Below are 72089 nucleotides of genomic sequence, written 5' to 3' on the forward strand. Positions count from 1 at the left end.
ATCGAACCGCTGTACGACCCATATCACGAGCCTAACTCGTGGCGTTTGAGCAAGCGCCGAGCTTGAGGCTGTCTGGCAATTTCTACTGTCTCGTCTTCCAGTTTTAGGAACTCTTTGGTTTCATTTTGTAATGTGAGCTATGGAGCTGAAGTTTGAGCCTTTTTTATCTTCTTTGGCTCTCCCTTCCCAACTGTAATACTGTATTTAGTGAATTAGTAGCTACAGACTGATTTGTTGTAGCCACATATGATTGGAATTCTATTCCGAGAAAAGATTCTTGTGGTCAATAGAGGAGAAATTGCAGTCAGTGATCCGCAGAATTGTTTTGTTTCTGGGTGAAGGCACATTTTAAATTTGTTGGTTCTTCTGAAATAAAACTCGCAAACTTGATTCAGTCAAACTCGAATAAAAGAGCTAAGGTAACACGTTTGATTTCAAATATATTAAATTTTTTTCAGAAAAAATACTAACCCGATTCAGTTTCCAATTGTGTTTATTTGATCTTAAAAATAAAAATTGTTTAATAATGAGAAATAATTAAACCAAAAAAAAAAAAAAAAATCTTAAACCTGACTTTTGCTTTGGATTTTTCTCTCGTAGGGCCGATGAATTACCCATAATCTCGTATACGAAGTTCATTTAAATTTTTCTGCAATTTACCCTCTCTTTCTATGTTTCCGTCCGTTCTTACTGACAAATATGACAATGTTGTCCATCTTATTCTTGGGGAGCATTATTGTAGCATTCAGGTACATATTTTAAATTATGATTCATGCCCGTCTTTATTTCATCATACTAAACCTTACGGTTTCTGCACAAATATTGTGTTCTTTTAATGATATCAAAATAGGAGGATAATATGCCATGTTTCATGAAAGGCAATTGTGTTCGATATTTACTTGCCCTTATACTATAATCTGTTTTTAGGAGCCTAAAGCTAATATACCTATCTTGTCTAAATATGATAATAATATATTTTTTTTAATCTAGCATCCAACTATATAAATCAACTAATTCTAAAAATGACCAATTCGACTTGTAAAAATTTTCTATCGATCATTAAGATAAATCTAAAAATACTTATGAAAACTCATCTAAGTAATCAGTATTCTTTGAATTATCATCCCACTACAATGTACCACAGTTAAGATTCAATTCTTAAATATCTAATTAATCCTTAATTTCATACTCCTCTTTTACCCAGAACAATATTGAAATGGTTAGAATAAGTCTATAGTTAATTAAATCAAGACAAGTTGTAAATATACTATATTTAGTATGTCCAAATATAGTAAAATGTAAGACGATACTTGTTAAAATAATTTCGAAGTATGAAACTAAGCTAATGTTCTAATCAATTTCGATTGAGTTGACCACTTTTCTCAAACTTGACGGGTGGATTTACACTCTGCGCCCCACGATCGTAGCTACTCCTGCGTCACACGAGAGGAGAACGCGGAGGGCAAGGTCGACGTCGCTCTCTCCAAGGACCTCATGGCCGTCGCCGGCAATATGCCCTCAAGGCCAACATCTCCACCCTGGGCCCCATCGTACTCCATCACTCCTCCCCTTCTCCGAGTAGCTAGCTCCTCTTCCTCACCTCCTTGGTCCTCAAGCTCGATCGCTTTGGTACGAGCTCGCCTACTACGAGGCCAAGGCAAGGATCAAAGCGGGCGACAAATGCAACAGTACTGTGGTGTGGAGGTCCTTGAGAGCGATCGAAATTAAAGTGCGAAGAACATGAGAAACAGTAACGCCTAGTCGGATGAGATCGACAGCTTTCCAGTTCATATGCCCAAACTGGTGCCACTTATGCCATAGAGTAATCACAAGGTTTCATATCTAGTACCAAATTGATATGTATCGTGATGTTTGATTATTTATTTAATTACTTGGCTCGCATGGCATATGCATGTTTAATCTATTTGATCATGTATAGAGATAGTCTCGTGGGTTGCATTGATCTGTTTGACGAATTATGGATCCGGTTTCCATCCAATATATCCCAAATCATTGTTGATGCTTGCATTGGTGCATGTGAAGAAAGCAAAATTTGTCCTTAAGCAGCCACACTCCAATGATAATATTCCTAACCCACCATTTGAATTGAAATCATGGACCGTGATACAGCGTATAACGGGTCCTAGGGATAGTTTGGGGTCAAGAGGTAAGGTAATATGGCAGTCAAAAGTCAAGAGAAGATGACAGTCAATATTGTATATCTGGATAGCTCTAGTACCAACCGAGATTCTAGGCTTAACCCCTCACGTCTCATAGATACGACTCCCACTCTATCCCTGGTCGGCTCCAGTACTGGTCGAGATTCCAGGGCTTAGCCTCGCATGTCTAATGGGTACGGCTTCCACTCTATTCCTGGTCAGCTCCAGTACCGATCAGGATTTTAGGGCTTAGCCTCTCACATCTCATGGGTTCGGTTCCCACTCTATTCTCGGTCGACTTCAATATCATCCCTTCACGTCTCATGGGCATGACTCATAGTTTATTCTAAGTTGATTCATAATGTCAGTCAGATCCTCAGGACTTAGTTCCCCTCACACCTCATGGGCATGCCTCTTAGACTATTCCTGGTCAACACCTAGCCGATTAGGTACATAGGGCTTAGTCCCTCTTGGACATGGTTCCCATTCCACTCTTGGTCAGTTAATGTCAGTCGGGTCCCAGACTTTCGCTCCAGTGTGAGTTATAAGTGTGCATGACTCACGCGTTCAATGACTAGCCGGTCGAGTCCCTGACTCTTCCCTTGGTGTGAGTTATAAGCGTGCATGCTCACGCGCCTCCTAAATTCTCGCCCCAACCTACTCTCGATCGGTCATAGTGCCGGTCAGATCTTTAAAATAGTCATTTTTCATGGGCAAAACTCCCAATCTATCCTCGATCAATTCAAGTGTCGGTCGGATGTCCAGAACAGTCATTTCTCACGGGCAAAGCTCCGAGTCTACTCCTGGTCAGTTCAAGTGCTGATTGGATCTCCAAAACAGTCACTTCTCATGAGCAAGACTCCTATAGTATGCTCCTGGTCGGTCGCAGTACCGGTCGGGTCTCCAAGACAGCTCATTTCTCATAGGCATGGCTCATAGCCTACTCCCAGTTGGTCCCAACACCTAGCCGGTCATATCTCTTGGACTCATCTCGCTCAGGACACGACTCCCAGTCCACTCCCGGTCGGTTTCAGAGTCGACTGGATTACCGTCAGGAGACAACGCCGTTAGGAATCACAACAAACCTGTCAATGAATAATAGTCATTTGTTAGGAAATATTTTGATGCTCCACCATATACATGCCGTGGAACCTTCCTTCACCCAATAGAAGTCCGTCGTATATCCTACATCACCCGATACTCAGACACCAGACATTCTCTGACCATCTCATAATTGCGGAGGTTACAAGGGATGGTATAAAAAGTTATCCTCTCAGTTGGTCAAGTACACGCACATATACACATTTACTATCGTTCTACCTTTTCATACGCTTTTCTCTCAACCTCTTTCTGACTTGAGCATTGGAGTGTCTATGCTAGGAATCTCTTTCCTGGTTCTCTCTCTAACGCTCCCGTGTGAGTTGTCTGTGGTGTGCGTCAGTCCATGGGTACCATTTTTCACTATCTCCCTTGGTTCCGCTTGAGGGCCAAAAGCTTGTGGCATATCTTTGATTTCCAGCCCTAATACTCTCTCCGTCAACACTTTTGCTATTGTCACTTGTCCCCCATTCGATTTGACTTCCGGATAGGATCAAACCTAACCAATTCACTCAAAGCACATTATATCAATCAAGAAAGCAAATTAAACGCACGCATATCACACCACTAAACATAGAACATATCCTTTAATTAGTTAGAGAATTTTATGTCATCAAACTTTTAACTTTTCTCTTTTATAAGATAATAATATTAACTTTAAATATTCTATTTATTTTTTAAATTATTATATTTTTATTATTGAAAGTTATATGTATTATATAATAATTATTTTTATTATTTAGAGGAGAACGCGGAGGGCAAGGTCGGCGTCGCTCTCTCCAAGGACCTTATGGCCGTCACCAGCAATATGCCCTTAAGGCCAACATCTCCACCCTGGGCCCCATCGTACTCCATCACTCCTCCCCTTCTCCGAGTAGCTCCTCTTCCTCACCTCCTTGGTCCTCAAGCTCGCTTTTGGTACGAGCTCGCCTACTACGAGGCCAAGGGAGCGATCGAAATTAAAGTGCGAAGAACATGAGAAACAGTAACGCCTAGTCGAATAAGATCGACAGCTTTCCCGTTCATGTGCCCAAACTGGTGCCACTTATGCCATAGATTACAAGATTTCATATTACCAAATTGATATGTATCGTGATGTTTGATTATTTATTTAATTACTTGGCTCGCATGACATATGCATGTTTAATCTGTTTGATCATGTATAGAGATAGTCTCGTGGGTTGCGTTTATCTCTTTGATGAATTATGGATCCGGTTTCCATCCAATATATCTCAAATCATTGTTGCTGCTTGCATTGGTGTGAAGAAAGTAAAATTTGTCCCTAAGCAGCCACACTGCAGAGATAATATTCCTAACCCACCATTTCCATTGAAATCATGGACCTTGATACGGTGCGGGGTCCTAGGGATAGTTTGGGGTCAAGAGGTAAGGTAACGTGACGGTCAAAAGTCATGAGAAGCTGACAGTCAAGGTCGGATATCCGGGTGGCTCCAGTACCAACCGAGATTCTAGGCTTAACCCCTCACGTCTCATGGATACGACTCCCACTCTATCCCTGGTCGGTTCCAATACCGGTAAGGATTCCAAGGCTTAGCCTCGCATGTCCAATGGGTACGGCTTCCACTCTATTCCTGGTCAACTCTAGTACCGATCGGGATTCTAGGGCTTAGCCCCTCACGTCTCGTGGGTACGGTTCCCACTCTATTCCCGATCGACTTCAATACCATCCCTTCACGTCTCATGGGCATGACTCACAGTTTATTCTAAGTTTATTCGTAATGTCAGTCAGATCCTCAAGACTTAGTTCCCCTCACACCTCATGGGCATGACTCTCAAGCTATTCCCAACCAACACCTAGCCGATCAAGTGCATAGGGCTTAGTCCCTCTTGGACATGGTTTCCATTCCACTCTTGGCCAGTTAAAGCCAATCGGGTCCCAGATTCTCACTCCAGTATGAGTTATAAGTGTGCATGGCTCACATGTTCAACGACTAGCCGGTCGAGTCCCAGACTCTTCCCCTGGTGCGAGTTATAAGCGTGCATGCTCACGCGCCTCCTAAATTCTCGGCCCAACCTGCTCTCGATCGGTCTCAGTGCCGGTCGGATCTTTAAAATAGTCATTTTTCATGGGCAAAACTCCTAATCTATCCTCAATCAATTCAAGTGCCGGTCGGATATCCAGAACAAACATTTCTCATGGGCAAAGCTCCGAGTCTACTCCTGGTCAGTTCAAGTGCTGATTGGATCTCCAAAACAGTCACTTTTCATGGGCAAGACTCCTATAGTATGCTTTCGGTCGGTCGCAGTACCGATCGGGTCTCCAAGACAGTTCATTTCTCATAGGCATGGCTCATAGCCTACTCCCAGTTGGTCCCAACACCTAGTCGGCCAGATCTCTTGGACTCATCTCGCTCAGGGCACGACTCCTAGTCCACTCCCGATCGATTTCAGAGCCGATTGGATTATCATCAAGGGACAACGCCATTAGGAATCGCAACAACCTGTAAGTGAACAACAATCATTTGTTAGGGAATATTCTGATGCTCCGCCATATACATGTCGTGGAACCTTCCTTCACCTAGTCCGGCGCACATCTTACATCACCCGACATACTCTGACACTAGACATTCTCTCACCGCCTCATAATTACGGAGGTTACAAGGGACGATATAAAAAGTTATCCTCTCCATTGACCAAGTACACATATATGCACATTTACTATCGTTCTACTTTTTCATATGCTTTTCGCTCAACCTCTTTTTGACTTGAGCATCGGAGTGCCTGCGCTAAGAATCTCTTTCCAAGTTCTCACTCTAACGCCCCCGTGTGAGCTGTCTATAGTATGCATAGGTCCGTGGATACCATTTTCCACTGTCTCCCCCGGCTTCGCTTGAGGGCCAAAAGCTTGCGACGTATCTTTCATTTCCAACCCCAATACTCTCTCCATCAACACTTTTACTATTATCACTTGTCCCCCATTCGACTCGACTTCCAAATAGAATCAAACCTAATCAACTCACTCAAAGCACATTACATCAATTAAGAAAGCAAATTAAATGCACACATATCACAACACTAAATATAGAACATATCCTTTCATTAGTTAGAGAATTTTATTTCATCAAACTTTTAACTTTTCTCTTTTGATAAGATAATAATATTAACTTTAAATATTCTATTTATTTTTTTAATTATTATATTTTTATTATTGAAAGTTATATGCATTATATAATATTTTTTTTATTATTTAGTATGTTGTCTCCTTAAATTTAATATTCTACAACCGCCCTAAACTTATTTACTAGGACGCGAGTACAGTTTGTTTCATCAGATCAAAAACATATTGGATTACGTATTCAATAAAGATAACCTCAGTAGATATATCAATATTTGTTTTAACTTTTCTTCTTCTTTTTTTTTAAATCTTTTTAGCTAACATATTCCCCTCTCAAAAAAAATACAGATTTTGAAAATTCCAAACATACTTGATGTGGTAATGATGAAGGGCACCACCCTACTATCACGGTAGAGGTCAAAGGAGATCAAAGTCATGACGGTCAACGCATAGATGACATCGGCCGATCGGACGAAGTATGCCCCGACCGGAAAGAAGTCTCCGACCCGACGTCGCCTTCAACACGGGGAGTAATCAAACAACTGACGCTCAAGGGAGACAATGTATAGAAGTCGAACCGAGCAACTACCCCGCTCGTCCAGACAACAGAGATGCAAAGTTCAACTTTGGTCGAGCGGCTATTCCGCTCGGCCTGGCAACAGGCTTCGACCAAGCGGCTATCCCGCTCGGCCTGGCAACAGGCTTCGGCAATAACAAAGTGAACCTACGGGCGAGTAGACACACACTGAGGAACCACGAGGTTCTTGCCGGACGGACGGGGCACTAGGGCGGCGGAATTCCGGCCGAGCGGCCAACTCTCTCCGCCTAGCCGTATATTTTTGATGATAACCAGTGATATCCTTTTGGGAGTTGGTGTCGCCGACACTGGGCATGGGCTGTCAGAAGATCGTACGACGGAAACTTCCATTATCACTTCAGAGATATGTTCAGTCTGTTGAGGTATTGTGTCAGGGACACTTTCCTGACAGGTCTTTTCAGGGGAAGCTTTGAGAAGCGTGTACATCTTGAGAAGCGTGCATGCATGCTACCTGAACTCTATATAAAGAGGTTCCGAGCATCGGCTGAGGTACGCGATACATGCAATATTCACTGTTTGTGCTATAGTAGTCTTCTTATTGCTCCACTTCATCGTCGGTGACTAACTTGAGCGTCGAAGGACGAACGCTGGGGGACCCCTTCCCTGGCTCGGCACTGACGCGGTCTGTGTTGCAGGACAGCGCGGAGTCCACTAGAGGTCAGTGTGAGTGCCACATCCCCAGCTTTCCATCTCTTCGACTTTCGAACAGGATCAATACTCATGTAGCTAAGACTTATATATCAAATATTTGTTAAAATTTACAAAGTCATAACAGATACTTAACAAATTATATCAAGTTTATCGTCTTAGGGAGCAGTGTTGTCAACTTCTGTGAAATCTTCAATCACTATTGAATTTAAGTTTGTAGCTGCTACGAAAGGAAAAACATCAATTTCTATTGTAAGCAAGGTGTCACATACAACTTGTCCAACTTGAAGAATTTTAGGGCAACTTGAAAGGATATAGTGGTGAGGAGGAGAGGAGCGCGTCGCGGCGAGAGAGCTCGCGGGGAGGAGAGGATCGCGTTACAATGAGAGAGCTCGTCGCGCCGAAGGACCTCGTCGCGCATCGCAGCGACGCAAGGCTAGGAACGTCACACGTCGCGAGAGAGGGAGGAGTGGCTGTGAAAACCTAGTTTAGCGAGAGAGAGAGTCGGCGAGCAAGAAAACCCTAGCTTCGGCGGAGAGGGAGGAACATATATATATATATATATATATATATATATATATATATATATATTCTATGGTTTAGGCTTCTCTCTTAAGTTATATGTTCAAAATTGAAAAAATTTAGATATTCATGGGGTATATTATATGATCCGGTGGTAAGGACGGGGGACCCTCATGGGCGGAGGGTCAAAGACACGTGGAGGTCAACCCCAAGTTCGCACCGAACGGAAGCATACCGGGCCGAACGGAAGGATGCCGGGCCGAACGGAAGCATGCCGGGCCGACCTGACATTCGGCCAGGAGCTTCCCGGGCCGCACAGAAGGCAACCCGACCATGGGCGGGTTTCCGACGCTCATAGTGAAAAGGGTCACCTGGCCGAGCGGATAGCTCGTCGGTGACCGATAGAAACCATTATTATTTGCTAACATTTATTGTTATATATTCACAAATAACATGTTAAGATATTATTCTTCCCCTCCTACTATTTTGCAATACTTGGTTGGAATTATCCCTATGATACGTGGAGTGTGGGTTGCATTCTTGTTGAGCTTTGCTTGGTTAGTTTGTTTCCACTCATCAACTCTCCAGTTTCTCTTTCCTTCTTGGTTTTTGATTCAGCTTTCGGACAGGATCATTATATATATTTAGTGTTTAAGATTTATGGGTTGAGTCATAATAAATTTAATCTAATAAGGTTTTTCCACTAAGATTCAGGCTTTCCTTTTAGGTTACAGTATTTAAGATTAAAAATTTTATAGTACTTGAAAGGAAATGTTGATTTAAAAAAAAATCTAACGCTCGATCATTGTAGCAGCGTACGGTCTACAACAAAGGGTTATATATAGCAAAATTTGCAATATGTTTCCAATTTATATGAATGAAAGTAAATTACTAGATTACTTAGAGCCGATTACCAAGTGGCTAGAGGTATGAGTTTTTTCCCAAGGTTATGTATCCATCGAGAATTCTTCTCTTACCTTATTGTAGTAAATCTGACACTCTTTAATACAGTAATGCTATATTTTAAAGAATAATACTATAATGCTGTTTTTTTTTAAATCAACATAATAATGAAGTTATTCGTTAAAATGCAACACTAAGGGTGTGTTTGATTCAAGTTATCATATATAATCTTGGTTATGTGATTACTTGATAATAATCAATATTATGGGGAATAAAATATAACCAAATATTTTTTTGTTCAACTTAGTTAATGCAACAAAAACTTATTTATTTGAAAGTTTTAATGAATAGCCTAATTTAATATTTTACTATATTGTCCTTAGTTATAAAATCAACCATATATATCTTTTAAACTCTACATTTATTTTTATTTCTTCTTTTTCATGTTTTTCTCTATTTTTATGTATTTTTTTATTTGTCTAATTTTTATATATTTTTAAAAAAAAAATTTAAAGTTTTTTATTTTTCATTTTTGTTACGCTTTTTTTTTTTTTTTTTTTTTTACGTTTTTTTTTATTTTTTAATGTTTTTTTATTTTTTTTAAAAAAAATTTTATATTTTTTTTTTTCTATTTTCTATTTTTTTATTTTTCCTATTTTTATATATTTTTAAATTTTTTATGGTTTTAATTATTTTTTATGTTTTTTTCTATTTTTCTATGTTTTCCCCCAATTTTTTATTTTTTACGTTTTTTTTTCTATTTTTTATTTTTTTAAAATTTTTTTTAAAGTTTTTTATTTTATTTTTTTTCCTTTGCATTTTCCTTTTTTATCACATTTTTCTCTTATTCAAGATATTTTGAGTAAAAAAAATTGTTAACCCCGGAATCAAGAAAACCTCAGTTTTTCGAGATTTTCTTATTCCGGGTTGCATGCTTTTTTTTTTACATGTCGTACATGGAACATTAATAAAAAATCTTCGATTATCTAAATCAAATAGGATTTTCGTTGATAATCTTAGATGGATAACCAATATTATCAAGGATAACCCCCAATCAAATGCACACTAATTTAACATGGATAATAATGTTGTTCTTTAAAATTTAACATGTAATAATTTATGGGAGATATAAAATAAGAAATAAGTGTATCCTTCAGTCAGTTGTTAAAAAAATGTAGTATTTGGTTTTGTCCGACTAATTTTGGAAGCGGAGCTAGGACATTAGTTCAGTGTAGATAAATTTTGGCTATCTCTGATGGGTACATTGCAGAGTACGCCTCTCTCAATCTAATTCCAACGACAAGCCCGACAGTAGTGATGCAGTCGAAGATCTCCACTTCACAAGCTGCGATGTCGTTGCTTGGCAAGGCGTGGGCCGACTTCAATTCACAAATCACAATGAAACCACAAATTAACATTTATAATCAAGATTTAGCCACTAAATCTAACTTAGAAAGTAAATTTTGAAAGAATAAAGAGGCCAACGTACAGAACAAATAAAAAAAAATGTAAGGAATTAGTGTTACCTTTATTGGGCTTCCTGGCTTGTTGCAGAGGATGGAGAAAGTCGGCACGTAGCTTCCCGCGGAGTATAGACTGTGGAGGTTGAAGGGCAGGTGCAGAGGCCGGAGGGAACACGGCATGTGCGGAGACGAAATTAATTAGAGCAGAGATCATCCTCACAGGATACACACTCACACCCATGATGCATCTTCTCTCCTCGAAAAAAAACAAAAAAAATCATTTTAGTATTAGTATGAAGAGTCAAGATCTCTTGAACCATTTTTTTTTTTTATCTAGAGGATGAATTATTCATATTTATGGTTGGATCATGGTCACGATCTGATCGCAATTAATTGTAATCCCTTTTTGGATTCATCGTCCGCATCATATTATAATTTGGTTCGGAGCGGGCGGCCATAGGCCGTCCGGAGAAGATCCTTGCTCGGCGCTCAATAATCTGGTCATTTATCCACCATCAGTGTCCCTCCGGATGAACTCTGGCCGTTCGCTCGGAACCAAACTATAACCTAATGGGGGACGGTGAACCCAAGAAGGAATCACAACCAATTGCGATCAAATTGCGACCATGCCCCGACCGCAAATATGAGTGACCCATCCCCTGGACTACAAAAAAAAGTGGTATAGGAGATCTGCTCTCCGAGAGCATCTCCAATCGTTAAGGTTTTGAATAAGTTTTTTTTAAAATTTTAATATGTCACATCAATATTATAAAATTTATTGAAACATTCCCAATTGTTAAAACTTTGAGTGAGTTGTTTTTTAATTCTCTCCACATATAATTGTATGGCTCCATGTATATTACATCAATTTCAATACAAATCTACTATGCTCTCCTCAATTTTAAAAAAAATATGCATATAATTTTTTTCATTTAATATCTTTATATAATTTTCATTTGATATTTTAATTAATTCTAATATTTAATTTAATTTATTTATAATTAAAAATTAATAAATTAATAAATTTTTAATTTAATATAATTTATCATTTTATTTAATATTTAATATTTTATAAATTTAATTTAATTATAGTCATTTGTATATTTTTTTAACTTATCTAAATATATTTATTTTAAAAATATATATATAATTTTAATTATTACTAATTATTCATAAATTGAAATATTATAATTAACTCATCAAATAATTTATTTTTAAATTATTTAAAAAATATCAATCATGTACATTAATTATTGACTCTACATTCAAGAAAAAAAATAGGTTTGAAAATTCTAATATATTCTTGAATTTAAAATTCCAAACCTAACCTATATAATCATAAAAGTTTTTTTTAATGAGTTTTTTAAATTTTATAAACCTTTGATAAAATTTGCACTGGAGATGTTCTGATATATAATAAAATTTTTGTGAATTATATATGTAGAGTGTTGTTAGCAATGAGAATGATCATGTAAATTTATGTTCCAATGAGACGCAAGTATATTTTAGTTTAATTTGATGGTACACTGACTTTTTTTGTCGTAATGGAAATTGTAGCCAGATTGATCACGAGGAACCACGGAAACCATGAAAAACAGATGGCAAACGATATATCTTCTCGTGTCTCAATTGGCTTACATGCAATTTTTTTTTTTTTTTTTTTAATTCCAGACTAGTGGGACATGTGCTGGCTTCCAAATCAGATCCTCTATAAATAATAATAATAATAATAATAATAAATTAAAAAATAAATTATTTATAATTATAATTAGATCATGATGATAACCCGAGAACAATTAATTATGATTCTTCTTTAAATTTATCATCTCCTCAAGTTATAGTTATAGTTTAATTCGAGAGGAGTGGTCACAAGCTATCGGTAATGGACAAGTGACCATATTATCATGTGTCGAGTGAGGGATGACCTTCAACCATCCACCCATATCTAAATTATAATATAATGGGATGATGAATCTAAAAAGAAAATGTAAATAATTACAATCTTAAATAATTATGATTGAATCGTAACTATTATCCTATTTTAATTATAACTGTTCTATCCATAACCTATTTTTATTTATTTATTTATTTTTAATTGCGGCTCTAGTTCTCCAATTCTCCGCAAATTGAAGTGATTGTTTTTTATAATCAAGTTTTCAGATTTTACATTATTAATTTTAATATTTAATGTAGACAGTCTTCTTTTTAATTTGTCTATTGAATAAAATTTATACATATTTATTTAGAAATTCATTTTTAAAATATTATTTAAAATTCAAACTTTAATACGATCCCCAGATAGATAATATTTATATAAATCCTTCAAATTTTATTTTAAATATAAATTTATATTTAATTTAATTTTAGATAAGTTATTAGATTTTTTTCTCATATTTCTATTAGAATAGTTTACGTCTCGAAGCCACTCGTTCCGATCTCTCAAGAAATTCCCATTAAAAAAACCCTAACCCTAGATAGATTCCGCGGAGACGTGCAGAGGAGACGGCAGCGGCGACGGAGGTGATGGAGACCGTAGATTTGAAGGGGCTGGAATACTACTCCCTGCTTTCCAATGTATGCAAGGAACTGGAATCTCACATCGGCTCCGGCGACAAAGTACTGGCAGAGTTCATCACCGATCTCGGCCGCGACTCTGAGACCGTTGATGATTTTGAAACTAAGCTAAAGGAGTTTGGGGCTGGCGATATGCCTGACTACCTCGTTCGCTCCCTCCTCACCATGATACACGCCATCCTTCCCCCCACGTTCAAGACCAACAAGAAATCCGCTCCTGATGGCGACGAGAAATCATCCGCCTTCCCCGCTCTCTCCCGAGCAGATGACCGAGATCGAGCCAGGGAGCTCCGTTTGGAGATCGAGAAGGACGCCGAGCTCAAGGTGGAGGAAGAGCGCAGGAAATTTGACCGGGATAGGGACCTCGAACGTGACCGTGAGCGGGATGAACGGCACAGAAATGATCGTGATAGAGAAAGAGATAGGGGCAGAGATAGAGATCGGAATCGGGATTGGAACAGAGATCGGGACAGGGAGAGGGACAGAGACAGATACGGAGAAAGGGATAGAGACAGAGAGAGGGATCATAGATGGAAGAAGCACAGCAATTATAGAGTTCATGAGGAAGATGAAAAGGAGGAAGAAGAGGTGGAGGAACACAGAGAGAGGAGGCATCCTACTCAGCCTCGCAGAACTTCTGATGAACCAGAGCTTTATTCGGTCTACAAAGGAAGAGTTTCGCGGGTTATGGACACTGGGTGCTTCGTCCAGCTGAACGACTTGAGGGGAAAGGAAGGTTTGGTCCATGTCTCCCAGATTGCCAGTAGGAGGATTGCCAATGCAAAAGATGCAGTTAAGAGGGACCAAGAAGTTTATGTGAAGGTCATTTCGGTGTCAGGGCAGAAGCTTAGCTTATCCATGAGGGATGTAGATCAGAAAACTGGAAAAGATCTTCTTCCGATGAGGAAGAGCTCACAAAATGAAGCTTATATGGGAAACCCAGCAAGTGGGAATGGAGGCTCGACGAGGAGGTTAGGTCTTTCGGGGATTACTATTGTAGAGGAGAATGAAGATGGACCATCAAGGCGACCACTCAAGAGAATGAGCTCACCTGAGAGATGGGAGGCAAAGCAGCTCATTGCTGCTGGTGTTATGGACGTCCGTGACTATCCAATGTTCGATGATGATGGGGATGGAATATTGTATCAGGAAGAGGGTGCTGAGGAGGAGATAGAGATTGAGCTCAATGAGGATGAACCTGCCTTCTTGCAGGGGCAGAGTCGTTATTCAATTGATATGTCACCTGTCAAAATTTTCAAGAACCCGGAGGGATCTTTGGGCAGGGCTGCTGCGCTGCAGTCGGCCCTCATCAAGGAAAGAAGGGAGTTAAGGGAGCAGCAGCAGAGGACAATGCTAGACTCAATTCCTAAAGATCTCAATCGTCCCTGGGAAGATCCAATGCCGGAAACTGGCGAGCGACATCTTGCACAGGAACTTAGGGGAGTGGGATTGTCAGCATATGAGATGCCAGAGTGGAAGAAAGATGCTTATGGAAAAACTGTAACGCTTGGGCAGAGATCAAAGTTGTCAATACAGGAACAAAGGCAGAGCCTTCCTATTTATAAATTGAAAAAGGAGTTGGTTCAAGCTGTGCACGACAATCAGGTTCTTGTTGTGATTGGTGAGACCGGCTCAGGGAAGACAACACAGGTGACTCAGTATCTTGCTGAGGCAGGATACACAACAAGAGGGAAAATTGGGTGCACACAACCTCGAAGGGTGGCAGCCATGTCTGTTGCAAAGCGGGTAGCTGAAGAATTTGGTTGTCGCTTGGGTGAGGAGGTTGGTTATGCTATTAGGTTTGAAGACTGTACTGGCCCTGAGACTGTGATCAAATACATGACAGATGGTATGCTTCTCCGGGAGATTTTAGTTGATGAAACTCTATCACAGTACTCAGTAATTATGTTGGATGAAGCTCATGAAAGGACCATCCATACTGATGTTCTCTTTGGGTTGCTAAAGCAGCTTGTGAAGCGAAGACCAGACCTTCGGTTGATTGTGACATCTGCCACGCTAGATGCAGAGAAATTCTCTGGCTACTTCTTTAACTGCAACATTTTCACCATTCCTGGAAGAACTTTCCCAGTGGAGATACTTTATGCCAAGCAACCGGAAACCGATTATTTGGATGCAGCACTAATCACCGTTTTGCAGATACACTTGACAGAACCTGAAGGAGATGTACTTCTCTTCTTGACTGGCCAAGAAGAGATTGATCATGCCTGCCAGTCTCTGTATGAGAGAATGAAAGGGTTAGGAAAAAATGTGCCTGAGTTGATAATCTTGCCGGTATACAGTGCACTTCCCAGTGAAATGCAGTCCAGAATTTTTGATCCTGCTCCTCCTGGGAAGCGGAAAGTGGTTGTGGCTACCAACATTGCAGAAGCTTCCTTGACCATTGATGGTATTTACTATGTCGTGGATCCTGGCTTTGCTAAACAAAATGTCTACAACCCGAAGCTTGGGCTTGATTCACTGGTTATTACACCCATCTCACAAGCTTCTGCAAAGCAGCGAGCTGGTCGTGCTGGGCGTACAGGTCCTGGTAAATGTTTCCGACTATATACAGAGAGTGCTTACCGCAACGAAATGTCTCCAACAACGATTCCAGAAATCCAGAGGATCAATCTTGGCATGACAACTCTTAATATGAAGGCTATGGGTATAAATGACTTACTATCCTTTGATTTCATGGATCCTCCATCACCTCAAGCCCTCATTTCTGCGATGGAGCAACTATATAGTCTTGGAGCCCTTGATGAGGAAGGGCTCCTGACAAAATTGGGTAGAAAAATGGCTGAGTTCCCATTGGATCCTCCTTTATCAAAAATGCTTCTCGCTAGTGTGGACCTTGGATGCAGCGATGAAATTTTGACCATAATAGCAATGATTACGACTGGGAACATTTTCTACAGACCGAGAGAGAAACAAGCCCAGGCAGATCAAAAAAGAGCAAAATTCTTTCAGCCAGAAGGGGATCACTTAACACTGCTTGCTGTATATGAGGCATGGAAAGCTAAAAACTTTTCAGGGCCTTGGTGCTTTGAGAATTTTGTGCAGTCCCGTTCGCTTAGGAGAGCTCAGGATGTGAGGAAACAGCTTCTTACTATCATGGACAGGTATGTCATTCATTATCTTGTTTGCCATTTCTATCACATTCTTTGCCAATTCACCACTAAATGTCTAATTTTCATTGTTTTTTACAACTACCATTCTATTTGTCAAAATTGGCACATCCCTCCCATGAGAAGTAGAGAAATCTAACTTTTTTTAAGAGAAGAATCTGATCTCTGACACGATGGTGTTGATGTAATTGAATTCCATGTGTTTGATTGGAGGCAACCGTTCATTGACTGGCCTCGATATAGTAGAGTAAAAGCTTTTAGAAAGTCCCTTTGCCTTAGTTTTACATGGTTTTCCTTCATGGATCAGCTATTTTGCAATCAGCAAATGATTTGTTGCGAAATCTTCACTAAATATATGTGATAAACTACATTTTGATTTAAGCTTGCAACTCATGATCGACCAGTTAGAGTCTAAATAGTCTATGCACACAATCATTTGAGAAAATTATTATTCGTATAATACTAGATGTAAACTGTGATATTGTTCTCAGCTTGATGTTGCTTGTCATTGACAAACTTTAACTGATAATTTACCTCACATTTCAGATATAAGCTTGATGTTGTTAGTTCTGGCAAAAATTTCACAAAAATAAGGAAGGCGATAACAGCGGGTTTCTTTTTTCACACCGCGAGGAAGGACCCTCAAGAAGGCTACAGGACTCTAGTGGAAAACCAACCCGTGTACATCCACCCCAGCAGTGCTCTATTTCAAAGGCAACCAGACTGGGTGATCTATCATGAGCTTGTCATGACAACCAAGGAATACATGAGGGAAGTTACAGTCATCGACCCCAAGTGGTTGGTTGAATTAGCTCCAAGATTTTACAAAACTTCAGATCCGACAAAGATGAGTAAACGGAAGCGGCAGGAGCGTATCGAACCACTATATGACCGATATCACGAGCCTAACTCGTGGCGTTTGAGCAAGCGCCGAGCTTGAGGCTGTCTATAGCAATTTCTACTTTCTTGTCTTTGAGTTTTAGAAACTTTTTGGTTTCATTTTGTTATGTGAGCTATGGAGTTGAAGTTTTAGCCTTTTTTTTTTTTTTGTCTTCTTTGGCAATGCTGTATTTAGTGAATTATTAGTTATGGGCTGATTGGTAGAAGCTACATATGACTCGAATTCTATTCCACAAGAAAAAAGTTTGTCAGTTGATTATTGTACTCTTGTCGTTCTTGTAGCCATAGAAAGGTGGGAATTTTAATTGTTCCAACAATTAAAATTTTCTTTTTACTACAAATTAATGTCTTTATAAAACTTCTTTTATTTAGATGTATTTATATGTGAATATTTATTAATTTGAAATAAAAATATATATATTCTAATGTCCCCTGCAATGATTGTACATCTGTTAAATATTTGCACTGACAATTATAATTTTCATATCAAAATTTTAAACTAATAAAATTATTGATTTTTGTTAACAAAATTATTATTAGCAGTGATAGAAGTGCCATTTGGATAAAAAAAAATACTCATTGATTTTGAAAATAAAGATCCAGTTTTAACTTGGATGAATTAATGAAGGGTTGAGCTAACAGTGCTGTATTAATGAAGTGTTTACTGTGAATATTTTTTGATTTACCTTGATTATCGATAAAAACTTTTATAAGCCAATTATCCCGAATTAAATGACAAACTGAATATCTTATATCAACTAACAAAAAATAATTTATACACACTCATCTCTCAAGTAAATTTATTACAAGAATATGAAAACCAAATGGAGTGGACCAACACTACACGGATTTTTCGTTTTTTTATTAAATTAAAAACTTTCACCTCAAATTGATTTTAAAATTTAAATTATTTATTTTTAAAAATAATATGATAAGTAAACGGTGATATTACTCACCCATAACGCACAATAAAATATAGACAGATGAATAGGTATAAAAACAGTAGGCACTTTCATATTAGAGGCTAAGGCGATGAAAAGTCATTTTAACAACAATCAAAAAGGAGCTTGTCATGTTCATTCGAATGGATCTAATAATTAGCACATGAAATATTATCATCATGAAATTTGAGATTCGAATTTCGACAAATGAATTCATCTTTTGCCATAAAAAGGAACTTACCATTCTAATTTTTAACCTTTTGGACAAAGTGATCTACATCCTACTACTCATGGGGCAAGCACATGAACAACGTCAAATGGAGATGACCATGCCAGTTACTCTCGAAAATACTTTTTCAGGACAAACTAAAAAGAAATTTGAGAGACTGACAAATTTAAAATTTTGAAATTGTTACGATATTTTGCAAAAGAAGATCAACTACTTGATTTCATCAAATAGAGTGGTGAATTAATGACACGTAACATGTTATACAACCATCAATATAGATATAGTCATGATCCGAGAACAAGATGAACACCAACTTAGACAAGTTTCTGATTGTTATTCCAGTGAAGATAAAATCAAACATACATGAATTCACCTCCTCGGACAGCATTGGCTGCTCCTTTTCTTTCTTCCTCAGCTTCCTTCTCTCTCTCTTTCCAGCTCTCGTATGCATGATCATCTGTGCGCAGCTCGTGTCGACATATTGGGCAAGAGTTATGCTCGTCCTGCCAATTCACCAGAAGGAATACAGATTCAATCATGTCGAAGAAGTGCAAATGAAGTAAGATGCAAGTTCAGGAATCAAAGGAACTGAAACCTACCAGCCATGGTTTCAGGCAAGGTGGATGGAACAGATGCTTGCAGGGTAACTCCTGCATTTTGTCGTCTATTGCCAAGTTCTCCCGGCAAACAGCGCACTGTGTTTCACTGCCTAACCTAGCCATGATTGCCTCGGTCACAGTAACAACCGGAAGATTCGCGACGACTTCTTTTGAAGCAGGTGGTGGTCTTTGTGGCCCAGCACCGATTTCCTGGAAACAGGTCACAGTTATCTCAATCTAATACTCCACATTCACTAAGGTAATACATATCTATGCTTCTATAGATGTATTTCCATAAAGTAAAAAAACTAACAAGAAATGATTGGTTATATTTCCACATCCCCATGGTTGATTTTTGACAGGGTCAAATGAGTTTAAAACTATATTCTATTATCTGGACCTCACCATATCACCAATGTAGAATGGTAATTCTTTCAAATGGGAGTCTTTAGCTAATCTGATGAGACTACGTGCATAAACATAACTTCATAAAAGATATTTGCATACCCGTAAAGAAGCTTCAATGGCATTATCGAGGTCCAGAAAACCACCAACTTCTTGCATATTGTTTATTAACTCCCTGACAGAGTCAGGAAGTTGGATAGCCCTAGAGCTTTCTGTTGTATTTGCATTCTCTTCCTGACCTTGGGAAGAAGATTCAGATACAGATGCCCAATCTTGTGCGACGGCAAGAGTGGTAAGTAAGTTTTGTGCTACCAGCCATGCAGGAGGTGCTGGTTCAGGTTCCACAGTCAGGTGACCTTCAAATAGATATCTAGATTCTGGAAACAAACAACAACAAAATTAAGATATACCAACATTAAATTTATTGTCTGAAGCAATCCATAATTTCCAATCAGTTAAATGCCAAAAGCTTTCAAATTTCACATATGGGCCTTGGAAATAGATGCAATTCTATTTGTTATAGATATATCAGTTATTCTCCACAAGAAATGTTAAAATCTTTCAAATTTCACATATGATAAAGAAAACTATTTCCATGGACCACATATCTTAGCAGATGAAACTTCGTAGTTAGTAGCCAACTTCAGTTCACACAGGAACGTATGCAAGCAAAAATAGTCCACCCTGGGTGAAATCTAAGACAGTGATAGCCAGAAGAAAAAGAAAGTTGTTTGGAATTGAGATAATACCATGTTGTCTTGTGTCTGCCAAAGGAACCTCAGTATCCATCTCATTCAAATGCTCTTGTGCTCTGGCAATGTATTTTCTCATATTTTCCTTTTCCTTAGAATCAGTAGCCAGTTTTTCAACTTCTTCAAAGAGCCTTAAACCAGTGAGCCAGAATGCAGGTGTGGTATATCTACTCTGAAGAAGAGTAGCTACACGGGAAACTGTAGAATACATCTGCAGGAGAAAATCAACCAGTGTGACTTACAACATACAATTATTCAATAAATTGCCTTATTATTCCGTTGAAGTTTCTGTAATCAGAGAATTTCATCCTTCATTACTATTTATTCTGATTTGATATCCTAATAAATTTGACTATATATCTTCACGTGTCCATCAATTACAAGCTAGCATTACCTTATTTGTATTAATGAATTTGAAATACTTTCTCTTGTTTGAGAAGTTCATTTTGAAGGGAAAACAAACATTAAAATTGTGCTCGCCCTCCATCTGCTTCCCTCTCATATACTTGCATGTTAGGCTTGGTTTTCTTCTACATGGAAGTTTGATGATATCATTATCACTGACTTGTAAGTCTTCTATTGGTGAAATTAAAACAATTTAACATTCTTAGGGTTGGTTTTAATTCTATTGTTTTAAATTTAAAAAAGGTTCTTGACATTTAGTTGGGAGTTTATTAGAGTTTTTAAAATTATTTGGGAAGTTTACTAGAGATTTTAGGATAGTTCAGTGGGTATTTTTACAAAGAATCGGTCTCATTGCTACTCTATAAAAGAATTAAGATACCATGTACTCAAGCGTCTTTCAATTAATAATATTTTTCTCTATTGATAAGTTGAGTTGCTTTTGGTATGGCATCATTTGGGGTCAAAGCCAGGTTTCTATTTAGGTTTCATTTCTTGGTGTGCAAACTTTATTTGTTGTTCGACATTCTTCGTCTCCTCATGGTTTCCTTCATCTAAACCAAACCCAAGCCAGATCTTCTGTCAGTGTTGTTCAACAGTTAGGTTCCCCAACATTGTCATGATAATCTTTTGCAATTGCTCCTCCGAAAATATCCTCAATCAGCTCCTCTCCCATTCAGGATGTCCATAGCCTACACGCTTAGTTGTCATCCAAAGACCTCTCCAGTCCTCTCAGCAAGGTCAGGGATGCCTCTCCAGTCCTCTATTTCAAGAACAACACCTTTGACTGAGCACCACCCTGACCGAGAATTGCCCCATCCTCCCAAGAACATTACTATGTTTGCTGGTGAAGGCTTCATGTTTAACCATTCACGACTGAATCCACATCAACTACTCTTGCAGAGCTACCACTTCACCGCCATCTACCAGCTTCAATCAATAGCAACATCGAATCCCCGAAATTCAAATCATATTCTAATCTGAGTTAATTATCATCTCATATTGTCAACCCACCAACACAACTTTGACAACACCATAGTCTCGTGTTACCCATTAAACTTGTTCTTATTTTAATATTACTCTTATTTATTTTATATAGTTACTGAATTTTTAGATTTACCTAGTTTTCCTCACAAATCCCTAACTTTCTCCACTTACAAAAAAAAAAAGTTTATTTGGCCTTCATTTTCTTATCTGTCCAATCCTTAAAAAGATGTTGAAGTACTTTTCTGTACCCTTGGTTTACTAGTGTTACAAATTTTATAAATTTCATTATTTATTAACTGTTAGGTCTGACAAGACAGACTCCACTATGATAAATGTAGATAATAGGTGTGAGATTCTTAAAACTAGATGTAATAGCTTAAAAAATCACCTTAAAACCCTAACTCATGTGGATGGCCTAGAAAAAATTTTAAACGTTATTAGAAAACTAAGTGATATGAGGAAAGAAAAGATTCTAAAATATTAGATCATTTAGAAAGCATGTGCATTTCACCTAACAATAACTGTATCGCGACCTTCAACCCATATCTAGAGATGAGAACAACTAACTTTTTTTTAATAAAACCATAGACATAGGGTCCAGCAAGATGAGATCATTAAATACATTATGGTGGATGCTCTTAGCTCTAACAGTAGGTTACATCCAATGCATTTTTCAATTGGTTGATTGAGATTGAAGATTATTTTAATTGGTATCGCATGACTCCAACCCAACTTAATAAAATGAAACTCACTGGGATTGCTATGAAATTTTGGCAATGTTCAGGCTAATCAAGATCAACACAAACTAGAACTTATTACGAAATGGAATGAAATGAGAAAGAGACTACCAAAAAAAATGCATTTATACACTTTAGAGACCAACTATATAATACAGGGATAAATTTGACATAGTCATCCATAAGTGTAACAAAATAGATAAGTCAATTAAAGGAACTTCACATGCATAGTGAAGCTAGAGTAGGCCTTAGAGTTGTCCTTATTCAATTCATTTATGAATTTAGGCCAGAAATTAGAAGAGAACATGGGTTATCTTCTCCTTATTCATTAAAGAAGACTACCGCAAGTTCATAAAGCTTGAGTAGATCATCAAAGTATCTACATTCCAATAACCCCTTCCATCGAAACCATATTATCCTATAGTAGCCATAGCAGCCTAGGACCTTAAGATTGGCTTGATACATTAACAGAAAACTATCCCCTGAGGTCAATATATAAATGAGTATCAAGACATAATTTCAGAAGAAAAAGGAACAGCCACCTTTATGCACAAGTCAACATGCAATAGTGCAATAGACCTTGTTTCTGATCGCACTTGATAAATCTTCCACACTTCCGCATGAATCCCATGGAACGTGCTGAACTAAATAGGCAAGTTGAAACTCTCCTACTACATGAATTTTTATAATGTATTGAACTAAATAGGCAAATTGAAGAACTCCAAGAAAAAGATTTAGAAAGTGTGAGTCCTTATGTCATTCTGCGTTACTAACACTCAAAAAATGACCCTTGAAGAATGTGACATGATCATGTATAGGTTTCCTATATCTAGACTTAATGGCGTGCTCGACTTAATGGTTAAATCCAACTGATTCTCCAAGATTGATTTGCATAGTAGATATCATCAAATTTTGATGGGTGAAAATTCATCTTTAAAATACGGAGCAAACCATAAGAATGATTAGTTATGCCTTTTAAGCTTCCAAATGCCCCAAGCATATTGATATGGATAATGAATCAAGTCCTAAAACCTTATGTAAGAAAGTTTTTGGCAGTTTATTTTCATAACAATTATAGGAAAGTACACAACACTGACCTAGAACATATTCACTTAGTCTTTGAGACCCTCCACGCCGAGAAGCTATTTATTAACCTTAAAAAATGCTTTTATAATCTTACATTCTCTTCCTTAAGCATATTATTTCTGCAGAGGGCATTTTGACTTAATTCAACAAAGTTAAGGACATCAAGGATTAGTTTGAACCCTATACCCTTCAGGTACTCAAAGCTTCTACAATTTAGTGACAAACTATAGATATTTTATTATCTTAAGAAAGGAGTTTCAGTGGACTGAGTCTTTTAAGGAATCAAACAAAGAAAAGATGATTGACACACCTATATCAGAAATCCTGACCTTCCTAAATCATTTGAGGTAATTGATGATGCATATGTGGGAGGAATTGGAAGTACCCTAAGACAAGAAAGGCACTTTATTCCCTTATTTAGCGAGAAACCCAATGAAAATCAACGCCGCCACTCCACATATGATAGAGTTTTACATTATCTTCCTAGCTCCAAGGCCTGGGCAATACTACTGTGTTCAAACAAATTTATATTGCATGCTGACTATAAAACACTTAGCTAATCACAAGGTAAATCTTATTTGATTTATGATGCAAGAAGACGCTAATATATGATGCCTCTATTGAGTATGAGGCACATTTTCTCATTGTTACAGCAACTTCTGAATATTAGAGGGACTGTAACTGAAGAGAAATTAACACCATCATATAGTTTATAAAATTTCCGAATATTAATGATTATGATAGTGCTGAACCAACTGACAAGTACATAGGATAAGTCCAACAATTACTTCTTTATGAATCATTTTCCTATAAATAGACCATGCAAATTTGATAATTTTGATCTTGGCATACTTAAGATACAGATAAGGCGGGCGTGCCATGAACTTGTGGAAAATCTCAAATAAAGTAAACTTTGATTATTTTTTTTCTTCTTTCTCTAATAAGTAAACACCAAATTCAGTCATAGGGATCACCAGGTGATTTAATAGTCTTGAATAAGAAGAACTAATTGGTCTATTTCCATCTCTCACATTTAGCAATCATCATATAATGGGCATTCTGCTCCAACCAGCATATTTTTATTTTTTTTAATAATATTAGCAATTACATAAACTGATATTATTTTGCTCGCCCCCCATAAACATCTCCTAAAATCATTTCCTTTTCTAATCCAGTAAGAATCCTTTTTTCTCTGCCTAAGGATATTAGTCAACAAAACCGTAAAATTCAGCAGGGCGTAAAGATGGTGAATCTTAAACACGATAAAGATCCGATGCAGTTAGGAAGAAAACGTATTACGAAAAACTAATTTAAAATCTCAAAGAATTACCGATTTTGCCAGATCTGTATGCTCAAACGATCAAATAAAAAACACGAGAAACAAAGGGAAAGTACCGATTTGCGTAGAGACGGGGACGCGGAGGGATATTGCCCGCGGACGAGAGATGCAATGGAGGCAACCGCCTCCTCGAACGACTGCTTCTTCCCGAGCTTCCTCTGCAACGCCTGCAGCTCCTCCATCGCCGTCTTCTCCGCTTCCATATTCTTTCTTCCTCTTCTCCTCCTCTTTCTCTCTCAAGTTTTAACCCTATAGGAGAAGAGGACCTGAGAATCGGATCTTAAAAGGATGAACTCGAAGCTTCGTTTCTTGAGGAAGGGGAAAGAGCCGACTGGATGGACGAGGATATCTCCGTGTTAACAAGCAACCAATTACCCAGAGAAGTACCCGCAAGGACGGGTGTCTGAGTGGGAACAACCGGACGGCGGAGCCTACCGTCTGATATCTGTCTTTTGGTGCTGTTTTGGGTAATGCTATTTCTAGTACTGTCATGACGACAGCAAACGGGTAAATCAACCAGTAGAAGATTTTTTTTTTCATTTGTCAAATCGGATCGGGCAAGTGAAAAAAACAACCGAATCCGAAATATGCCTAGAGGTTATATATATATATATATATAAATTTTTTTTTATCCTGTCCGAGAGTGGGTTAACGGACGCTGGGGAGGTGACGCTCACGTTAACTGGATGTCGACTGAAGATGACGTAGACCTCCAATGAGCTAAGCCTGCAATCACAAATCGTTAGTGCCGAGTCAGGGAGAGGGTCCCCGGCGATAACCCTCCGACGCTCAAGTCAGTCACCGGCAGTAAACGAATGAAGTAGAGAAGAGAGGAGTAACAGCGTAACTGTAGCTACAGTAGTGAACATACCTCCGTCGAAACCTGAAGGTCCTTATATAAGGCTTCCAGGAGGCGCGTGCACGTTTCTCAAGGCGTGCACATTTCTCAAAGCATACCTGGAAAAGACCTACCAGAAAAACGTGTCTGACACCATATCGTAACACCCCGAGCATATCTTTGACGTGACAGTGGAAGCTTCCACTGTACGATTCTCTGCCTGACCATGTCGCCAGCAATGCAGCTTGTCGGTGGCGCTGGTCCCTAGGAAGATATCGCCAACTGCCCCTTTTGTCTGTTATTAGGCCGAGCGGGAGAGTCGCTCGGCCAATCTGTCGTCTGGGTGATACAATGACCGGGTCGAGCGTCCGCTCGGCCAATGATCTGCTGTCTTGCTTCACCCTGTCGGGCGAGGGAGCCCTGTCTGGCGGGTCGAGGTTGCGTCCACTGCCTAGCCGAGCGGGATGACCGCTCGCCTTCGTCCCTTTCTGCTTTGAGCTTTATGAGCGTCGGAAGCTCGGTGTCTGACTGAACTGTCGAAGTGTCGAACCGGCTACTAATCCTGCTGATCGGGAAGGTAGTTCACCCGATCGAACGCCTACCTAGGACGTTGACCACTGTGACCTCCTGCCAGGTTGGCCCTACCTTACCACCGGATCAACTATATATATATATATATATATATATAGAGAGAGAGAGAGAGAGAGAGAGAAATTTTAGCCTGCGGTGCGGTTGCTGCGGTTTCGCTGCGGTACTTGCCACGTTAGCGAGAAAACAAAAAAAAATTCAACGCTGCTCTCCTGCTCTATCGGCCTGGACCGATCAGGCCCTAGGCTGATCGGTCCCCAGACCGATCAACCAATTCAGAGTTGGCTTCGAAGCCTGATCGGTCTGTGGACCGATCAGGCTCTGACATGGCAAGTTCCACGTCATCGCGAGAATAAGGCATGTCAAAGCCTTCAAACAAAACAAAAAATCGCGGCCGAGCGTTTCTCCTTCCTTCCTCTACGCTAACCCTAGCACAAGAGGCGCCGCGATTTTTCTCCTTCCTCCCTCTCCTCGTGTCGCACCTCTCCTCCCTCTCCAAATCCCCTCCTCTCTCGCCGAAGCTCGTCGCGAAGCAGAGCCACCCTCCTCTCCTCGTCTCAAAACACCTCAACACGCGAACCCTAGCCGCCGAAGAGAACCCCCTCGCGCTCCCTGACGCGAGCCACCTCCTCTCTACCAACCAGAGGAAGCCGATTTCCTCTCCAGGTGATGGATCGATTTTCGCTCGACTGTCATACTTGATTTATTCCTATGTTCCATCCGTGCGTGTTTCAATGTATTTCTAAGTGATTATTTGCCCATTTTATTTAGGGTTTTGCGATCTCATCCGTTGCTCGCCTAGGTGGTTCCATTTCCTCCGTGCCTGCGCTGTTTGGCTTTCTGATCCGCATACGGTGAATAGCTCTTTCTCTAACCATTTCGCCCCTATTTTAGGGTTCTTTGGATATTATCTGTTCGCCCCTAGTAAACTGATGTGAGTTGAAAACATCAATCGCAACATTTTAAGGGTCCTGTAAGCTGACCGTTGAATGGTTTCCTGCAACTTTATTATATTATCACTTTCAATATGTGCATGTAACTGGTTATCTAGTTTGGGTTGGTTTCGTTTATTTTCTTGAACATATATCTATTGTGCTAACTTAAACATAGTTTTTCCTTTATATTTTCGACTTTTGGAGAGTCTCTAAATTTAAAAGGATGTGATATACAACAATTGTCTTCCATAGAGATTAATGGTGGGATACAATCAATATAGTCAAAGCTAATAGTTGAGTCTTTGGAACTACTGGATCCATTATTGTTGATTTACCTGGTGTCAATTGCAATTACAATAATGGTGATTATAATTGTTGTTACAACTAGTGGTTCCATTATAATCTATTTTCTGCTCAAATATACATATCTCCTTGTTTATATGAGAATGTGCCATGGAAATTTAAATAAGAAGAAAATTCTAAGTTGAAAATCCTATGGAAACAATACAATGTGTCAATTTCATGTTTAACTTAGATGATGTTCTGTTAGGATTTGATGCATCTATATCAAAATCACTTTTGTTTTATTCTATTAATTGGAATAGTTTTTATTTATATCATGTTTATGATTTGATGTTGCATCTATATAAAATCACTTTTGTTTTATTTTGTTAATTAAAACAGTTTTTATTTATTTATCTATTGTTAAATAAAATGCGAGGGCGCCCAGAAATGGAAGAAAATAGAGTTGATGATCAAGAATTCATTCCCCAAGTTGCAGATGATCGAAAACCAAAAATTGGAATGGAATTCTCATCTCTAGAGGATGTATATTCATTCTATAACCAATATGCACGAGAAGCTGGATTTAGTTCAAGGAATAACACGAGCAGGAAAAACAAAATGACAAATGAAGTGACATGGAAACAAATTGTATGCTTTAAAGAAGGGCATACAGATTAATGCGACACAATAAACATCCAAATCCTGATCAACAAATAAGGGAAAGAGCACGTGACACAGTTAGAACGGGTTGTAAGGTAAATATTGCATTTGTCAAGAACCAGATAGGACCAGATTGGGTTATCTGTAACTTTATAGAAGGTCATAATCATCCGCTCTCAACTCCATCAAAGGTGCATTTGCTACGCTCACATCGCAGTGTTTCGGCAGCCAAAAAAGCATTGACAACACAATTTTCAGAGGCCAATGTACCAACTTGCCAACAAATCCGTTTATTAGAGGCCCTGAACGGGTAGGTTGTACAGAAACTGATATTAGAAACTTTGAGAGAAATCTAAGGGATGAACAAAAGGGTATTGATGCTGAAACACTTATTGAGTTTTTTGCATTGGAGCAAGAGAAGAATTCAGCTTTTTTCTTTGCCTACGAGACTGATTCAGATAACAGATTTAGTAGGTGCTTTTGGGCTGATCATGTTTCAAGAAGGGCATATAGTGTATTTGGTGATGCTATTGTATTTGATACAACTTATAACACCAACAAATATGGTTTAATTTTGGCACCATTTGTAGGAGTTAATCATCATCATCAGATAATTCTTTTTGGTTGCGGGTTTCTTAGTGATGAGAAAACTGAGTCTTTTGTTTGGTTGCTTACAAAGTTCTTAGAAGTCATGCCTAAAGGTGCACCAAACATTATCATCACTGATCAGGATCCTGCAATGACAAAAGCTATTGCACAGGTTTTGCCTCAAACAGTGCATCGATATTGTTTATGGCACATATTGAACAAATTCCCAGAAAAATTAGACCCTTTGAATTTTCAAAACCATTATCACAGCATAAAGAATGTCATTACAAATTCTACAACACCTGATGATTTTGAGAAGTCATGGGAAGAGACTATCAAGGAAGTTAACTTAGAGAAAAATGATTGGTTGTCCTTGATGTATGAATTACGACATAGATGGGTGCCAGCATATTTTAGTCATGTCTTTTCTGCAGGAATGTCAAGTAGCCAAAGATCTGAAGGGTCACATGCATTTTTCAAGAAATATATCTCAAATAAGAACTCATTAATGGATTTTATCACACGTTTTAATAAAGCATTGAGACACCAAAGACACAATGAGTTAGTTGCGGACCATATTGATATGAATGAGAATCCCAAAGTTAATACAACCTGGCCAATGGGAAGTCAAATGGTTAAGCTGTACACAAAAAAGAAATGGCTGGAGTTTCAAAGTGAAATGATCGAGAGTCATAGTTATTATGTGCAACAGACATGTGCAGGAGTTGCCTCAGCAGTTTACCACGTGATGAAATTTCAAAGTTCCTCTTCCTCAAAATCAAGAGTGCTCACGCATGACAAACAAAGGGATTACATATCATGCAGCTGCACAAAATTTGAGTTTGAGGGCATTCCATGTAGACATATGTTAGCTTTTTTTCGTATCAACCAAGTGTTTCATTTGCCTGATATGTATATACTCAAACGATGGACGCGATATGCAAAAGTTGGAGGAATGTATGCTTTAGGAGAGCAAAATGTCATTGATGATCCAGATTCAGAAAGATATTTGATGTCGAGGCACTCGAGGTTATCCTATAAAGCTTCAGTGTTAGTTGATGATGCATCTTTGAGTACTGAGAGGACAACCTTCTTGGAAGAACAATTTGATTGTATCTACAACAAAATTCAAGAGATGTCCATTAATACAACATGCAGTGATAGAAGTCAAAGAAAAAAATCAATGGATGAGACTCTTAGTATTATTGATCCTTCTGTAGTAAGAACTAAAGGATGTGGAAAGAGATTAAAATCATCAAATGAGAAATCAACATCAAATTCTAGGCTTTGTCGTGGGTGCGGACTTCGAGGAGTGTCACATGATAAGCGTAACTGTCCCAATTTGCAACAAGGGTATGTGTTGATTCAATTTATCTGGCAAACAAATTTATTTTATTATCTTTTGTATATGACAATGTGCCAATTATCAGATCAATTGAAGATAATAATCATATCAGTCTTGACGACCCATATGAACCGGATTTGGGATCTATAGCCGGTACTATCAAAGTTTAAATTTTTTAAAATATAGTAGTTTATTGTTTATTGAGATAATAAAATTAATAAATTATCTTTATTGTTACAGGTTCTAATAACATGCGCTAAGATGTTGTAATTATCTATGGTTGGTATATCTATTTTTTTTGTTTGTATGTTTGATTGGTTTAGTGCATTTCTTTAATTTCAGTACTCTTGTTATGATAATTATTTAATTCTTGATACCTTTCTGCATTAGAGTTTCTAAACATGTGATCTTGCGTAGTCAGTGTTGCGTGGTATTTGTTGCTCATGATCAAATGTTTGTGTTGGAAGAGATTTTGAAGAGCATCTTTTACGAGGTGAAGAACAAATTTGATGTTGCCCTCAGTGTGCTTCTGCTTTGGAAATAAAATATCACAATTGATCTTGATGATCCAGCTGCTATCTCCCAGTATGCTAAAGTCATCAAAACTTTTAAGGCAAAAGTAAGTATTTTTCTTTTGAAAAGTTATTATGTGTATAACAATTCAATGCTCCTTTGAGTGCACTAATTTCCAGTTTTACCTTTCAAAATAATTGAGTGGTATGCTGTATTTGATTCAATGCAATGCATCAAGGGAAAAGTAAGTATGAAGATGTAACTTTACTTTGATATTTGTTTTGGCGTTTTGTCGTGTCTATATATTGTGCCTTGTGTTGCTTTAGTGCTACGCATGTATGTTGACATCAGAAGTGTTAGACATGTCTGTTGTTTATACTGTATAACTTTTTTTTTATTGGGAGCTTGGAACTAAACTAGGGAAGAGGAGGTTCCAGGTCAAGCATGTAATTGCTGAAATAGATTTGATACCTATCTAGTTATCTAAATTCAAGATAGTATTAGATGATCACGTAGCCCTTGATGCATTGCTAAGTCTATATGCTGTAAAATCTAATGTTATAATGTTTTTACTGAATGTAGCTGAAACATAAGCATGTAACAAATATAGGAACAAAGTTTATAACTTACAACCGTTGTATTCGTTGTGCTACTGTTGTTTCTGTAATATGCACGTTTAGTTATGTAACAATATTGTATATGAATTTATTTCACTTAGTGGCATATTTTATGTGAAAAATATAATATGCTTTATATCTAGTCTTAATTCTTGCATACATTATTTGCTCAAGCTTAATTGATTATTTGCATACATTAATTCTCGCAGATCATAATTGATGATTCGCATTGATGAACCAAGCTTGGAGTTTTAGGTTGCTACCTCATGTAATGGGATGCTGATTTTGTTCTGATTTTAGGCATAATTGTATTTTAATTCGTGTAAGAAAGATGTACATAAGTTGTTTGGCTACACTGGCAGAACCTTGTTTTCTTTCTTCTAGTTGTGATGAAATGTACATAAGAAAGATGATGAAATGTACATAAGTTGTTTGGCTACACTGGCTACACTGACATTTTGTTGTTTTCTTCTAGTTGTGTCAAATATTGTGTACATTTATCATTTCAAACGTTACAAATTTTTATTATGAAGTTTGCTATCTTGCATAAATGTTATTCGAACCTATTGCTTGAATATTTTGGATGACTGTGAACAATGGTCCTTCATTCATGATTCTAGTGGTCCGATTCTAGTGAAACAAACGATAGCAGATGATTTGATCAGGTGAATCATAATGAATCAGGAAAATCAGAGAAGCAGCAGAAACAAACGACAAGTTGTGGATCGGTCAACCGACCGATCCATAGCTCTCTGGACCGATCAGGACTCATCCTGATCGGTCTGGGAAGAGTCTGATCGGTTTGTGGACCGATCAGACTATGGGTGGATCGGTCCACAGACCGATCCCCCTCTCGCTTTGAGTCCAGCGTCTTCTTTCTGATCGGTCTGTAGACCGATCAGATAACCCACAGAATGCTTCTATGTGGTTACTGATCGGTCCACAGACCGATCAGATAACCCATAGAAACTTTCTGTGTGGTTCCTGATCGGTCACTAGACCGATCAGATGACTAATGTATCACTGGATCGGTCTGCCGACCGATCCAGACAACTAGAGTATCACTGGATCGGTCAACAGACCGATCCAATGTCCTTGTGTTAGTTTTAGAGCCTCTCAGCCCTAAACCCTAACGTCTTCCTGGTCCAGAGAACGAACTACCAAACCCTCTCTGACCTAGTCCGGAGAACGAACTGCCGAGCCCTCTCCGACTTCGTCCGGTCCAGAGAACGAGTTACCGAGCCCTCTCTGACCTAGTCCGGAGAACGAGCTGTCGAGCCCTCTCCGACTTCGTCCGGTCCAGAGAATGAGCTACCGAGCCCTCTCTGACCTAGTCCGGAGAACGAGCTGCCGATCCCTCTCCGACTTCGTCCGGTCCAAAGAACGAGCTACCGAGCCCTCTCTGGCCTAGTCCGGAGAACGAGCTGTCGAGCCCTCTCCGACTTCGTCCGGTCCAGAGAACGAGCTACCGAGCCCTCTCTGACTTGCGTGCCAAGTATCCGTACTTGGACTTCTCCTCTCCTCATGATCAACCTTGATCATTAATCAGTCTGAGTTTAATTACTATATGATACAAACTTAAATCAGTGTCAACATCAAAACAACAGCCAGGTCAGACTGTATCAACAAAGCCATCGGAAACATACTTTTCTCCATTCATGGTCACCTTGTTAAGCATACAAATATAACAAAATTTAGGCAAACAAACGATCAACCTGTCCAATGGATTCGATCTGTTGATGACCTTTCAGGCAGCAGTGCTCATGTGTTTGACATAGATGGAAGTGCCTACTTGCGCAAGTGGATGAAATCTACTAGTTGGTCGTCAAGCTTGTCCATCACCTTCTGGAAGAATTGCTTAGTTAAACATGCAATTGTGTTGGCTAAAAACATGGTTGTAGCTGAACTTAGTCTTGTAGAAAGAGCAGCTTTGACATGTAAAGAGAAGAGTCAAATAATGGAGAAGACTCGAGCAACAATTGATGCCGCTATGATAGAAGGGATCCCAAGCAATATCGATCTTTTCGAGGTATTAGTTTCCGTCCAAAACCTATCAATAACTTGTGTTGGAGCTCATGTATTGCGATGCTGAGTTTTCTCATGCTCTATCATGTTCTGCCTTTGGATCCAGGAGCTTGTTCTTCCCTTGGTGGCCATTGGTAAAAATTTCAACAAACTTAGGCATTGGAATACTCTATTGTGACACATCTAAAGTTACATGACAATTTATATAATGGTCCTCCATTCATGGTCACCTTGTTTACTAGTTTAGCAGCAGAATAGTGGAGACAAAAGGGATTCATAACTTTATTTTGAAGTGTAAGTGTTTCTCTACAACCAGAATCAAATACATTCATTCAATTAAATAAAAAAGTTTACTGTCAAATACATTCATCCAGCTAAATAAAAAAGTCTACCGTCAAATACATTCATCCAACTAAATAAAGTCTATTAATTAATCACTGATATGAACAGAGTCCAATTTTTTTTGAATCTCTTCACACATCTTGGCGATCTTAGCTGTATTACGACGATATTCATCAGCTAAATCTAGTTGACTTTTTATCAACTTCGCTAGTTCCTCTGTTTGCTTCATTTTTTCACCACAATTTGAAGATGCAGTTGAAGTTGAACTCGAAGTTGAGCTTGAACATTTTTGGACAGTAGGGGCAATGAAAGCATGTTGTTTCTCCTTGTATGAAATAAAAGCTCGAAATGCTTCCTCTTTACTGAGATATGATCTATGCAATGCACCGCTATATTTGTTAACTTGAGTATGAGTTTCTTCCCAACTATCATAAACACCGGGGTTTCGTCCAACAAATACCACATATGTTTTTCCCTACATTACAATAAATAAACATTAAAACATAAATTCTAATCTTAAAATATAGATTGTGAAATTCAAATAGGAAGCTAAAATCAAATCAAAGGGTTTACCATTTGAGTATTGAAATCTAGCTACAACACCGACCTGTTTTATTCGATATAAAAGTTACAAAATTTTGAATCAAACAACATGCAAACTGATGTGTATTATAAAAGATAAAAAAAGCAAGAAACAAATATAAAAAGGGCACACAATATGCAAACTTATCATAAAAGGTCAAACAACATGCAAACTTATCATTCTCTCCGCATAACATGTATTATAAAAGGTAAAAAGAAAAAAAAGAAACAAATATAATTTGCATCTAATTATATTTATTCAATCTCTATGATATCATAATCCCAAAAGTCGAAAATATAAAGGAAAAACTATGTTTAAGCTAGCACAATAGATATATGTTCAAGAAAATAAACGAAACCAACCCAAACTAGATAACCAGTTACATGCACAGATTGAAAGTGATAATACAATAAAGTTGCAGGAAACCATTCAACGGTCAGCTTACAAGATCCTTAAAATGTTGCGATTGATGTTTTCAGCTCACATCAGTTTATTAGGGGCGAACAGATAATATCCAAAGAACCCTAAAATAGGGGCGAAATGGTTAGAGAAAGAGCTATTCACCGTATGCGGATCAGAAAGCCAAACAGCGCAGGCACGGAGGAAATGGAACCACCCAGGCGAGCAACGGATGAGATCGCAAAACCCTAAATAAAATGAGCAAATAATCACTTAAAAATACATTGAAACACGCACGGATGGAACATAGGAATAAATCAAGTATGGCAGTCGAGCGAAAATCGATCCATCACCTGGAGAGGAAATCGGCTTCCTCTGGTTGGCAGAGAGGAGGTGGCTCGCGGCAGGGAGCGCGAGGGGGTTCTCTTCGGCGGCTAGGGTTCGCGTGTTGAGGTGTTTTGAGACGAGGAGAGGAGGGCGGCTCTGCTTCGCGACGAGCTTCGGCGAGAGAGGAGGGGATTTGGAGAGGGAGGAGAGGCGCAACACGAGGAGAGGGAGGAAGGAGAAAAATCGCGGCGCCTCTTGTGCTAGGGTTAGCGTAGACGAAGGAAGGAGAAACGTTCGGCCGCGATTTTTTGTTTTGTTTGAAGGCTTTGACATGCCTTATTCTCGCGATGACGTGGAACTTGCCATGTCAGAGCCTGATTGGTCCACAGACCGATCAGGCTTCGAAGCCAACTCTGAGTTGGTTGATCGGTCTGGGGACCGATCAGCCTAGGGCCTGATCGGTCCACAGACCGATCAGGAGACTCCCAGACCGATCAGGCTGGAGCCTGATCGGTCCAGGCCGATAGAGTAGGAGAGCAGCGTTGAATTTTTTTTTGTTTTCTTGCTGACGTGGCAAGTACCGCAGCGAAACCGCAGCAACCGCACCGCAGGCTAAAATTTCTCTCTCTCTCTCTCTCTCTCTCTCTCTCTCTCTATATATATATATATATATATATATATATATATATATATATATATAATTTCCTTTTTCCAAAGAGAAGAAGGCAAAAAAAATTCATGTTTTAAAGATTTTCTTAGATTGATTTTCTCATTTAAAAGTTTTTAAAGATTTAATTTTCATTAATGGTTGATTTAATTAGAGAAGATAAGGGGAAAAGAATTTATTAATTTCTTATATTATTATTTGCAATAGATATAATTTTTCCAATGTAATCTTATTTTTTTCAACCTTATTTTTGAAGATCAAATAAGTTACTAGTCAAAAAATAATAATTACACACTGTAAAATTAGTTAAGCTAAACAAGCCATGGAGTGGAATGAGTTAAGCAAGCTTAGGCCAGATGAGTCGATTGAGCCGGAAGGTGTTGATGAAGCTAGTCAACTTGGTTAAACCGAACAAGCCGAACAAAATAGATAAACAGGTCAGTTAATGCAATGAGTTTGTACTTGGCATTGTGTGATTGTGAAGAACAAAAAGATCGACAAACTCATTTGTTATTCGGTCATGATCATGCTTTATTTATTGCAGATAACTCATCCTTGAGCATGTTTTACCAACAAAATTACATTACAGAGGGAACAAATAAGTAATTCCCGCCATGTAACCGATACGATCCTCGTACCGATGGTAAAAATGGATAACTCGAGGCGAATCAATAAAGGCCTCTGATCTTATTGTTGCCATCTCAAAACAACTGCAATGAAGCAGGCATCAGCTTGGTCTGCTTCCAGTGTTCATGTCAACAGCCAAAGGAACAGAACTAGCCTACAATACGAAATCCACAAAAAAATTAGATCAAAGGCCACTCTGAGTCGATCAATAGATGCATAATTAGATGAATAACTGAACTCACCAGACTACGATACTTGAGGGCATAGAACATCTCGAGGTACCGACGGGTTTCGCGCCTCTCCAGATCAGAAACATGCTTCCAAAAGCCATACACGCTGGTCAATGTTAGCAGTCGCTCGGAGTATAGCTTCCAAGTGTACCTGCAAAAGTATCATGAGAACATTGCGGTTTCAAGAGTTTCATCGCAATTGTGTTCATCTTTCCAACGATCTTGATTTCGGTTTTATAGGAATCTCACTTCTCGTATATCCGGTTCAGTCCTCCTTGAGCTATTTGATCCCAATAGGTGGGATCTTGCTTGCATTTTTCGAAGAAGTTAACCAAGATTTCAGCAGCTTTATCCCCCTTGTAAGGATCGATATGGAAGCCGGATACCCCATCGACAATGATTTCTGCCGGACCTCCGTAAACCGTTGCAAAGGTAGGCAAGCTACAGGTCATGGCTTCGATCACAGTAAGTCCAAAAGCTTCATAAAGAGCAGGCTGAAGACGAAACGAAACTATCAGAGAATGTAGTGCATTCTTGTTAAAGAGAGGAATAAATGAAAGCAGCAAGTTTACCTGCACGAAAGCGCCTTTGCTGTCTGCGATATATCGGTATAGCTCTCCATTCCGAACTCGGTCCATCTGGGCAGAGATCCACCTTATCTGACCATTCAGTTTATACTCCTCGATGAGACTAAACATCTTCTTCCTCTCTGCTACTTCCTCCTTATCCTTAGCTTCCTTCCCATGATCTCCTCCTACCACGACAAGGTTAACTAGTTGCCTCAACCTCGCATTCCTGCCATAAAACTCTACGAGACCGGTTAAATTTTTGACACGGTCCAATCTAGCCATGGAGAAAATAATGGGCTTTCTCCTATCATCCAGCACGAACCTGCGAGTACACGGATTATGCCATTAGCTAATAAGAATAGGAAACATGCTAGAAGTAGGATCACAAAGTTTTGAGAGGTTCTCACTTGTGTTCATTGTTATCAGTGGAGCTGAACAGTAGCTCCTCGATCTCAGGATGAAGGTGTGTGAGTCTTTTGTCAATCTCAGAATTAGGGAAATAGACCGACATATCGGCTCCAGGAGAAACTATGTTGAATTTTGGATCAAAAACATCAATGCCATGGACTACACGGTAGAGTCCAGGAAGGGTAAATGCAGTGTGGGATTCGTATTGGCCAACGGTGTCCTTACTGTAAAATATAAGGATAATCGAGAGATAAATCTAACAGAATTTTAATTAAAATGCTTAAAGATCAAAATATGCATACCTTCCAGCGATCTCTTGAAATGTACTAGTGATTATGAAATCAGCATGATTCATGGCAAATAAATCAGCTGTGAATTGGCAAGAGAAGTGGTACTGATTGTCGAATTTTTTCCAATAAATATCGGAATTCGGGTACTTTGTCTTCTCCAGGGCATGTGCAATGGTGCACTTTGAAAAAATAAAAAGTAATCATATGTTAACGGCAAGGTAATGGTTGGTAGAAAACAGTGGAAAAGCTCTTGGTGTCTCTGAATGCAAACCTGAGTAACTCCAAGCTTATGCGCCAGCAAAGATGCTACTAGGTTTCCGTCGCTGTAGTTTCCGATTATCAAATCGGGAGTTGCCTGCAGCTCTTCTGCAAGTTCTTCTGCAACATCCTGTCATAGAAGACAAAAAAAAAAAAGCTTGAATGAAACAGGTTTGTCAGTTTTGGTTATGATTTGAATCATTAGTTTACTACCTCGGTGTAAGTCTCCAGATAAGGCCACACATCAAAACGTGAAATCCACTTGCGAAGAATCCCCTTTTCATTTCTGAAGGGAACTCGTAAAATGCTTGTGTGCTTTGTTCCATCCACCTGTTCGAGTCGAACACCACAGGTCGTCCCAACAGCATCAGGAAGCAACCTAGTAACCTGTCGCAATCATGATATAGGATCAATGCAAGGTGATTCAGCACTAGCAACATTTAGACGGACAGAAGATGTAAAGATTGCTTGATTACGATTAGAATTCGTGGAGTGATGTCAAGGCCTTGTTGCTTTATCCTAAGCAGCATTTCAGTTTCCAAGGCACGAACTTGATCCAAAATATAAACAATCTGCAGGTATAGAAGCAGAAGAATGTAGATTATTAAGAGAAATGATATGCAATTTAAAATTGTAACCCAATATCATTGAAGCACTGCACCTGGCCGCCAGTGTCAGGGTATCCCAAAACATTGGCTTGCGCAAAGTAGCCATGTGGGGAGAGGATAACAACATTGAAGACTGTGGGAATTGTCCCAAGGAAATTTTCCAAAGTGCATGGATCAGGTGCTTCAAAAAGATCAAGGAGTAGATGCATAGTTTCCAGTACACGTTTAGCCGTATCCCCCCAACCCTTTTCAAAACCGAGATCTTGAAGCCTGAAATGAAACTTTACAAGGTGAGTATTTCTATAAACTGAAAGGTTTTGCACTAATTTGAGGTGACAGTACCTATTGTTGAACTCTGAATATGGCATATCTGAAGGGATACTCAACAGATACTGCTCCGCTTTCCTCAGTGAAGATTGGAGGGAATTAGGACTTTGTATTGTGTCATTTAACATCATTTTCTGCACTCCAGTTATGAAAACATTTTACAAATTATATTAACAAACAATCTTTTACTAAAGATATTGATGTTCAGTTGACAGCAATTGATCAAACTCGGTTTTAAAAATGTTGAGGAGAAAAGGAAATAATAAATAATTAACAAAAAAGATTGTGAATTACCGTTCCCTTGTAACTGTGTGTGCGGAGGAATTCAAGCAGGGGATGCAAGCTTTCTTTGTCAACAAACAGCTTTGAAGAGAGATGGCGGTTCAAGAACTGCACGCCGTTGCCAATGGATTTTGAAAGTGAAGGACGAGGGAAAGTGGCATTGAATGGTTCAAAGTCCAATTCAAGCACAAAATTATCCACGGAGCTGCAAGCAAGAAGAACAAAAGAAATACAGTTGTGACATAAAGCTAAATTGACAAGGCAATAGCAAAATGATCACCAAGTTCTGAAACAAACATGTTAGGATTCTTATGTCAGATGTTAAATAAACATACCCTTTGTTTACTAGTTGTTCCTTGAATTGTAGGTATTCAGATGCACTCAACTCTCCTACTGCCAACTCATTCACATTCACCTGGACATATTCCCAAACTCCAGGCCTTGGCCGAATGGCAAGTGCGACAATTGGAGGTATAACTATAGCTTCCTAGATTTCACAAAATCAGCACGATCACTAACTCAAGCAAAATTGTGTCTTTCGGTTTACAAGAGTAGTTCACCTGTGCAGCTCTTATAACATCTTCAAAGACACCATCTTTGAGTATTTTCTTTTCATCTTCAGTAAATGCTGCTTCAAACTCAGCAAGTAACTGATGTTGTTGCAGCATACCCTTTCCGTGTTTAACATACCTGAAAATTCCAAAAAGTAGAAACATCACATGCAATCCATCAAATGAATTGGTATTGGATCTCTTTAACATTCCGTGTTTCAACTTTGCAATCTCTGTTTGCAATGCATTGTGATAAAGTAGCTTTTGAGCTAGTTATTCATTGGTGATGTTTGATGGATACACATTGCATGGTTCAAGATTGTAGACTACAATAAGTAAGCAGCAGCTAGAATAGAAAAAAAGGCAAAGATGTTTCGAGTGAGTGTCCAGGAATGTTAATAACATCCTCCAAAATAATCATGTATATTACCAAAGGATACCAGAAGGAAGATGCTAGATTGTTGAAATACCTTGTAAAGACAGCCAACAATTCGTTTGGACTGGAAGATAGAGTAGTAGTCAGACGTTCCTTAAAACTAAGAGCACGGGTCAAAGTGCGCCCAGCCATATCTTCTCTCAGTTTCAGCTATATTATCCCTACAAGCCTTAAAGCTGCAAAAGAGATTAAAGATTTAAGAATATAACTCTCAGCTCTTCACAAATGTAACTTCAAAAACATGATCGGAGCACACATTAAGTTACTAAACAAGAAAATTTAATTCTTTTTTAGGGAAAAGAAAAGATATCATGCAAGAATGTGTACTTGATGTTGAATGAAACAAGAAGATTGAAGAACAAAAACAAAGAAGGCAGGTATTTATAGAGAGTCAACTGCAAACAATAATTTTGCAAACACCAAAGAGTGACTCAGCTGTGTCAACATTTAGTTAAAGTGATCTGATCCAAGATATTATTCCAATGGATTTTACAGGAGAGAAACAAAGTAGAACCCGCAACCACTAGAAATGGAATTTTGCAAAGAGTTGCTCTGCCCACCTCTCATCATATTCTCCAAGAGAAAAGTTTGCGTGTGTGTCGAAAAAACCCTAAATCCTTTTTCCAAAGGCTTGAAAGCCCACAAACCATTCAAGAATCCTTTGACAAGATATTGGCCGTGACACGTGCCTAACGAGTAAGGACTAGTGGAAAATTAGGCACAGAGTTGTGAATATAATGACAGGACTTCTTTCCACCAAACTGAAGTGGTGGATTCTCCAGGCGATGCACAAAAAAGTAAAAGCGTTTATCCACTCTTTTGCGAACTTATTCTATCTCTCAGGGGAAGAAGCGACAATGGCTTCGGTGAGATGGAAATAAAAGTGCAAAACCTAAACCTATCGACCAACGGGAGGCGAGCAACGTGAAGGAACCAAATGCAACGGCCACAGACGAACCACAAGCAATATTTTTTACTGGAGTATATATGCGCAAGATTGCACCTTTCATTTCAAAATATTCGACCTTTGTCGTCGCTTCCTTCATCTCTCCTGTTGCTTGCTCCTCGATCGACATTTTTCGCCGGGATAGACGCTGCTAAATCCACCATGGCTTGGTTTTGTTCGCGGTACGAAACAGAGCAACAGAGCTTGGTGATGAATAAAAACAGATTAAAGATGCGTTTTATTCATATATTAAGAACTGAAGAATTAACTTTAAGAAGTATGATAGATAATCAATATAATACATTTTTTTATTTGATTTATAGACTAAATGTGGAATTGTTTTTTTATGAATCATGCCCCTTTAATGTAAAATCAATCTTTTATTGAAGCTTAAATTATCATTCATTTGACCTGGATTTATCTTATCATATGTCTGACATCTATGTATCTATATTTATTTTTTTTATATTTATGGGATTGATAATATCTATATTCTTAAAATTATCATTCAGTTGAGTAACACGACTACTCGGATTAAGAGATAACTTATTTTATAATGTTAAATAAATATAAACTCGAATATATATTTGAGTGAACTAGTTTCAAGTACCTAAGTTTTAAAATATCCAAATTACATAGTATATTTTTAGAAAAAACCCCTCCTCAAGGTTAGGTAGAATTTATAATAAGTTTTTTTTTAAGATTAAGATAATAATACTCACTAATCACACCATAAGTTTTTAGGACTCTAGTAATTAAAAAAATATCAAATTTTTAATAAGATACATCGATTAGTTAATTTTAGACAAAATTAAATTTAGAGAAGTCTGAATCATTTTATATTAAAATTAATATACTTCTTAAAACTTCTTTTTACTGTATCTATGCTTTAATATTTAAATTTAATAATATAAATTGAGAGTGGTTAATTTTTTAATAGGTAAAGTGAAAAAAATTTAAAAAAAGTGTTCTTAATTTAATTTACTATTCTTAATTTATGTTATGAAATTGGCATAAATACAGAAAGAAGATTTTTTTATAGTATATTAATTTTAATTTGAAATCATTAGAATTTTTTAAGTCTGTGGCCAGTTTCGAACAAATTGACTGATGAACTTAATGGAAAAAAGGTATTTCGAGAATGCTCTAAGCGATTTAGATATTTTAAAACCTAAGTATGTGAAATTAGTAATAATTGGAGCATGAGAAGTAGTTGGAGACACTTGGTGTCCCATACTTCTGGAAAGGACATTTGTCGTAGTGCGAACGTAGAAATAAATAATAATTTAGTAAACATTGATTCGTTTGTCAGCATGTCATTGATTATTTTTAGGATAATCAATTTAGTTGAAAATTTTTTATCGATCATTAAAATAAATTGAGAAATATACATGATGGTCAATATAAAAGTCTAACATCTTTTGATTACGTCTTCCATTTGAAGAATTTTTTTTTATAAATATATTATAGTCGAGATTCAAACTACGAAAACCTAGACGATAATTTGAATATCTAACTATGACATGATAGTCTAGGGACTAGAAATGAATAATAATAATAAAATAATAATCTTAATTAGTCTCATTGACTATCTATGGAGATGATCGACCTGACTCATGGAAGTTTTTTCATTGATCATCAAAATAAATAGAGAAGTATACTCAGGGGTCAGTTCATAAATTCATCATTATGCTCTCAATTTAGAAAAAATATTTTATAAATATACGGTAATTAAAGTTCAAATTATGAATATTTAAATAATAATTTCGATGTTACATGAGCCATGAGACAAAATGAATAATAATAACGAAACTTGCGCACATGGTTAGTAGATTACCGTATATTTAATTCTAATTTCCTCCACCATTCATTATTACTGTCAAAGTTTTACACCGGTACATTTGACAAATATATTAAAAAAATTATAAGATGAATCAAACTTAAAATCTTTGCTAACAATATGTTAAAATAATTTGACTAGATTCAAGGCATAACTACACTAAAAAAAATTATTATTATTGTTAAATATATATAAGTCGTTCAACAGGCTACAAAAATTTGTAAGTTTAATCAAAATTAGTTATAAAATTTTAATTATATATAAAAAAATAAAAAATGTAAAAAAAAATTAAAAGGTTAAAAGTCGTTAGAAAGAAAGATGATATAAATCATGATATAAATTTTTAAAAATTATTATATGAGTAACAAATTTAAAACTTATCGAAAATATAATTTAAATATGACATTATAAAAACATTATTTAAGAAAAATTAATATAAATCAAAGTGCTACAATAAGTTTAAAAATAAAATTATTTATTTTTTAAAAAGTAAATTATTTATCCGGCCCAATTGGCCCGTTTGGCACCTCGGGTTTTAGGAATTTTAGGTGCCGAAAACCCCTCTCTCCGAGTCGCTTTCTTACGGCGCGCCAGTCTCTCGGTACCTGAACGCTGCGAGCCTTCTCCTTTCTGTCGGCCTCGTGCAGGAGCTCCCCTAACCGCGCCGCCGCCGCTCGTAACCAGCCGCGAAACTCCACTGCTCGCGACGTCGATCCTCGAAGTCCTTTCTCCGTTCTCCTTTCTCTCCTGATCGTGCTCGCGGTCTCCTGGTGGAGAGTCGACTACCGACGTCACACTCAAGACTCTCCTTTTTTTTTTGTCTGGTTGCGTTCTTCGCTTGCTGTCTGCTTGCGGTCGCCACAATCCCAATTCAAGTAACTCAGTCGGGGACTTTCCCTTCTTCCCCATCTGCCCTTTTGTCAGGGCACTGACTTCCAGCAGCATTATCTGGTTGCACCTCACCGGAGACGGAGCTTCAGGGAGCTGGCATAACATTGCAGCTAGCTATATCGCAGACCATCTGTTGACAGTAGGTAGTATGTTTCCTACAATTTAGGTTTTTTTTTCGGTTGATTTTGTCACCGTGCTAATTATGGCTGTTGTTAGATAGTTTTTTCTTGGAGCACATCTTTATCGATTAAGGTAGCTCTTACTCTTGTTTATTTGTTTCGGGCAATCTCTGAAATTGTTGGGTGTAAGAGGGAAAAATTTGAACTCGGTGACATGAAATTGAGATTGATGATATCGTGAGGATTATAATAGCTCTCATTCCAATAAAAGGGGTGAGTGGTGTTGCAAAGGAACTCAAAGGTAATACTAGGATGATTTTGGTGGATATTATAGGTATCGTTGGTAAGAATAATTGAATAGAAAAAAAATATTGTGTAGTGTTATCTCAGGTGGTAGAATTATAATAGTGCATGGATGTTGATTTATGACTGCAATTGTTTAATATTTTAAACGACTAATTACGAAGGGATTAATTTTGAGGACACTGAGATGGCTTTGGATACAAGAGAATTTGCAATCTGTTTGATAGGTTGAGGTAGGGCTTAAGGATAAGAATTTGTTCAAATTAGAAATCAGATCAATGATAAAGCTTAAATATCTAACTTGATGAAGTATGGAGGTTTGAGATGATTTATGATGGATAAGTATTGTATCAGTCCCCGCCTAGTGGGATACGACTTGGTTCTTGTTATTTTTGTATGTGTTGTATTAGTTGAAAGGATGATCACAAATAATTTCTGTCAATGTTATCTTGGGAGATGGTTTTGACATAATGAATTGGAGAACTTGACTTACCTTATTATTTTATCCTCTTGAGTGGTTTTGCTGCAAATGCTATGTAGTGGTTTCACTACATTATCCAACAATCAGAATATTTATTTCCAATGAGATTTCTACATTGGCTAATGGAGCCTTGAGCCAACCATGGGAAAGGTCCTCTTGAGGGGTGACAAGGCTTCTTTTTTACGCTTCTACTCATGCATTATTTCATTCTGCATTTTGTATTTTTAATAACATAATTCCTCATGAACTCAAAATCATCACAAGTGATTGGACGGCGGTGAATGATCTTTGCAGCAAAGCACACATTTTTTTCTAATTCCTTTTCTTTATTGTCCTGTTGCAGCTCTCAAAGAAAATTCAACAGATAATACCTCAAAGAAGCAAGATGCTGAAAACAGTTGCCCAAAAGAAAGGTTTTGTTTTAAACTCTCTAAGCTCCAACAAGGCTTGTCTTAGAAAACTCTTTAAACAATTTCTGAAAACTTTTATCATTGTTTGGAAAATAAAAGTTGAAAAGATAAAAATTAAATTTTTAAAATTGATTTTTTACTCCTTTAAATTTATTAGAAGAGAATTATGAGATAAGTATGTTTTTTCATTTTTTAATGATTTTATTTTATTTCTAAAATCTGAAAATAAAAAATTTCCAGTTACCAAATAATTGCCAAACAAGGTCCTAATTTCTATCAATTTTCACTTTTGTCAATATACTACTCTTGTAAGAACTACATTCATTTCAGTGAATGCAATTATTCTCGAGATGAGCTGTTCATGGCATTGTGTTCCTTACAATTTCATTTTCGATCTGATTACTTTTTTATGCTCTGGTACTGTGTTAATATTTGTTTCTGTTGTTTTTTTTTTATTGATTAATAGATGTAATTCTCTACTTCATTCTCGGCTCTGGTTTTTTACTATGTTAGGAGCTTATCTCAATCCTCTTAACTTCTTGTAGGTTTCAAGAGGCAAAAGGTCCCAGAGAAGTGTAACATTGAGAAGAAGTTGAGAACATCCGATCCCCTATATTCAACAAGTATGATTTCTTAAGTTTGTAATAGCTCTTTCAAACTTCAAGTGGTTGAATTATATGGTTACCTTGTAGTGTCTACAGACAACAACGATGTTTAAAAAGGAAAATGAAGCACGTGAGATGTTTTATCATATTAGTCAGTATCTATAAAATATAATCTATTAATTTTATCGAGTATGCCATGTTCTGATCATTCATAACATAAGCATGCTGTGTTTGCATTCTACGTGAGTTAGTTGCAGATTGTATCAATCCATATCGTCTGTTTGAATGGATGAGGTTTGGTAAAATATTTTCATAGGTCTGCAAACCTTATATTTTATTTCCTTTTGTGATCAGACAATGAGCCTAATTTGGGTGCTGCTGAAGGAAATGATGCATGTGATGCTACTCTTGTCAATCACAATTGTACAAATGAATATAAATATGAGGGTCGAACATGTGATCTTCAAGATTCTCAAATTCTGGAAAGGGAGCCAGCGATTGATGATGAACCAACCAGCACAAGGTTAGTTGTTCTTTCCACTTTAGCTGCTAGAGCTTCTTCTATCTGGTGTCAATTGCCTATATCTCATTTTCCAGATAATAATGCTTGTAATTTTGTCATCTTTGTAATTCGCTTCAGTTTTATTTTGTGACCTCATTAGTGTAGGATCGAGAGTGCGCTAGAGGGGGGTGGGGTGAATAGTGCGTCGTTTGTTTCATCGTTTTTTCGTCAATTGTGCTGGCTACAAGTTAGTACACAACGGAAATATATAATGCAAATAATAACAAGCAAGCACAGTAAGAAATACACAAATACAAAATATATAATAAAAACAAACAAACAAAATAAACACTTTACAAACCCTTGATCACTTCTGGAAGCCCTAAATGCAGCAGCACTCATCCTGATACCTCCATAATCACACAAACAATAATATTTTTGAGAGTTTTGGATGTGTGAGTGAATGGCGAGTTATATTTTTTGAGATTTCCTCGAAACCTTTTATAAATGTTTTTAAGTTTTTCAGTCGACCTGCATTTGTTGAAAACATAGCAAATGCGTTCCTTTTGGAGAATAATCTAACATTAACACAATAGTTTGATAGATCCATTTGCTTGTGTTTGATGCTGGTTGGCAGCTTAACGCAACCCTCAACTTTTTTCATCTGGGCTTGGGACCGACAACAGTTTTATTTGTTTTAGTACATTATGGAGCTTAAAAGTGATGTTTGGAGAAGAATACCTTTTATAAACTGGTATTCAGACAGATGTTTTTCATGTTAATAGTTTTGCAAACCTATCTCAATTTCCCAACTCCAAGGTCCCAATCCCCACTGCACTCTTGAGTTCGAAATTGAAAGCTCCCATGCATCTTCTGTTTCTCTGGTAGTTTGGTGAATGTGCCATAGCTTTTTCATAAACTGGTATTTAGGCAGTTGTTCTCATGTTCCCATCTCCAAGGTCCTAAATCTCTACTGCACTCTCGAATTGGAAATTGATTTTTCTCACACTTGCTCTTTTTCACTGGTAGTCTGGTGAATACACCCTTCTAAGGTATTTTACTTTTGTCTTCATGCAGCTCTTTTCAACGTCATGTGGGCCTTAATCTTACTAGTGAAGAGGTTGAACAATTACAGCAAAAGCAATGGAAATTTAAGTGGGAGATTCCTGTTAGAGACAAGCCAATGACTAAATGTGTTGGAACTGGGGACCCTATTTTACCGGTATATTTGTTCTCTTTGAATATATTAATGACTTATTTATTGATTTTTATCATACCTTGCATATGCTTCAGTTGCATGTCTCTTCAGCTTCATTTTGTTGTCCATGAATTTATTTCCTTTGTTTTTGGGCTTGTATTTTCTAAATAGAAAAATATCATATGTTTAAGATGCATGTCTCGTCAGTTTTATTTCCTTGTCCATAATTTGTCTTCCTTGGTTTTTCCCATCTATTTTCTTGATAGAAAAATGTTTTTTAATTTATTTTAAAAAATTCATTTTGTCTGAAGCTGTTAAAAATGATTCTCATATTTGTTATGTGCATGCATATACTGATTGCTCAAGTTCTGGAATTGACTAGCTATGGATCTAGCAATTGCTTTTCTATATTCTTTTTAATACTTAAGATCTTGAATTGAAGCAATTATCATATGTTTGCTATACTAACAAATTTTGGTTGACATTGCTGCTATTATTTATTACGTTACCATGTCAACAGATAGCTTTATGATGATAACCTGTATTTAATTTTGTTTTTCCTTTTTCATGTAGGAGGCAGCCAATGATCTAGTTAAAGGGCTTAATCAGAAGCTGCATAACCATTGGATGAGCATCTGTAAAACTTCTGGGCCAAATATCTTTAGTTCACCTATGCAGGGATTTTTCTTCTCCTTGTGTGAGTTATTCTTGCTACTTGACTCCTTATGTGATTTGAAATATTTTCCATTTTCTTCATCATTTCTGTTAATATTTTTCTAAATGAGCTTCTTGGTATCAATAGCAAGGAATTCAATCTATTAATAAAACAAACAAGTCTATTTACATCTTAATTTTATGGATAAACATAAATATGAATTTCATTTCCATGTCATTACTTAATTACTGTGTTTTATATCATCACTCTCAAGTTTGGAATCTATTTACTTGTTTGTTTGGTCTTAATCCTAAAGTGGTTGTACTTTTAAGTGCTTCTTTCTTAGTGAAGAATAACAGAAGTTTGTTGGCTATAATGACCTGGACATTTCCAACCGTTTTATTCTATTCATGCGTTATTTGCTCATGGAATAACAATTTCATCAGGCACTGGCTTAGTCTCTGAACATTATAAGGCGAGAAGCTTATAAGAAGCTCCTTTTTATATTTTTTTAAAGGAAGATTTATATGATTCATAGCCATCAAATTTACACCTTCCACATCCTATACTGTTACTTAATTTTCTTTTAAAATTACCTGTATTGCTCACTGATAAATATTATCCTTTTTTGATACTAAACTAAGCCAGTATATGTACTTTTCTGAATGGGCAGAAAGAGAATCAAGAGGTTGAACCAATATAGTTAGCTTAATGTGTATATTTTATGACTTGGCATTTGTTCTTGGACGATCACAAATGGAAGAGTTTTAAGTTATGTATGAGAGCTGTAATATACTTGCAATTATTTCTTCTATGTTTCAATGGAGTGCATATAATAATCTGCATTTGTAACTTGCTATATGTCATCCGTACATTTGTGATTGTTCCAGGCAATACATATCGAGATATACTGCACTGCAACAAGCAGCCATTTTACTTAAAAGGCAATGAAGAGGATTCAAGTATCATGGATGCATATATAATGCATGCCGTAAGTGTAGACTTTTGTTGGCTTTCTTATCGTAGACAATACTACCATAAGCTCTAGATTTTTTTTGTTTGTAATGATGTTTGTTTTTTCAGCTGAATCATATTTATCAGACTAGAGATGTCATCATTAAAAATGATGCACAGCTAGCGAAGCATGAGGAAGAGAAAATGAAAGAGATCCTTTGTGGTGACACTTACTTGGATCAAGGTTTTACTCGTCCTAAGGTAAACATATTTTTCTATTTCTTTTCTTTTCAGCTGAGGCTTCTGGATCTTTTGAAACATATCTGTTTAACAGATAATCTAATTAATCTCAAGCTTCGATGTATATAATGAACAATATCTTAATCTTTCACTTTTGGTAATTAGCATTTGGTAGGTTTTAATTCTTCACCTTTGAGGATATGTTGAGGTTGGAGTTTTGGCACTTTTTAAATAGGTTAATAGCTTAAAATAACCTACAGTTTGAGGAGCATAGCAAATATAATCACAATTAAACACAGTAGCAAATATTTGTACATAAATATAAACTTTTAGAAATGCAACAATTATAGTGATTTAATAGAAGATTGCCCAAATATGTGCAGTCTATGCACGCTGCATGTCTGAGTGGCTTTGTTTCTTACTTAGATGGTTGACAAGATAACCATGCCCTTAGGTGCCACTTTAGCACTCTAATCTTATCCAGTTATCCTCTTATCCCTTATTGTACTATATTGGGTACGGCACAACATAATAAACACTTGTAAGAGGAGATGTTAGGTTAGTGTTGGTCTGACGCCTAGTGCCCATGTGCCTGTTTAATAGCTTGATGTTTCAAACACTTATAAAGCAGCTGAGCTTAACAATGAGTTATTAGAAATGATCTAAACAATAAGGTCTTTATCAAACATGACCACCTTAAGCGAAGAATTATTGTGAAACATAGTCACACGCACATACTATGTTTATAAATTAATGTCTATTTTGGATTGTAAATTACCAAATAGTTGTCATTGTACATCAGTTGGTGTATGCTGTTATTACATTTCTTGATTTTGACCCTATATTTTTTATAGACCTCAAGTTCACATCATGTTAGCCGCTAACAATTAGTGATTTGATCACTTTTCCCCACTGTTTCACTCTTAAGTATATTTGTTATACACATGCCATTTTTTTTAGCAAGAGGAAAACCAGCTTGAGGTATTTAAGATGGATATACATGAAATCCATATTAATAGAACTTTATGATCCTTTGGATCTAATATTCACACGAAGATATTTTGTACAAATTTGGCTATTTCAAAGGAGAGGATTATGTTGGATTTTGCATGGTCGCTGTGACCAAAAGGTCACGGGTTCGAATCCTGAAAACAACCTCTTGTAAAAAGCAGGGTAAGGCTGCGTACAATGGATCCTTCCCCGGGACCCCGTATGGCGGGAGCTTCGTGCACCGGGCTCCCTTTTTTTTTTTTTTGCATGGTCGTTGTGCAAGTCTTTATTTAAAGTATTATTCTTAACAAAGTTGCAAATCCAGCTTTTCTATGCCTATTGGGTGCTGGAGAAGAAGCTTGCCTAAAGAGTTAGCACACTGTATGGTTATTTCATGGTAGTGATTGGAGTAGCTTAAAGTAGTAGTCGAAGAACTACTGCTGCTTATGGATGATTACATGCATTTCTGTGTTTGATGCATACATGGTACAAAATCAATGACAGTTATTTAGGATGGTATCAACATAGTCAAAGGTCTGTAGATGTTGTGATTAGATGAATTGAAACTATTTCAAGAATGCAAAGAGAGGGCAGAGAGTGATTTAAGAAGGCAAGGTTATCTTGGACCATAGAAGTTCCAGATGCTGCTGATCTAACTAATTTCAAGAAGCATGCAAAAGATTTGGGCTTATATGAAACATGTTATGCAAAGTCAAGGTGCTTTGAGGATGCTCTCTATGCCTATGTTTGCCTTTTGTGCTTATCTTTTTTGTTGCTAAAGTTCTGTGTGTCATGCATGGTTGCCAAACTTGACCAATCCCAATCCTATTTGGAATAAAATCAGCTGAGTTCAATCCAATTTTGCCCAATTTCTTGGGCATCTCAACTGAACCTTAGTAAGAAAAAAAGAAGAAAACAGGGTAGAAGCTTCCAAAATCTAAAACCAATCAAAATTGGTGTAAATTATAAAATTTTAGGTTAAATTGGGTGATAATGGATATGCTGACACTTGCTAAAGCAGCAAGGGTGGTGAAATTGAGCATTATCAATGTTTGTTAGTGGAAGATCTCATACTCTTGTGATGATGTGCTCATGAGGATCTGATCATGCGAAGTGAGAGAGCAGTGGTGTCATGGTGAGGAAAGGCGAGGGCGTGAGATATGGACAGATATTAGGTTGTAAGGATACTGTATTTTGAACTATTAACTTATAAATATAATAATACAATTAATTAACAATTCTGTTATTACCTCAGCCTAATTAGTATTATATAATTATTATTGTTACTTAATAAAAATGCTTGTTTTATAAATATTTCTAGTATTTAATTTTCGAAAATTATTACCAATAATATAGTATCATATCATGAAATTAAAATAATTTAATATTTATTTTAATTAAAAATAATTAATGATGAACTTAATTAAAATAATAGTTTTTACACTAATTTCTAATAATTAACACTTTTCTATACCATATCGTAAAGTTAAAATAATTTTGTATCTATTTTTATTAAAAAAATTATTCATGAATGGAATTAATATAATAGTTATTAGTATTTTTATGTCAAATAACCAATGTATCATTATTACCACTCAACCAAGATTACTAATTTACTATTTAAATGTACTAATAATAATTCAATATTCATTTATTTAAAATTATAAATGCCAGCAATTATTTTTTGTTACTAAGTAAACAATATTAATTAATATTCTGAACATTACTAAATGATATAAAAAAATACTGATAACTTATATGAGATAGGAAATACAATAGCAAACAACACTATTGTCTATTATTTGAAATATCAATTAATATTCTGATTAGTTTTTGAATACCTTTTGTTATTCCTTCATTAAATAAATTTATTTTCTTCTTTTCCTATTTTTTCCATTGTTTTAAAATTTTCCTCTTTTATCTCAATTCCATCAATTCTACTAATTCGATATGACCATTATTTAGGGTATGTGAACATCTGATTTTGATATTGCCAACCATGGTGTGATGGGATGAACCTTTTATTTAGTCATTATTCATGTTTGACTCTCTTGGGTTTTGCAGGCTTGGGGTATATCACATGGACCATTTAGTTTCATTGGTAACATAGCTTTTCATTTAGTCAAATTGCAACATTATCAAGTACTAGTTTTAGCTATATCATTGTGATAAAGATCTCTTGGGTGAAGGAACCTAACTGCTCTCTTATCTTCCGGTATTTTACTTACCTACATGAAGGCTCAATCTTGTGCCTAATGTTAGTGCCTTACCACATGATTGGCACTGACTATTCATAACTTTAATACATATCCTCTTGCTTTCAGCACTACATTTTAAACAAAGATCTAGAAATAAATATTGTTTCTCTTTCTTGTCTTATATTCTTGTGATTGTAATTTGTTTTTATTAATCTTGGGCATGTAAAGGTTTTGCTCTTATTGCCACTTGGGAGCATTGCACTGCGTGTTGTGAAGAGGATAATTGAACTTACTCCAATATCAAACCAAGTACGTGTTAGTTGTTTTTTTACTCTTTGGTAATTTGGTACTGGGTATGGACTTGTGGATCCCGTTATATTATTATATGTCATTCATGCTTATACTAGCGTATTACTTTTAATATATGTTATTTCGGTTACCATTTTATTGAAGGGGGGAGTCTTGGTGCAACGGTAAAGTTGCGGCCATGTGACCTGGAGGTCACGGATTCGAGTTTCGGAAACAACCTCTTGCAAAACAGGTTAAGGCCGCGTAGCCCTTTTCCAGGATCCACATTAGTGGGAGTTTCCTGCATCGGGTTGTCTTTTTTTGTTACCATTTTATTGCATGAGCAATATTATGGATGTTGATATATGTACTTATTTAAGAAAGTTTGATATTTATGTTTTTATTGTAGTTTCTTTAATTTCACTAATTTGATACATTTGAATGTTTGAATGAAAATTTTGTTTGTCATGCTGTGTATGGCCTCATTCTGAACTATAGGCATTGTTTGAATGCACATAATCTTAACTTAAATAGCTACCATCACTGATGTCAGACCAGATTAAATAAAACATAAGATACATCTGTCATTCAAATACCACACAACCATATAAAATCTAGCATAGCCAACTCGATAAACATAGATGAATTTGGAGCATAGCAAGAGAGTAAGCACGTGTGCCATGTAGAAACACAACGAGAATATGAGCTTATGTTCCATCAATGCTATACTAATTCATCATAACTTTAGGAATAGTATTCTAAAATTACCCTGTATTTGCATCAGCAACACAATGCTGCAGCATCTAAATTACCAACAATCATGGCTATTTTGTCCACAAAGCATTAGATGATGTTGTCCGTAATGCAACCATTATACTCATTTTTATCCCCCTAAGGTGTTCTCATGTGGCCCACTGGTTTCAACCAGCTCGATCTTGGGATTGTGTATGGTTTTTCCCAATAGGCCTAGCCTGCCCCCACATTATCTTGCAAATATTTGATGGTGTTCAACATTTGTACTAACATAAGAAATGCATGAGGAACTTGTGCTGTACTGGAGAATAATTTAATTCGATTTGAATTTTAATGAGTTTCATCTTCATTGGTGCAAGATAAACTTAAGTAAGCATGCAATATATCTGTAACTTGCTGATGGTTACCTTGAAATATCACTTTTTACTTGTAATTTATCTGAATCCTCTGTAAGTTAAATTGGAAATGCCGTTTGGGTATATAAGCAAGCAGTTATTGTTCAAAATTCAAAAAATTGTTATCCTTCTAATTCTTTTACTTTGTGCCTAGCATATTTCAGTTGGTATTTTTTCGTTTGGTGTTTAGGCTTTTGGTAGTTTAGAATACTATTTTACTCCTGTTGAGAAATATTTTCATCTTATATATTTTTTTATTACTCTTAGTTTCATTGTCGTGTTCTACTAGGCTAATGCAGAGCACGTCGACCGTTTCACCGAAGAGTTTGGAGCCGGCGATGAAGAAGAAGATGAAGAGGAAGAGGCAAGTTTGAAATCAAAGAGGACTGCAAAACCTGAAGATTTCAAAGCTTTGTTTGGAGGAAACAATAACGACCACTTTTTGCTAGGCATAAAATTTACGAAGTAAGTTCTTATTCGCCTTACGTTGACTATTATGCGCATAGCTTTTTTATTGTTCGGTGTTTGACGTGTTAGGATCCATAACATATTGATCCTTTTTTTTTCTATGAAAGGTGATGACTTGCTATTATTTTATTGCTCAAGAAGACAACAATGCTTTTATTTTATATGATTTTCTTTGGCTTGTGTTGTGGTAGACAAAATGTATCAGCATCATATATGCTATTAATGTTGAATATGCTAATTTCTCTTCCTTGCAGGTGCTTATATTTGGTTGAATACAAAATTAGAAAACAAATATATTACTCATAAACTAAAGTGTGCCCTCGATAGGCAAATAGTGTTCATAAAGGTTTCTTTGTTTAGTTGGTCCTCTGACCAAGTTCATCCCTTTGGTTAGACATTGGCAGTGGGGTCACCATTTCTTGCCTAGTTAAAGTGGAGTCTAGGTTTTAAATGAGCAGCCCTTATAACGAAGTGTCTGATCTCCCTAGGATCCACATGATCTCATGATATCATCAAGTCATGTTGGCCCCTAACTCTGTTAGTTTGTCTACATGAATCTTATCCCTATGTTCTACTTAGTGCAAAATTTCTCTTAATCATCCTTTACTGAAGTTTCATATTATGATTCATCAACATAATCCATTCATAATTATAACAATTATATGGAACTTGTATATTCTTAAAAAATTCCCTTTATTTTTTGCATTTTCTTAATTTTCAAAATTTATCGAATAACTTAGGCAACAAAATTATACCTCTGCCTCTTAAAATTTTCCAGAGTTGAGCAAAGTATCACCCAACTAATACCCTTTAATACCTTTATTTTTCTTTCAAAGTTTTTTAATCTCATTTGACCTTATTTTATAACCAAGTCTATGATTCTAAATTAACTACAATTTTTAGTTTTTAAATATACAGAGTACTCATCAATAATTTTTGAAGTTTGTTTTTTGATTTTTTTGATTTTGATTGCTTTTATTATCAATTACAAAATCTGAATTTTCATTGTTACACATTTATATTTATATGTCCTCTCTTTATCTTTTAACTTTCTTGTAAATATATTTGACTTTTCCATATTTTTATTCTTATTTGCTATCAAAGGCCGTCCATATAACATCAATGTTCTATAATTCTTTATTTGAAACTTGTTTTTTCATTCCATTTAATTTTCATTATTTTCTCTAAATACTATTATCATCTAAAATATTCTAGAATTAGAAGTAACTTTTTCATCTTTTGATTCTTAATATGTGTATTAACATTCATAAAATCATATGCTATAGTAAGAAAAAAAATCATATATCATTTTCATTTCTTTCTCCAGATCCTTTGTTTTCTTCAAATGATCTCCAATTTCTCAATCTATATCTCCTCCAAGTATAAGCTTTTCTCAATAATTTTATCTTGATTCTTCCAGAATTTCTTTTGATATATTGTTTAATTCTTCTTGAGATGTATAAACACAATTTTGAGTATCTCATAATTGGGAATCAAGCTTATTACTTTAATTCTATTCTTTTGTCCATTAACTTTAACAATTCTATACATTTAATCCTTTTCTTTTGCATTTAGTTTCTCAATATCAAAATTTAAAATCTATAATTCTATATTACTTATTTTTCTAGATTTTTTTCCATCTTTGTTTCCTATAAGCATTTATATTTATTTCTAGTTTGAAAGGGGAGTCTTGGCGGAAGTAAAGTTGCATCGTGTGATCTAGAGGTCATGGGTTCGACTTTCGGAATAGTCTCTTGCAAAGCAAGATAAGACTGCGTACAATGAGCCCTTCCTCGGGACCCCGCATTGGCGGGAGCTTCGTGCACCGAATTGTTCTTTAAAATGTACCCATCAACATAGTCACATTGTACTATTATGGTAAATTATCAATATGCAGTACTGATCAACACGAACAATCTCTCTTATGTTGCTTGTGCAGTCATGCCTATTGGTGTTGGATCTTTTTGACACTTGGTTAACCTTTACATGTATCAAGATGATTTTAAATATTTTTTATTATTTTTTGTGACTTGTTTCTTATAAATTCTATTTCAGTTGATGATTTTGTTGGTCCGGGTAGGTCGACTGAAGAGGGTTGAGTTGCCTGAAACACTAAGACAAAACACATTCCTCGACTTTCAACTCAGATTAATAAAGCAATTAAAATAGAATTAACAACTTAAAAGAAATAAGTAAAAGACTACTATTTACTTAGTTATAACTTAGATGGTTGTTAATCCAAGGCAGATGAAAGCTCACTAAGAATCTCTTTCGCTGAAGGCAAAGAAGCCTTTTACACACAGTGAAAGCTCATAAATGACTAGGAAACTGAATACAGAAGTTGTTACTTCTTTCCTAGGTCCAGAGGTCTTTTTATAGACCTTGGAAAAATTTATCCGCAGGCTGAAAGCGCCTTCCATAAGGCTGGAAGGCACCTCCAGTGAGGCTAAAGGATAAAATTTTATCCTTTCTGCAACAACCAAAATTGCCTGGTCGAAGGCACCTTCCATGGCCATGGAAGGCACCTTCCATGGCTGGTTGAAGGCGCCTGAAGGTCGCGGAGGCGCCTTCAACTCCTGTTGAAGGCGCCTCTAGCAGCTCCATAGCTCCACTTTAGCTCTTTCGCTGCTCCGATCTCCTGGGTGATTTCGGTCAACCGAAATAGGGCTCACCCGAACCCAATTTCCGACCTTCTCCTCGAGCAGGCTTCCGCTCTGGCTTCTCATCCCTCGAACGTCGCACACGCCTTTTTCGTCCACTGGTGTACTCTTCTGCAGCACTCGTCCCTCGGACGCACCAAGCTCGTCGGCTCTCTCTCGTGCCGTCCTTCTCGCTAGCCGTGTGTTCTGCTCGACTTCCTGTGTTCCTAAGCTCCTGCACACTTAGACACAGGGATCAGAACATAACAGGACTTAACCTAACTTGGTTGATCACATCAAAACTACCTTGGGGTTCCAACAGATTTAATTGCTAGTCTTATTTCTAATATCAAACAATTTATGTAGAAGACCATCATAGGAGAAAAATTATATAAATTCATTTCTATATGCAATGAAGTAAAAATGACTAAAAGTCATTATTAATTCAACTATCTAAATGATACTATTACTAAAAGTAGAAAAATCTAACAGAGTTAAAATGTGTCAAGTATTAGTATAATGTTGGGACACTTCATAGCTATGGGGGTTGAATAGCTCGCTCATGTCGTAGATGTTGATCTTGCAGCGGAAAAATTAAAGCGAAACTCCACCAATGTTAACGCCAAGGATTTACTTGGTATCCACCTCAAATGAAGTGATTAATCCAAGGATCCGACCCTCTCATACACATCCACTATAAAAACACTCATTCTCAGAAATAATTTGGAGGTGGAGAAATCTCTACAACTCAAGAACAAGAAATACAACTTGAAACAAAAAGTAAATACACAAATACAAATGAAAAACCTTCTTGCTTGATCTCTTGTTGCTTGTGAATGCATCTTGTAAGCTTAGAAGTGCAGCAACACCTCAACCCTAAGCTTCCAAGAACTGGCGATGAGTTGTCGTGAAGAAGTGTCGAAAAACCTTTTCTAGGGTTACCGTTGGAGCCTTAATCGATTAAGAATTTGCTTAATCAATTACCACGTCAGCATCCTGTGTCAAATAGCTAGTTTTGCAAGCTTAATCGATTACCCTAATCGATTAAGCGTTCCTAATCGATTAGAAAGCTTTTTGTTCACTTGCGAAAACTGGCTTAATCGATTAATGCAATTAATTAAGCATGCCGTAATCGATTACCTTAATCCATAACGGTCGTTTCTGTCCCATGGAATCAACCTTAATTGATTAGCCTAATCGATTAAGGTTTGCTAAATCGATTACCCTAATTGATTCCGCTTCATTCTGTTCTCGCGATTTTGAGCCTTAAGCGATTAAGCCAACAACTAATCGTTTAATACACGGTGTAATTGATTAACCTAATCGATTATCAAACCTTAATTTCCAAACCTAAGTCTAGGGCTTTCTTCACCCAACATCGACTTCTCATTACCTAGTATCTGGTCAACCTTGACCTGCTGGGACTTCTCTACCAAGTGTCTGGTCAATCCTTTGACCCACTTGGACTTTTCTCCTTGTGCCAAGTGTCCGACTAACCTTGATCCATTTGGACTTACCATCTCGTGCCAAGTGTCCGGTCTTCCTTGACCCACTTGGATTTCCAATCACTAGGTGTCCGGTCAACCTTTGATCCATCTGGATTTTCAACTCACTTACCAGGGCTTTTCACCACTTGACTTCACCCATCAGGATTTTCCTATGCCTAGCTTCACTCACTAGGGCTTTTTACCTGACTTCACTTACCAGGACTTTCATTACCTAGCTTCACTCACTAAGATTTTCATTTGCCTAGCTTCACTCACTAGGGTTTTCCAACTGTCTGGCTTCACTCACCAGGACATTTCATCATCTAGCTTCACTCACTTGGATTTCCATGTGCCTAACTTCACTCACTAGGGCTTTCCAACTGTCCGGCTTTACTCACCAGGACTTTTCAATACCTAGCTTCACTCATTAGGATTTTCAACTGTCTGGCTTCACTCACCAGACTTTTCGCACCAAGTGTCCGGTCAACACTGACCCACTTGGATCTTTATCTTCTGTCAACCTTCCTGTTGGTCTTGCCCTTGAAAAACATCCGGTTAGAATCTTGACCTACTTAACTTTTCTTCACATCAAACTGGTCAAATCTTGACCAGAGGGAAATTACATCAACAATCTCCCCAAATGGGCAATTGCACCTGTAATCTCCATATATTGTCAAACATCACAACTTAAACATCAAGACTTAAGCTTGAGCCAACTCAAGCTTAGTTAAACTGGTCAGCCTTGACCTAGGAAAATTGCACCAACATATAACAGTGCAAAAAATTCTTTCGATGACTATTCAATTATTACAACTTTATTTTTAAAAGTAAATAAACCAATTAAAAGTGAATTAGAGAAGTAAAACCCTTTGAAATTCACTTTAACATATATTGATGCATGCTAAAGCTTGTTGAGTTTGGGCACAATATGCTGCCAAAATCGTACCTTTTCTCCCTAGGAACAATACTTTAAACCTTGTTATATTCTTTCTTAATCATCACATCTATCATTCTAATCCAATTCTTATATTCTATGTTGTTAACCAACTTCTATAACCATTAACTAACTTCTTTACTAGCAATTGATCATTTGCTATTTTGTTATCACATTTGGACATTGTTGTGATGATTGCTTCTTGATGACCTCCTTGCCCTTCATTTCCTAATGAGGCGTACAGATGGTAAAAGTTTTGCATCATTTAGTGATGACAAGTAGCCTTATAACAGCTGCAGTTAAAATCTATGCTATCAGGTTTTTTGTGCTAGTTTTCAAGGTCTTTTTAATCTCTGCTGGGAACTAGTGTGGAGGGTTTTGGATTGTGTTACATGATCTACTCAAACCCTACATTGACAAGCATTGCTATGAGTTATTTCTTTGCTATGGAGGAACAAGTCAGTTATCTGTGCGTCTTTCTCTTACGAGGCATCCGATTAAATCAATTCCTTTGTGCATAATTAGAGACCACATTAAATTCAGTACTAGAAATCCAGATTGGACCAGAAGCATATCCTTCTATCTGACTGATCCTTCTTTTAAGGATATAAATGTTTTATTTATTATGCAATAATCCTTTGTCTTATTGCAGGCGAAGCATTAAACTTTACAGTGATTTTTATTCTTCAGATATTATTGTTGCATCTCCGTTGGGGCTCATTACTGTAAGTTCTTGCCAATTGAATGTTGCATTTGAGTATTGCATTACAATGAACAAAGGCTCTATAGTCAATTATGGTTCTATGAGAGATTATCTGGTTCTTCCATGATTTAGGATGAGACATTTGCTTTACCTTCAAACCAATTTGTTTATATATAGATATATATGTGTGCATATTTGTGATTGCAGTTTTATGGTCAATATGAGTAGCTTTTCACACCTTGAAATTTTGGAATAAGTGGCTTTTGATCAATCCTTGTCTAGTATGATTCCTGCCTGTTATGTAGACATCTGACCTGTGGTTAGAATCAATTTACTTTGCCACCTCTTGATTAGGTAAAAGCCCCAGCAATCAAACTTTTGCTTGTGGATGATATTTAGTTTATAAATTCAGTGTTTAATGGAACAAAAGGGTCTCGCACGCTGACATCCTTATGCTGTTGAACTTTCTCTTAATTGGGTTTTCATGACCAAACAACTAGTTTTCCTTTTTTTTTTTGTTTTTTTTGCTGGGTTTTCAGATTTGTTTTACTTAACTGTTTTGCATCAACTCTATTTATTTGGGACCATTCTTTTCCTGCAAAATGCAATGTATATTATAGATTTATATAATTGATCTGTTTTTTTACCTTTTTAGTAAATATCTTTTTGTAATATGCTTTTGGAATGTTGTACCTTTTTTAGTAAATAAGTTTTTTACAATATGCTCTTGTGTGTTTGGAATGGACCTTTAACTTTTTGCGATATGCTTGTGCAATTGGAATATTTTGAACATTTGAGCTTTTGATTTTTTTTTTTCCTTTAGAAAATTGGGGAAGCAGAGGCTGAAAAAGAAAAAGATGTTGATTATTTGTCCTCAATTGAGGTTTGCATTTCTATTTTAGTTGCACATTTTCAGCAATATCTTCGTGGCGTTCAATTTTTGTATGTTTATGTCAAGTTAATCTTAATTGTTATCTTGAATAAGCAGGTATTGATCGTTGATCATGCAGATGTGATATTAATGCAGGTTAAACTTGTTATACCTTAACCTTATTTCTTTCTGTTATTGTCGTTTGCAAAGCAATGCATTTTTAGTGACATACTAAGAAAAATATGCAGAACTGGTCCCATTTGAACACTGTAGTTGAACAGTTGAACTGCACACCATCTAAGCAACATGGAACTGATATCATGCGGATCAGACCTTGGTAAGTTGCTAAATCTTGGATCAACTAATGTTTCTGATATAAGATTATTACTCCAATTTTAATGATTTGTAGCATTAGATGTTGGTATTTGCAGACCTTTATTGATGCTTAATTACCGTCATACTTTTCTGTTTGTTTAGTCAGATAGTTTCTTGAGATAATTTAATTGGTTTGTATATTAGATTCTTCTTCCTTTTTTTTCATCTTCCCCAATCACTCTACCTTCTAGCAAGTGCACATCTTTAGGTCCTTTTCAAGTACAGGCAATCCAACAATTAATTGTCTAATAAAGGGCTTTCAAGCACTCCTAGATATAGATGTGAAGTAGGAGCAATTTGAACACCTTTATGTCAGAAACAAGCATGGGATTAGCTAGAGAGAGATTCCCAGGATGGGATCAGATAAAAATCCTGGACAACAGAGCTGTCACTCTGATGAGCACTTTAGAAGATTTCATTTAATGTCCTTTTAATTTCGTTGAGAAAGCAAAATGCACTATCTTTTATTACATGATTGGAAACATGTCATAAGTTAACCCACTGACACATTTGGTTTTTGGAAAGCCAGTTGGATAGATATATAATTTTGTTTGTTGATTCAACTATGAGCATTATGGTCCTACAATTCCTGTCAACATATTATGTTTCTTCATGCATTTTCATGTAGGTATCTGGATGGAAGTGCTCGCTTTTATCGACAAACAATACTCTTGTCTTCTTTTCTTAATCCAGGTGCTGAGAAGTTTTCACTTCTTTGTTATATTATAAATGAATGAATAAATATGCTCATGTGCATTGGTATAATACAACTTATTCCACCATTACTTGATTCTTTAAATGGTGATATCCATATTTTTCTCACAAGCTTTTCGTGAGTGAACACAGTTCGTTTTATCTTGAGTGCATTATATGATATTTTATTCTTCCATTTTGGCTTTTTTTTTTACTTTCAATAGTACTGTCCCTTCATACTCTTTTAACAAACTAGTGATAATTTCAGGAAAAGGATAATGTTGACTAACACTTAGCATGTTTCAAGGTAAAATATATTTGCCATAAAGAGATGGAGGTGATGTTATGGACATTGAAATTGGCCATAGGAGTGCTCATGCACATTGGGAATGTGTTTTGTGTCATTTAAGTACAACCACTTCGTTAATGTCCTTGTCGTTACAAGTTCACTAATGAATTGCAGCAGCCCATGTATTTTTTTAGAAAACAGCAAGCTGGCAAGCAAATCAGAATTTTTTTTTGGGTACTTGATGTATTTTTAGCAAGAAATCGGATGAGATGTTTTAGGCAGTCTTCATCCAAAAGTTTGCTGCATTCCTTTTTTGGGTTGCTTGACTTTTCTGCTGATGTTTTTGCATAATTGACTAATATATTACAGTCTTCCTATTTTATTAACCATAAAGGTAGATTCTTTATATTGGGCATTTGGGCTACGTATTCAAGGATTTATTTTCATTTCCCTCCCAACTTTCTTAGTATTAATTTCCTTTGTTGATTAATGAAATTGAATTTTGTTATCTAATCCTTACTGATTTTGATTTCAGATATGAACGCTTTATTTAGTCGACTTTGTCTAAATTATGAGGGGAAGGTAACTGAAATGTTTTTTTTTTTTTGGGTTGCATTTATGATGCTATTGACACTTACTTGACACTTAATTTCTTTGCAGGTTAAGTTAATCAGTGAGTACGAAGGTGTTCTTCCTAAGATATTGCTTCCAGTACGGCAGGTTTGTTGTGGTTTAGCCTTTGTTGTGCACTTTAGTCTGCTGGTCTTAAGTGTGCTTGGTTTAGTTTTTTCTGTTTTGGGATCGATTTGAACTTTTATGCTTGTTCTTGTCATGCCTTGTTACAGAAATCTTTAAAGGAGGATTTAATTTGTTTTTTGAACTAGTGTTTGTTCATAAAACTATCCACGTCGCCAATGCAACCTGATAAAATTCAACATCTACAGGTTTATGAACGTTTTGATGCTAAGTCACTTGTCGATGCTGATGATGCACGCTTGGAATATTTCTGCAAGAAGGTAGGTTAAAACATTATTCAGAAAAATCATTTTTTTTAAAAGTTTGTATGGATAAATTTCATATGAAATATCTGCTAAAAGTTGCCTGGGGCTATTTCTGGATGCCTCACTTAACTATGCATGCTGCACAAATTCTGATTGCCATGGCAGAAAAAGAAATGAAACCAATTGTAGTTGTAAAGTTGAGAGCAATTGAAAAAATGCATTAGTAGCGAGTTGGGCAGTTGTTGGGTGATGGCGCACGGATAATGATAGGCAGGTGATGGGTGCAGTACGTGATGAAGCGGCAATCCAGTGGCTCACAAGTCGCAAGGATGGGAAGGTAGGTGCGTTCATGTGAGGTTAGAGATAGGGTAGAGGGCTTTAAGAAGTTTAGGTACCAACTTAATCAAATCCTACCAGCTGAATCGAATTGAATTAGTTCAAGCAAGCTCTACACTGGTTCAGCTAGTATTCCTCCAAATTGAGCCCAGATCAAACCTGGTTTGAACCAAAGTAAGCCCATATCAATTTCTACATAATACAACCCTCAATTGGCAGCTTAATCCAAGTTGACTGATACTGGATTTGAATATGCACAAAATCAAACTGTAATCATATTAATCTAAACAATATAAATGCTTATGTTCTTGTTGCGTTTGTTTAAGTTTCAAGTTCTATAGTGTAATAATGTGACCATAAATGTTAAAAAAAACTCCTATTACTTAAATACGCCATACAATAAAACCTGCCCGAGTTTCAGGACTAGAATAAAAATTGCAAATAAAAGAAAGTACCAAGTGCTAAATCCTTTACTCTTGTATCAATATCAAGATGGTACATGTAATTACAGACTTCCTGGAGGCCTACTATTTTCCTTTAGATTAGACTGCTGAAACACACCTTCCTTAAATGGGCACCAATACACAATATTCATTCAATACTTGGCTCCATTGTTTGCTTGTTCATGTTAATGTAACATAGATAATTGTTAGCATGTTCTGTCATCTTTTTTACTTTTTTTTTTTGTATAGATAATTATTAATAGGTACTGTTGACAAAGTATTATCAGTACTTAATCTAGTGAGTCTATAAATGTCTTGTTTTCTAATACTTAACATGTTAGGTTTGGAATTTCTTCATTATTTCCTTCCATTTATTTTAGGATTTCATTATTTTATTATTAAAAATTAATGGTTCATTCATCATCTGCAGGTCTTCCCTAAGTTGAAGGATTCAATTGAGGTAATTTTCTCCGTACACTATGAATGATCGTTTTGAAATGGTTTCCTCTTTATTTCTTTTAGCTTGTGACATTAACACATAATACAAAAATTTGCACAAAAAACCCAGAAAAATACAGAGAAATTGGAACAATCAAAGCATATACTTGTAAGTATATGATTTTGTCATCTGTGTCTAATAAGCAAATGAACTGTGTTATGCTGCACATACAATGATCATTGGAGAAACAAGAATAATGATCTTGTGTTATGTGCTGCCGGTAGAACAAAAGAAAGGTTATGTTTGGGTCATTTATGTTGCCATAAATTGCTGGTCGACTAAAATCACAGCATAGATGAAACAAATCATGTATGCTATTATGATCATAGATCAAGATCAAATAGCAGGGAAAATGGAATTCACAAAACTGAAAACAAATTGATATTAACCTGATCCTACACTTATGTAGCAGAGATGCTCATGCTGACTGGAAAGTGGGGAGAAATCTAGGTCATGTGAAGGAGGCATACTTGTGGCGGTAAATTCCCTTTTTGTAAATTGTTGGAATCCTTTGACATACGTAGGTAGGATTCTAGCAATAGGGAAAAGGTTCAAGAGATGAGATTGACTGACTGGCTTCGTCAACAGTTGTAGCCTTAATCGGAACACTCTCGGGCCATAATCAACACTTGACAAGGAAGCTCAAAACCTGCTGGATCGTCCAAGTCTCTGTGGCCTTTGGCTTCATTTGAATGTGCAGGAAAGGGAAATTGACGGAGGACTTTGGGTGAGTAAGGAAGATCAGTAGAGGGCTTTGATCAATGACTATTGCTTGCCTTGAGATTGCAAAAGCCTAGAGTGACCAAGCGAGGAGATAGGTTTCGTGCAGAGGTAGATTGTGTCTTGCAGCGTGAAAGGAGGCAGGCCCATGTGAAAAACTTTTTGATCTTAGTGATTTATTTCTCAGACGTTTTCTAAAAATGCCTGCTGGAATTTCCAAGGAAATCCAAAATTTGGAGTGGAAAATTAAAAATTTTCTTGTCCAAATGACCCCTTACTTTAACATGGAGGATTGGTGTCTCTTTTAAAGACTCCCACCCTAACAAAATTAGAAATAAGCTAACAAAAATTCAAGAAAACAAAATCCAATACCTATACCTATACCTATACCTAACCTAAAAGAACTCAATTAGGAAATAAAATAAATTATAAAAAATATACCAAATTAAATTAAACTTCTAGAAGAACTTTTCTACAATTTAGTATTACGTTCCTTTGGAATTATTCTTAGACCAATGTAATGATAGAACATTTATAAACTAAATTCTTAGTTTGCATTCCATATCAAAAGGCTCTCTACTTGTTTAATCAGCCACATTTGTCAGTATACGTGCATGACTAATGCTCTACTAACATGAGGCAGATTGTAAAAAGGACAGTACACGCATAATTCTTTTTGATCTCAGCAATCTGCTTCATAATTTCATGCTTACTTCTAGTACAGTATGTCTCTGTTCACTTTGCAGCTTGCAAGCCATTTAGATCATCATTAACTAATTTTTTTAAAGCAGGGTGGAACAATGTTATTCATCAGTTGTGTACTTAAACCGACCATTATTAACCTCTTTTTTTTTTACAAGCAGGGTGGAACAATGTTATTTATCAATTCCTATTTTGAATTTGTGCGGATACGCAATTTCTTAAAAGCTCAAAATGCTTCATTCTGTTTGCTCGGAGAGTAAGAATATTTTCCCTTTCATCTTTTCCCAAATGTCAATTTTCATTGTTTTGTATATGATGTGACATGTGTGAATCTGTCAATTTATTTTCTTATTATGGTTATCCTAATTTCTGTTGTAAATATATGTAAGGTATACGAAGATAAGTGATATATCCCGTGCACGGCTTTGGTTTTTTGAAGGCAAGAGAAAGATTATGCTTTATACTGAAAGAGCACATTTTTACAATCGATTCAAGGTTTAGTTGTTGCTCAGTTTTTCATTTCTTCAACGATTTTTTTTCCCTATATATATATGTGTGTGTGTGTGTGTGATTAGGTGCTTTCAATCTTTAGTATTTATTTGTCTCGTTGCGTTTCTCGTTATGCTGATTTTTCATCTTTATTTTTCTGAAATGCAGATTCGTGGTGTGCAAAATATGATCATCTACTCTTTGCCGGAGAGAAAGGAGTTGTACCCTGAGGTTTCCGTCTATCTAATGAATGTGATTTATTGATATTTTGGTAGATTATGTACTGATGTTTCTGGTTTATAATTCCAGCTTATCAATATGCTAAATGATTCGAAAGATATGATCTGCAACATACTTTTCTCCCGTTTTGATAAACTCAAGGTAACTCAATGTTCTTTTGTTTTTGACGACCAAGGTTGCATAACTTGTGCTTTAGAATACGTCTGGTTGGCCTTCTACTGAAGACATTTGGTGCATCCAATCGCTATTCCAAGTTTTTTAAGTTACATGTTCTTCGGTCCGGTTGAATGTTTGAACATTGAAATCTCCTAATATTGAGGCTTGTCAAGTATATGTTTTCTTTCTCGGTGAACAAAACCTGAGCTAGTACTTCAGTTTATAGTATTCTTTCAAATCTTCAGACTGACTCACTTGCACATTTGCCACAGTTGGAAAGGATCGTTGGGACAGCAGCTGCAAATAGACTGTTGTCATCAGATAAAAGTATCTTCATCTTTTGCTAATCATACTGACTTTTGGGAGAATTAAGGAGGGCTGTTTGTTCAATTGTTCATTTCGATATTTATTTACTTTTCTTTTCTTCCTTTTTTACAAGAGGAGAGGAAACACAAGATCATGATTATTTTTGTTCTGATTTGTGCCAAGAGCTGTATCAATTTTGACCCTGTTGTATGCCAAAGATCGACTTTGATTGTTGCATCACAATTCCTTTATTATTGAAAAAGAATATTAAAAATTCTATATTGCCATTGTTTAGTACAAAGAAACGTGTCATTGATAGTATGCATCTCCAGAAAATATGAGATATAAAGATGGATACATGCGTCTATAATTTGTTTTAAAGAATTAATGAGATATAGATAAGAATTAATGAGATATAGATAAAGTGATGCAGTTATATCAATATGCGAAAGAGACGAAATAGATGAATTGATATATTGTGATATAAAAATGATAAGGAGAAAGTTGTACTGAATATTGGAAAGAGATAGTAGAGGAGAGAATGGTGAAGTGATGCATGTGATTTGATAAAAAGTGATGCATATAATAGAAATTATGTTATGCATGTGATTTGATAAAAAAAAAAGTTGAAATTACTAAAAGGGTTTGAAATTGTTTTCCATGCGATAAGAAACAAAGAAGATATTAATGTAACTTAATTTTAGACTTTATCAATAATCTTGTCTAAAAATGGTGAAGGTGGTTGGCTGAAAATGTATTTCTATTGTTAACCAAGTGAAGGCTCCGCGCTATCCTGTAAAACATAGAGTGCGTTAATGTTGGGCCAAGAAAGATGTTTTCAGCATTGGCCCTTCAATACTCAAGTTAGTAATTGATTTGTGGAGAGAAAATAGTAAAGTCGAATAGTAACAAATGAGCATGTTGAATTATAGAGTATCACATACCTTCGTTTGAAGACCATTTTTTATAGTATCATTATTGTGTCTATGCCAGCATTCCAAAACATTCTTAAGAAAGGACTGACCATAAAGTGACTCTGACATCTTTCCTTAAATAAGCTTACAAATCTCTGTGATTTGACAGGCTGGAAGCTTGTATGGCGCGATTTGTCTGCAAGATATTCCTTGTCCTTCATGGCACAAACTTTCAAAAAAGAGTACGACATTGAACTTTGGGGCCCACAAGGAGCCGACCAGCCACCATTCCAGAGGACTGTCGGCTTGATCTTGTACCACATAATAAGTAACCTGGTCTTCACTCGGCTCCTTCGTTTGTCCTGCAGACACCATATGTCTGATCGGGCCGTATGTACAATCGACTGGAGCAGTTGGTCGAGGCAATCAATACTTAAGCATGGTCCGCATGTCGTAAGTTCGGACATGAAGTTTGGTTTATCAGAAGGGCCGGTCAGCTAGGTTCTTGCTACGTCGTGCACACTGCCTACACATAAGAGGATTCACGCTCGAAATTTGAGGCTCGATTGACCAGTCGCGTTCGACCGACAATTCGATTTATGTCTTTTTTAAATTTTAAATCAGTTGGATGTATTATAGCAATTAAGAAATTGTAGCTATTAAATATGTTGTAACAATTATGATTTTATAATTGTTATAATGTGAATGTTATGTGAACAGATCGAATTTGCATTATAACAGTTACAGTTTTGTAATTGTTACAATGTAAATAGTAGGTAAACAAGATTAGATTCACGTTCTAATAGTTACCAAATCGTAATTAGTATAATGTGAATATTTTTGAATAAGTATGCGTTGGGGGGAGATCTCCTGGTCCACATTTTATGGACCAGGGGATGGACCACATGGAATTGTGGTCGGATCGTGATGGTGATCCAGCCACAATTGATTACGATCCCTCCTTAGGTTCATCGCTCCCCTAGGTTATAGTTTGGGTCGAGACGGGTGACCGGAGGTCACCTGAAGGCCGCTGCTAGTCTTTGGGCGGCCTCCGACCACCCGCCCCGATCCAAACTATAACCTACGGGGACGATGAACCTAAGGAGGGATCGCAATCAATTGTGGCCGGATCATCGTCACGATTTGACCGTAATTTCATGTGATTCATCTCCTAGTTCATCAATATGGACTAGGAGATCGGGTATTGTATGTATTATAATAGTTATGAAATTATAATGGTTATATATACTCTATTAGTTGAGATTTAAATAGGTGATAATAATGGGAATAGTATTGAAGAGTAATTGAGTAATTATATAATGAAGCGGATGCCTTTTTTTTTAATAAAAAAAAAATTAAAGTGGAGCATCCCGATTTGAAGGGGAAAAAAACCTTTGACTTGTACCCAAGAAATTAACATGAGAAAATATGCATTTTAGCGAACTAATAAAATAAGGGCAGACATGAAAAGAATTAAGTAACTTCTTTTATAGAAAAGTTTACTTCACCGTCTCATTTAAAAAATCATTTATATAGTAGATTAGTAGATCTAAAGGGGAATGCTACCACATCGAGGCTATTATTGGGGAGGATAATCAATATATTGATTAGGTAGTTCATTTTTTATACCTTTTAAAAAGAAGGTTTTGTTATACATATATCTATTTCCATGGGTAATGTGTTTGATTGTAAAGCCTTGTGAGTTCTAGATTAAGGTTTGTTTCACGATGATGGCTGTTCCGTCGTCGTAGAATATACAATTAAATTAAAATTGAGATTATTTAATTTGTTAAAAAAGAAACTCTAGTAGAGCACTTTGCTACATTGTAAGACATGAAATAGGAGCAAGGTGTTCGAACAACATTATATTTTGCATTATGATTAATTATTTTTTAATTTTTAGTATATTTTACACCCTTATATTTGATATTATGTTTGAGCCTAGTTGTTTGCAAGGAATCAAACAATTTGAATACATTCAACCCTTCTGGTTAGATAATACCATTTTAAACATTTTATAATCCTTACTTGTCTTTTTCTCCTTATAAAAAATTTCAGACCTTATTATTCATAAATAAATTTGATATTCAATTCGATTTGATAAAAATTTATTTATATTATATTTATTCAATCGTAAAAGAATATATAAAATAAATAAGTTTGAACACCAGTTAATTTGATTCATTAACGTTTAGGAACAATATTCATGAGTAATTTATAAATAAATTTAATTATTAACTTATATAAAATTTAATTATTAAAAATAATATTTTGTAGATTTTTTATATTCATTTCACATTTAGTATTCATAATATGTTAAAAATAAATAAATAGTATAGATTTCATAAATAGATAAAAATTTAACATAAATTGTAAGAATAATAGATAGTTGAGCTCGATTAAAAGGTTAAATAATACAAGCTTGAACTTAGTTTGAGCTTGTTAAGATTTTTAATAAACAAAATTTGAACACAACTAAGCTTAGTTTGATTCGACTAATTTACACCCCTAATGATGGGTAAAAGACTAAGACCTTTCGATCTAAGTCCACAAGCTTCAATTTTTTTTTCACTTTTCCTTATAATAAAAAAGGATTTAGGATCTTTATATTTATAGTGTTGACCTAAGCTCATATTTTTCTCCTTAAAATGTTACAATTTAAAACTTTTCAATTTAGGTCTCCATATGCTCATCTCTTTCTTTTTGAAAGGATAAGAGTCAATTTTTATATTTAGGTTTGTCTTTTAAAACCCAAAAGCTCCTCTTGTTAAGGACTTAGGTTTTTACCATTTGAGTTTGTCTTTTACTTCTTTAGATCCACCCCTTTCTTCTTCATATATAAGGATTGAGAACGGCCTATTAGGATTTAATCTTCTTATATAAGGATTTATAACCTTTCTATTTAGACTCACATCTTTTTGAGTCATTAGTAGAGATGTAATTGAACCGAGCCGAGCCGAACTCTTGAATATTTGAGCTTGGCTCGTTTATAATCGAGCCGAGCTCGAGCTTTATTTAACGAATATATTCATGGCTCACGAGCTTATTCGAGTTTTTATCGAGCCTAAACGAGCTTAATAAATATAAATCATAAATTTAAATATTCATTAAAAACTAAATTATATATTTAGAGAAAATTATAATAATATTATTAAAATTTATAATTTTATTCTAATAAATAAATTTAATATATTTGTCTATATTTTTCATAAGTAGAGTGTAAAATCTATATATTCAATAATAAAATTATTATTATTTTTATTTAAAAGTTGCTTAATGAGCTTAACGAACGTGTTCACGAGCTAACGAGCCGAATATTACGAAGCTTGAGCTTGGTTTGTTTATCTTAACGAGCCTCATTAAATGAGCTCAAACGAATTTTTATCGAATCGAGCTTCGAATAACTTACGAGCGGCTTGGTTCATTTACACCCCTAGTCATTAGGATTAATTTTCTTTAAAAGATAGAGATATTCTTGTATTTGCATTCACTTATTTTTCAACTTTTTCCTTCAAGGTAAAATAATCTTAGAGGATTCCGTGTACTATCTTTAGGTCAAGATTTTTTTCTCCATGTATACTTCTTTGAGAAGAATTTGCTAATGGTTAGCAACTTAATTTGAATAGTTTGGGAATATAGTGATATTTAGCCCCTTATAATTTGGACTTCAAAATTTAATTAATCGATTGCAAATTGAACTAATAAATTGACAAGAAGCCTAAAATATAGAAAAAATTATTAAAAAAACATTTTAACAATTCAACAAATAAATATAAGGTGAAATTATAAGATATTAAGATATTGGAACTTTCTTCACCTATAATTAATATATAAATATTTTAACAGGCACATTTTAAAAAATATTTAAACGATTACTTAGTTCTAATATAAGCACATTAGTAATAGTAATGTTCATTGTATCAAGTTTTATTAGTCATAATTATTCTCATTTATTGTATTTATAAAAAATATGTAGATTTAGCACACTAACATTCTAATCATTTTAGTTTTCCAAAGATGATTTTTCATAATCTTAATTAGTGCATTTCATTATTCCAATTAGCATAGTTATAATTTTATTCCCTAACTAAAGATGAAAATGCATTAAATATTCCATATTAAGAAAGAAGGATTAAGAAACTTGCCTTTTGCGAGCCGATTGCAATCAACGGTAGGCGATCTCGCACGCCTCCCATCCAACGGCCTGCTGTT

General features: G+C 36.3%; 5 protein-coding genes across 6 annotated transcripts in view; 3 read left to right on the plus strand and 2 right to left on the minus strand.

The window, feature by feature from the left end:
- Positions 1-307, plus strand: part of LOC122036388 (probable pre-mRNA-splicing factor ATP-dependent RNA helicase DEAH5) — a 4339-nt gene extending 4032 nt beyond the window's left edge. Inside the window, exon 2 of the mRNA XM_042595683.1 lies at positions 1-307. This exon is cut by the window's left edge and continues 328 nt beyond it. Coding sequence (XP_042451617.1) covers positions 1-66 — 66 coding nt within the window. The 3' untranslated portion in view covers positions 67-307.
- A 12565-nt stretch (positions 308-12872) lies between these two features.
- LOC122036398 (probable pre-mRNA-splicing factor ATP-dependent RNA helicase DEAH5) lies at positions 12873-17333 on the plus strand. The gene is made up of 2 exons (XM_042595693.1): positions 12873-16163; positions 16716-17333. Exons 1-2 carry the CDS (start codon positions 12991-12993, stop codon positions 17107-17109), a joined length of 3567 nt encoding a protein of 1188 aa, XP_042451627.1. The 5' UTR covers positions 12873-12990; the 3' UTR covers positions 17110-17333.
- Positions 17334-18453: 1120 nt separating this feature from the next.
- On the minus strand, positions 18454-24892 carry LOC122036397 (E3 ubiquitin-protein ligase AIP2-like). Its single transcript, XM_042595692.1, has 5 exons — positions 24603-24892; positions 19993-20206; positions 19346-19620; positions 18839-19048; positions 18454-18742 (listed from the first exon to the last, which is right to left on the minus strand). The coding sequence occupies exons 1-5, from the start codon at positions 24747-24749 to the stop codon at positions 18593-18595; spliced, it is 996 nt and encodes a 331-aa protein (XP_042451626.1). The 5' UTR covers positions 24750-24892; the 3' UTR covers positions 18454-18592.
- Positions 24893-35754: 10862 nt separating this feature from the next.
- Positions 35755-40322, minus strand: LOC122036396 (sucrose synthase 1-like). The gene is made up of 16 exons (XM_042595691.1): positions 40172-40322; positions 39879-40020; positions 39418-39547; positions 39193-39344; positions 38870-39062; positions 38591-38709; positions 38302-38518; positions 38117-38212; positions 37854-38027; positions 37654-37770; positions 37395-37561; positions 37092-37316; positions 36688-37006; positions 36365-36609; positions 36128-36266; positions 35755-36039 (listed from the first exon to the last, which is right to left on the minus strand). The coding sequence occupies exons 2-16, from the start codon at positions 39974-39976 to the stop codon at positions 35986-35988; spliced, it is 2445 nt and encodes an 814-aa protein (XP_042451625.1). The 5' UTR covers positions 39977-40020; positions 40172-40322; the 3' UTR covers positions 35755-35985.
- Positions 40323-43183: 2861 nt separating this feature from the next.
- On the plus strand, positions 43184-67237 carry LOC122036387 (U3 small nucleolar RNA-associated protein 25 homolog). 2 transcript variants are annotated; one of them, XM_042595681.1, is made up of 24 exons: positions 43184-43664; positions 44768-44837; positions 45380-45457; positions 45794-45962; positions 47019-47163; positions 47713-47836; positions 48685-48785; positions 48878-49009; positions 52405-52485; positions 53902-54077; positions 59793-59865; positions 60667-60726; positions 60832-60870; positions 60963-61051; positions 61718-61782; positions 62607-62653; positions 62732-62791; positions 63016-63087; positions 64282-64311; positions 65934-66028; positions 66162-66267; positions 66430-66492; positions 66571-66642; positions 66930-67237. In XM_042595681.1, the coding sequence occupies exons 2-24, from the start codon at positions 44810-44812 to the stop codon at positions 67002-67004; spliced, it is 1980 nt and encodes a 659-aa protein (XP_042451615.1). In that variant the 5' UTR covers positions 43184-43664; positions 44768-44809; the 3' UTR covers positions 67005-67237. The 2 variants fall into 2 exon arrangements, with proteins under 2 accessions (XP_042451615.1, XP_042451616.1); XM_042595682.1 differs by having other exon boundaries at positions 43184-43660.
- The last annotated feature ends 4852 nt before the right edge of the window (positions 67238-72089 follow it).

Source organism: Zingiber officinale, unplaced genomic scaffold (genome assembly GCF_018446385.1).
Source record: "Zingiber officinale cultivar Zhangliang unplaced genomic scaffold, Zo_v1.1 ctg150, whole genome shotgun sequence".
Lineage (NCBI taxonomy): Eukaryota > Viridiplantae > Streptophyta > Magnoliopsida > Zingiberales > Zingiberaceae > Zingiber > Zingiber officinale.

Excerpts from the sequence above, each read along its gene's own strand:
- LOC122036398 (XM_042595693.1), top strand. The coding sequence starts at position 12,991 with ATGGAGACCGTAGATTTGAAGGGGCTGGAATACTACTCCCTGCTTTCC. Across the intron at positions 16,164-16,715 it reads CTTCTTACTATCATGGACAG|ATATAAGCTTGATGTTGTTA; the intron begins GTATGTCATTCA and ends CTCACATTTCAG.
- LOC122036397 (XM_042595692.1), bottom strand. The coding sequence starts at position 24,749 with ATGGAAGCGGAGAAGACGGCGATGGAGGAGCTGCAGGCGTTGCAGAGG. Across the intron at positions 20,207-24,602 it reads CCCCGTCTCTACGCAAATCG|ATGTATTCTACAGTTTCCCG; the intron begins GTACTTTCCCTT and ends TTTCTCCTGCAG. Across the intron at positions 18,743-18,838 it reads CTTGCCTGAAACCATGGCTG|GACGAGCATAACTCTTGCCC; the intron begins GTAGGTTTCAGT and ends GTGAATTGGCAG.
- LOC122036396 (XM_042595691.1), bottom strand. The coding sequence starts at position 39,976 with ATGGCTGGGCGCACTTTGACCCGTGCTCTTAGTTTTAAGGAACGTCTG. Across the intron at positions 39,345-39,417 it reads ATGTTATAAGAGCTGCACAG|GAAGCTATAGTTATACCTCC; the intron begins GTGAACTACTCT and ends TGTGAAATCTAG. Across the intron at positions 38,519-38,590 it reads TATTCAGAGTTCAACAATAG|GCTTCAAGATCTCGGTTTTG; the intron begins GTACTGTCACCT and ends GTTTCATTTCAG.
- LOC122036387 (XM_042595681.1), top strand. The coding sequence starts at position 44,810 with ATGCTGAAAACAGTTGCCCAAAAGAAAG. Across the intron at positions 47,837-48,684 it reads GGGATTTTTCTTCTCCTTGT|GCAATACATATCGAGATATA; the intron begins GTGAGTTATTCT and ends TGATTGTTCCAG. Across the intron at positions 61,052-61,717 it reads ATCATGCGGATCAGACCTTG|GTATCTGGATGGAAGTGCTC; the intron begins GTAAGTTGCTAA and ends ATTTTCATGTAG.